Source organism: Salvia hispanica, chromosome 4, assembly GCF_029641045.1.
Source record: "Salvia hispanica isolate PSC_SH4W2 chromosome 4, Shi_PSC_v1, whole genome shotgun sequence".
Lineage (NCBI taxonomy): Eukaryota > Viridiplantae > Streptophyta > Magnoliopsida > Lamiales > Lamiaceae > Salvia > Salvia hispanica.
In genome coordinates, this window is record NC_142695.1 from 43928936 (window position 1) to 43998939 (window position 70004).

General features: G+C 35.2%; 6 protein-coding genes across 20 annotated transcripts; 4 read left to right on the forward strand and 2 right to left on the reverse strand.

Moving 5' to 3' along the window:
- The first annotated feature begins 22611 nt into the window (after positions 1-22611).
- Positions 22612-28268, forward strand: LOC125191667 (uncharacterized). 3 transcript variants are annotated; one of them, XM_089057263.1, is made up of 4 exons: positions 22612-22904; positions 22996-23476; positions 25051-27568; positions 27640-27790. In XM_089057263.1, the coding sequence occupies exons 1-4, from the start codon at positions 22882-22884 to the stop codon at positions 27651-27653; spliced, it is 3036 nt and encodes a 1011-aa protein (XP_088913389.1). In that variant the 5' UTR covers positions 22612-22881; the 3' UTR covers positions 27654-27790. The 3 variants fall into 3 exon arrangements, with proteins under 3 accessions (XP_088913389.1, XP_047945017.1, XP_047945018.1); XM_048089060.2 differs by adding an exon at positions 27948-28268 and having other exon boundaries at positions 22615-22904; positions 25051-27866; XM_048089061.2 differs by adding an exon at positions 27948-28268 and having other exon boundaries at positions 22615-22904; positions 25060-27866.
- Positions 28269-33999: 5731 nt separating this feature from the next.
- Positions 34000-36536, forward strand: LOC125195194 (uncharacterized). Its single transcript, XM_089056766.1, has 3 exons — positions 34000-35639; positions 35723-35903; positions 35988-36536. Exons 1-3 carry the CDS (start codon positions 34000-34002, stop codon positions 36534-36536), a joined length of 2370 nt encoding a protein of 789 aa, XP_088912892.1.
- Positions 36537-39418: 2882 nt separating this feature from the next.
- On the forward strand, positions 39419-43678 carry LOC125195777 (agamous-like MADS-box protein MADS1). 7 transcript variants are annotated; one of them, XM_048094002.2, is made up of 9 exons: positions 39423-39637; positions 39718-39949; positions 41686-41767; positions 42379-42440; positions 42517-42616; positions 42698-42739; positions 42824-42868; positions 42950-43125; positions 43444-43678. In XM_048094002.2, exons 2-9 carry the CDS (start codon positions 39720-39722, stop codon positions 43445-43447), a joined length of 741 nt encoding a protein of 246 aa, XP_047949959.1. In that variant the 5' UTR covers positions 39423-39637; positions 39718-39719; the 3' UTR covers positions 43448-43678. The 7 variants fall into 7 exon arrangements, with proteins under 7 accessions (XP_088925784.1, XP_088925783.1, XP_047949963.1 ...); XM_048094004.2 differs by having other exon boundaries at positions 39424-39637; positions 42953-43125; XM_048094003.2 differs by having other exon boundaries at positions 39426-39637; positions 42827-42868.
- Positions 43679-45274: 1596 nt separating this feature from the next.
- Positions 45275-49576, forward strand: LOC125195776 (citrate synthase, glyoxysomal-like). The gene is made up of 13 exons (XM_048093998.2): positions 45275-45684; positions 45954-46134; positions 46326-46411; positions 46608-46712; positions 47093-47155; positions 47317-47426; positions 47613-47732; positions 47810-47885; positions 48050-48123; positions 48217-48337; positions 48677-48774; positions 48924-49047; positions 49237-49576. Exons 1-13 carry the CDS (start codon positions 45448-45450, stop codon positions 49366-49368), a joined length of 1527 nt encoding a protein of 508 aa, XP_047949955.1. The 5' UTR covers positions 45275-45447; the 3' UTR covers positions 49369-49576.
- Positions 49577-50866: 1290 nt separating this feature from the next.
- Positions 50867-53467, reverse strand: LOC125192773 (transcription elongation factor B polypeptide). 5 transcript variants are annotated; one of them, XM_048090418.2, is made up of 8 exons: positions 53309-53467; positions 52529-52725; positions 52298-52435; positions 52123-52201; positions 51676-51747; positions 51510-51582; positions 51241-51297; positions 50867-51156 (listed from the first exon to the last, which is right to left on the reverse strand). In XM_048090418.2, the coding sequence occupies exons 2-8, from the start codon at positions 52688-52690 to the stop codon at positions 51060-51062; spliced, it is 678 nt and encodes a 225-aa protein (XP_047946375.1). In that variant the 5' UTR covers positions 52691-52725; positions 53309-53467; the 3' UTR covers positions 50867-51059. The 5 variants fall into 5 exon arrangements, with proteins under 5 accessions (XP_047946375.1, XP_047946377.1, XP_047946376.1 ...); XM_048090420.2 differs by having other exon boundaries at positions 52529-52717; positions 53309-53456; XM_048090419.2 differs by having other exon boundaries at positions 52529-52732; positions 53309-53453.
- Positions 53468-56275: 2808 nt separating this feature from the next.
- LOC125196602 (Amidase family protein) lies at positions 56276-60060 on the reverse strand. Of its 3 annotated transcripts, XM_048095187.1 has the most exons (10): positions 59527-60060; positions 58645-58956; positions 58254-58433; positions 58053-58147; positions 57708-57783; positions 57514-57591; positions 57193-57286; positions 57033-57082; positions 56821-56931; positions 56276-56568 (listed from the first exon to the last, which is right to left on the reverse strand). In XM_048095187.1, exons 1-10 carry the CDS (start codon positions 60043-60045, stop codon positions 56485-56487), a joined length of 1599 nt encoding a protein of 532 aa, XP_047951144.1. In that variant the 5' UTR covers positions 60046-60060; the 3' UTR covers positions 56276-56484. The 3 variants fall into 3 exon arrangements, 2 of the variants coding, with proteins under 2 accessions (XP_047951144.1, XP_088925748.1); XR_007171910.2 differs by lacking the exons at positions 56276-56568; positions 56821-56931; positions 57033-57082 and having other exon boundaries at positions 57191-57286; positions 57946-58147; XM_089069622.1 differs by lacking the exons at positions 56276-56568; positions 56821-56931; positions 57033-57082; positions 57193-57286 and having other exon boundaries at positions 57510-57591; positions 57946-58147.
- Positions 60061-70004: the final 9944 nt, after the last annotated feature.

Consider the following 70004-nt stretch of genomic DNA (forward strand, 5'->3'; position numbering starts at 1 on the left):
TGCGGGCTTGTACACCACCCACCTCCGCATGAAGATCAGTGGCCAAACTGAAGACGATGTGAGGAGGATGGCGGAGGCCTCCTTCCCCTTGAAAGGAGTTTATAAGGAGTTCACCTTCTGGAACTGCTATGAGGTGCTAATGGATTCTGAGAATTTTTGGGAGGGTGTCGATGCTGGCTGGCTGAAGAAGCAGCGGTTGAACCTCGCCGGTGATTACAGCAGCAGCGGTGGTTCCCACGAGCTCCCGACGATGCTCAGGAGTTCCCATCCCCTCATTCGTCGTACTCGCCCGGTTAGTCAGAAGAGGGCGCAACAGGGAGCTAGGGGAGTTGCCCAGGGTCCCAGGAGGCCCAATCGGCATCCCCCCTACTGGCAAGTCGTCAGCCGAGCAGGCCCGCCTCGCCCGTCAACAAACACAGGTGAACATGTGAAAAATCATAGCTGAATGGCGGGAGGCAACTGACCCTGTGGAGAAGGGGTTTCTTCACGATCTCCTCCAGAGTATGCAGGCCAATTTGGCTACCGCACGTAGGGAGGCGGGAGACACCGGGGACTCAGATGCGACAGATTTGGAGGTCCCGGGTAGCGGCGACGGTGGCGACGAGGAGTGAGGCGGGGATAGTGTGTGGAAGCAGGATGGTTTTTTTTTTTTTTTTTTACTTTTTTTATATTGCGTAATTTTTTTGTACTTTTTTTTTAATTTAAAAAAATTATCGCATTTTCCCGTATCTGTGTCGTAAATTTAATTCCGTATTTTGCGTGATTGTAATTTATTTATTTTTTATAATTTTGCTGGCCTATGGCTAGGCTATTGCTTGTCCAGTTTCTAGTCCTAGATGATGTGACAGGAAGAGTTTTTTGGCTAGGATATTGCTGACCTATGACTGGCCTATAGCCATTGGAGATGCTCTAAAAAATACTAGTCTTTACAAAACCTACTACTTACTTGGAGTAATATGAGAAATTAGTCATTGTTATCATTTCAAAATTAGATTCTTTAAAATAAAAATACAACATGTAGATTACCAAACTTGATATCGTACGCTGGGATTTTTTAATTTTCTGTTAATATTACTCATTTAATTACTGTAAATGTTGTTTGTCTCGCATCGCACGAGGGCTAATATAATACTAATAGTTTTAGAATTTGATCCTCTATAATTATAAAATGGAAGGAAGCGTAAGAGCATCCACCATAAAGTACTACTACAAACCATTTCTTAATTGGACCTCACACCACTTTGACCTATTTTTCTACGCTTTTCATTGACCTCATTTTTTTATTCATTTTTCCTCTATTTACTATACATTCTAAATAAAAAAAAATTATGTACTATATTCATATAGAATTAATTTAATTTTTTTCAAACAGGTTTTTATTTATTATATATCCTAACCAAATTGAAAAAAATTATTTTAATAAAAATATAATATTCACGTGCAAAATAAATTTAATTAAATTCAAAGATAATAGAAAGTTCTTGAATTCATATTGTAATTATTTTGACAGTGCATGAAGATTAAAAAACAAGAAAATGGCTTCAATTTTGTTTATGTACATTTTTGCCTCCGTAGTATAAAATTCGGGCTCCGTCCCTGCTTGTGCTTTCGTATCATCCCCACTGCTAAATTAAATTTGTAATAAATAACAAATAGACAATAAAATAATCAACGGATTTTTCCCTTAATTTTTCATTCCGTGGAATGATTGAAGTCCAAGCAAGGTGGGAAAGGAGAGCGCGAAAGAATTAGAAAGACAAAAAAGTGATGGAATGTAGGGTTTGTAATCAGTTATCATGTACCTATGTGTCTACCATTTACCGATCAATTAATTATTTCGAGGAGGGAAACAAATAGTGTTGCTACCAATATTTATTTCAAATAAATTACTCATATTTGGGGTGGACAAGGGTCTTGAAATGTGCAACCTTTTTTCCTCTATAAAAAAGGGTGCAAGGATTCTTTAAAGTTTCAACCTATTAATCATCAAATTCATCCTAGGTCCCCATTTTTCTAAGTTCTATTTTCAATTTTAATTTACAATTATTCGAGATTCACCCCATCAATCACTAGTATAGTAGTTGTACTATAATATTTTCTTTGTTCCAAGACTCTTTTACTATCTAACGATTCCTTATAAAGTCGAGATTCCTTATGATAAATAAAAGGTTTACCGTAGTTAAACAAGAAACAATTTAAATCATCATGGTACTCATGTGGCCACATAAAAAATCTATACCATCGTTGCATCAGGTTTTCTTCTCTCATCATTAAATGTGAGGTTTACATCTCCTCTATTTTCTATTTCACACCATAATAAAATAAAACTAAATTAAATTGCATATACTGGGTATCTTTACAATTTTATTGAGTGCTCGATATTAATTGGATTACTGCTCTTATAAACTTCAATCCTAGCTTAAGACATCATGAACCCCCAAACTACAAGGCAAAACCTAATGCAAAGCAACCAAGAAAAAAATATACAATCGAAATAATTATTTGACTAAATATTAGCAACCATATGGGTCATAATAAACCTTCTCATGATTTAGAATATAGAAATATTATAGCTTTAATGTCTACTTTGAAAACAATTATTGATTAAAGTTGAAGCATCTTACGTTGTGGAACAGTGGAAGCTTTAATTAACCTAAAGTTCGAATGACGATAATTTTATGAGAAAACTATAAAAATGATTGCCCCAACTAAATTTGTCTCGTTATAGGTAACACTTCTATAGGAAATCTATTTAACAGCTTAATTATAGAAACACCTTATGTTTTACATAATTGATCACAGCTACGAAGATTAACCTCAATATCATTGCAAAAATCACTTTACAATATGATTACACAGCACACGATTTGTAATTAAAAGAACGTATCTTTTTGTATAAGAGGTAAAGGCTCAAACCATGAAATATGAGCAAAAGTTAATAAAGCAGCAAACCTAATGATAGCATTATTTATTAATACTAAAAATACTCGCAAGTATATAGATAGATCTAGTATAGCTAAGGGATAGTATCGGGATATAAAACACATGGAATAAGATTACAATTAACTATCATATATACTAAGCATCAAATACTATCTAAAAGGACAAGATTTTTGGTTTGGATATATAAACTATACATAAATAATTAAATAAATAACATAAAGCATAAAAACAAATAATAAAAAGTAGGCGAAAAATATAGAGTTTTAGGATCCAACTACTAACGCCTAGGAAGGCTTAATTTCACAAAACTTTTATCTTTATGTATCTCTAGGATTATTAGGAAAATTGCTATAATAGAATAAGCGTTCTCTTTAGTGCACCTACCCAGTTGATTAAATTATAATTATCGAAGTCTCCTCCAAATATTTAGACTCTAAGTCCTAAAAGCTCCTTAGAACCAAGTTCTCACTAAGGTATCACCTCTCTCGAGTACAAATAATGTAACAGCCCGGCATTTTTAGGGTATAATAAATACGGCGACTGTTAACTAGGCGAACTTAAGGCGACAAAAATGTAGACTAGGGTTTCATTTAAAGAGATTTGACCAAGCATTTAATGAAGTACCAAGGCAAAAATTCAACGGCTAACTCACGAGAATCAAGATTTAAAAGATATAATAGACTAAGCTCAAAAGTCAAAGGTTTAACTTAACTCCAACAAAACGCAATATTTCCCAACATTCCAAATCAAAGAAATAGATTCGAAACAACCAAGATAATAAGTTTTTCCAAAAATATTCAGCGGAAGCATTTCAAGAGATAGCGGAGCCATGTATGAAGACACGACTACACTCAAAAACCCAACCATCCATATTATTCGATTCAATCTTCTCAACACCACCGACCGCCCATCGCCGCTCAACCTGCACATAGGGAAAACACATGCAGGGCTGAGTATTTTAAACATACTCAGTGGACTCATGCCAAAACATTTTATAGTTATGCCACCCTTACCATAGTGAGCTCGAGGTTTTGCATTTATATAAAGATAAGCATCGAGTATCACAAAGTATTTCATGGACTGGCCAGTCAAACAATACCTCCCATTTTCTCATCAATTATCCTTTCATATGGTGCGACGAAGTGTGGCCACACTTTCGCCCACGAGATCGGCCGACTAGCAAGGACGGCTCCTGATCCCCAGTGTACACTAGCCTGATAGGGTTTGCGGCCCCACTCAGACCCGAATTCGTTTATATAGCCACTGTAGCCTAATGGAGCGTACTCACAATCTAGGCATCAGGCATACACAATATCCAAAATAATTCATAGGCATGGCATAACAATTTAATCCACCCTTATTTCTCCAACATCATAAATTTGCATATAGAAGAGTTTAAGAATAAAGCCCACCTCGATTTCCTTCGAGTTCAACAAAAACGCACTTCTTCTTGATATCACACCGGGAACGCGAACTATCACCTTTAGTTCATATTTTTCAAATAAGCCTCAAATCATGGATTAAAATTATGCATGATCTCACGTTTCCCTTTTCCCATCGATTATTTTCAATATCACCAATCAAAATCAAAGTACGATTATCATATCGTTTTTATGCACACAACAATTCCAGATTTATCATCAATTCGTGTCACGCATGAGTGCTTCTCTACACACAACACACGCACACACACCACACACATGTGCACGCCTACCGAGGCATGCACATACACACACACACACTCTCGGCCACACACACACACACATGCATCCGAATTCACCAATTAATTTCCCCTTCCCTCGTTCTAAATGCATGTGGACTCAGAAACACCGATTAATCGGTAGAGGAAGAAAGGATTAAAAATAGAAGTACCTTTTCTTGCAAAAACAAAAGGTAGAAACAAGTAAAATCTTGATTCTTCAGTGAATTCTTGAATTGCAGCTTCAATTCTTCTCCAAAAGATGAAGAATTAATGGAGAAAGTAGAAGAAAAATTTGAGAGAGAGTGGGGAGAGAGAGATCGAAATTTTGGGGAGTGGGGGCGTGATTTAGTGATGCTAGGGTTAGGTTTCTCACTCTTATTTATAGAGCAAGATATAATCCAATAATTAAATAAATAAATATTTGAGAGAGATTTGTCGGGGAAGTGGCGTTAATTTGGTTGAGGAAAAGTAGGGAATTCGAAATTTAGGCTATTTAATTAGCCTATGATTTAATTTGAATATTTCACGGAGTAGAATAAAATATCACGGAGCAAGAATAATAATAATACTCCCCAATTTAAAAGGAAAAGTGGCGTCACTTTTTAATTCCTTAGAAGGAATTTAATTTAAATCCTATTTTAATTAGGATATGGCAAGATCTTCTTAGATTTGGCAAGATATGCTAGGATATTTGAATTTATTTATGGAAGAGAATAAACAAGGGATCTAATAATATAATAAAAATAATCCCTTCTCCCATATCACAAGAGATTTTCGAAAATCCCCCTAGAGACAAATATAGGGGCCGAAAATTTCATAAATAAATAGGTATAATCGGACTTTGGATTTAATTTGGATAATTATCCCAAGCAATAATTAAATCCAAGAAAAAATAGGATTTCTTTCCAATAAATAGGAGAGGGTCGAAAATTCCACATACTTAAATAATGCTCCTATTAAATTCCCACTCATCCCTTAGGAAAACGATTCACCAAGAATATTATTTCTTCCCACATCAAAATATTCACATATTCGAATTTCCACCTCCATTCCATATTTTCCAACGACTTTGACCACTCCACGGCCACGTCATATTTTCCATCATGTTGACTATTCAATAGCCACGTCACATATTCAACAAGTTGACCATTCAACTCAATCTCAACTCAAAATCGCAATTAGGTCACATAGAATATTGCAATAAATCATTTATCATTTAATTTCACGTATATCATAGCATTAAAAGCATTTAATGCAAAATTTCCACGTCACAAAAATTAGGGTTCGAAAAAGCGGGGCGTTACAAATAATCTAAGTGTTGATTTTTCCCTTAACCATTAAAAGCTACCTATTTCTCGGTTGATATAGCTAAACGATAATAGTTCTAAAGCTGGCCATACAAAAGAACAATAAAGGTACAAGACCAATCAAAGTAATCACAAGAGCTAGGAAAAGGTTTAATTTAATAAATCAAAACATGTTCATAATAGTCTTCACCAAAAACCCTACAAAAGATGTTTAACTACCCATAGACACGTAGTAAAAACAATAAATTAAAGTACGAGACGTGCAAGAAATTGATAAAACCAAAAGTTGAATATTGAATGTTCAGTCTTCACTTGCCTAGATCTGTAGAGCTCTGCTCCAATGGAAGCACTGGAAGATGGAGAAATTTATGTGTGAAATATTATATGGAAGAATTTTTGTGTAGAGAGGAAAAAAGATTGGAGGCCTGTAATGAATATCATGAATTAAGTTATGAAGTATTTATAGTTCTTGAAAAAGGTTTAATCTTGATTTTTTTTCGTGCCCAACAAGAAACGGGAGAGATTTGGCTTCACAATGTAACAATTTCTTTCCTATATTGAATTTCCGTCTAAATTTTCGTCAGCTTTGACTACAATGCGCAATTTTAGTAGAATGGTCATAACTTTCTCCACATAACTCTGATTGAGACGTTCAAGGTAACCACGCGAAACTCTTTCGAAGATGAAGAGAATGTTATGCATTAATAACTGATTGAGCTTCAACAATACTGGGAAAATCGGCATTAACTGAGGCTGTTGCACCTTGGCCTTGTTGCACCTTTTTTGTCTTTTTCTATCATTTCTCAACAAACACGTCAAACTACCAAAATATATAATATATGCAATTTAAGAACATACTTTGCATGATTGACATGTAAAACAAGTAAAATGTTGCCCATAAAAACATGCAAAATGTGTGTTTGTCACCTAAGTATGGAATAGATTCATTTTGCGGCCTTATCGTGGATTAAGGAAATTTTTGGCAGCCCCAGTTGTAGCATAGGTTGATGGCACATTTTTGCAGCTGATTCGAATTTTTTAAAGTTTATATTTAATTTTAAATACATTATTCTATCTATAAATATTCTATCTATAAATTTTCTCATTCGTCTTCTTCTTTTTTCATCGTCCCTTCTCTTATCACTGTACACCACCCCGTTTCTGAGAACAACTGGGTTGTCAGGCTTCAATGCACGAGGAACGTGTCCACGCTCAACTTCAATAAGATCTGATTGAAAAAATTTAGATGCGAAACAATTGGAGGCTAATATATGATCAAGCAGTGATATTTTCATTAAAGTGTTTTTAAATAGTGTTAAGAGTTTTCATATATGTTATTGATTTTTAAATTCAAAACTAAAAATAAAAAATTAAATTGATTTATAAAGTTGGGCTAAAAATATGACTGGTTTGTTGTAAATGTTTTGATTGGAATACATAATAATGTGTGAATTATATAAATGGTGTCTGAGTTTTTTAGAAATGAACAGTGATAGTTTATGGAGGATTTTTATAGTATTTTTGGTACATGTAAATCACAATTTTGATATCCAAGGCTAATTTTCGGCACGATATGCTCCCCAAAGTATGGAGGGCATTTTGGATTTTCCACCAAGTACTAAATATTCCATCCGTCCTAAAAAGGTAGTCCAATTTTGTCATTTTAAGATATCTAAAAAAAGTAGTCTCATAGTAAAAATGGAAACTTTCTTCAAACTTAATCGATTTTTTCTCCTACTTTTTCTTACTTTTTTTTCCCTTTCTCTCTCCTACTTTATTTACTTTTTCTCTCATCTCTTTTACTTTATCAATTTCTCATCAAAACTTGTGCTGTCCACAAACGAGACTATTTTTTCGTGGACAGAGGTACTACAATTTTTTCCTGGATTTTCCACCCAAGTACTGAATATGATATTTCCTTCATGTTTGGATACTTGAAATAATATTTCGCATTTATGTTGTAAATTTTTCCAAAATAATAAAATACTCCATTTGTTCCGCTTTAGCAGTCACAGTTACTTTTGTGCACTCGTTTTATCAAATCATCTCTCATTCTCTCTCTCTTTCTTAATTAAATAAGTTGTCCTTATTTTTCTTCCTTCTTCTTCCTCTCTTTCTTTCATTTCTTTTTTTCTTCCTTCCAAATTCCTCCTTTCGCTACGGTGTAAAATTAAAATAAGAGAAGCGGATAGTAATGTCTAAGATAATTCACATTACATATTCTACTTTTTATCGAAAATTGACTAAAAAGGAATATTCAATTTTAATCAAATCTATACTTTATGTTTTGTTTATTCATACATAAGGTGTAACATCCCGAATTTCTGAACCCTAATTACAGAGCCCTAGAATTTATTATTGATGACGTGGGAGATGTGAATTATTTGATAAGTGAATTTATTGCATGAGTTTCATTGACCGGGAAGTTTGAAAAGTCAAAATTTGTTGACTATGTGACGTGGCATGTGCTTTATTAAATTATGAGGAGAATTAAGTGTTTAAAGGTGAGTGAGAATATTAGAGAAAAATTTCCATAAATACTAGCCACCTAAATACTAGACCGCACTTCCCTTGATCGAATTCGCTTACAACAACAGCTTCCAAGCCACGATCGGCATGGCACCGTACGAAGCCCTATATGGAAGAAAGTGTAGATCTCCACTCTACTGGGATGAAGTTGGCGAATGAAGGGCACTTGGAATCGACGCAGTCGAAGAAATGGTTGAAATCGTTTGACAGATCCGTGCAAGGATGAAAGAAGCCAAGGACAGACAAAAGTCGTACGCAGACGTTCGACGGACGGACTTACAGTTCCACACCGGCGATAAAGTTTTTCTCAAGGTATCCCCGTCGAAAGGAATAACGCGTTTCGGGGTGAAAAGGAAACTGAAACCACGTTTTATCGGGCCGTACGAAATCCTTGAAGGAGTAGGACCTGTAGCTTATCGTTTAGCGTTGCCGCCCAGCCTTGGGAATGTGCACAACGTCTTCCATGTGTCGCAGTTGCGGAAATACGTGTTCGATCCGAAGCATGTGATTCGCTACGAGGAAGTTGTCGTAAACCCGAACCTGAGCAACGAGGAGCAACCCCAGATGACCTTGGATCGGAAGGTTCAAACCTCGAGAAATAAATCCACTGCCTACGTGAAAATACAATGGATAAACCATGGGCCCGAGGAAGCCACGTGGGAGCTTGAGGATAAGATGATTGAACTATACCCGAAACTCTGCACATAGAGGTACCAAATTTCGGGACGAAATTTCTTTTAAGTGAGGTAGGATGTAACATCCCGAATTTCCGAACCCTAATTACAGAGCCCTAGAATTTATTATTGATGACGTGGGAGATGTGAATTATTTGATAAGTGAATTTATTGCATGAGTTTCATTGACCGGGAAGTTTGAAAAGTCAAAATTTGTTGACTATGTGACGTGGCATGTGATTTATTAAATTATGAGGAGAATTAATTGTTTAAAGGTGAATGAGAATATTAGAGAAAATTTTCATAAATACTAGCCACCTAATTCTCATGATTTTCGAACCCCCTTGATTTTTGAAGGAGGAATTCTATTTTTTTTTCCGGATTTAATTTAATTCTCGGGATATTTATCCAAATTTAATCCAAAATCCAATTATTCCTTATTTTAATGAGAAAATCGACACCCCCCTTATTTAATAGTGATTTTCGAAAATCACTATGTTGGGAAGGAAATAATATTTTGCTTATTTTATTGGTTCCTTATTTGATTTCCTTCCATACCTAGAATTTAAATATTCTACCAAATCTTTTCATACCTTAAGAGATCTTGCCATATCTTATTTTAGTGAATATCAAAAATTCATGCCTTATTTAAAAAGGCATAGAAACGCCTATTTCCCATCCCTAATTGGGGGAATTCTTAATTTTTATTTTGCTCCGTGATATTATATTCTACTCCGTAAAATATACCAAAACAAAGTCTTGGCTATTTTAAAAGCCTAATTTTTGAAAATTAGGGGATTTGCCCTAGAGTCTATTTTTGTTAACTCTTCTTCCCCACTCCACAATATTATTTTATTTAATTGTGGAGAATAAAATCTTACCAAATATTCTATCTTAATTACCTAAAGATCTTGTTGAGTACTATAAATAGGAGAACTCCTAAACCTAACCCTAGAATTTTCGCCCCCTACCCCTACTACACGCCTCCCTCTCCTTCTTCACTCTCTCCAATTTTTCTTCTCCTATTCTCCAATACTTTGTCATCTTTTGAAGAAGAATTGAAGTTCAACCCAAGAATCTTGAAGAACCAAGGCTAATAATTAATTTCTACCGTTCGTTTTTCTCAATAAGGTATTCTTATATTTAATCCCCTTCTTTCCACTCGATTCCTCTTCTTTCTAACCGATTAGGTCTTCTTGAACCCTCATGCATCTTGTTTGAGTGAAAGTGGGATAAAAGGGATATGTGAATAAATATGCATGTGGTGTGTGTGGGCATGCGTGTGTGCGTGCGTGCGTGTAGGCGTGCGTGTGTGTGTGCTGTGTGTTGGCAAATATTCTTGTATGACATATGTTGATGTTAGACCTAGAGTTGAGATGAGAATGGAACTTTTGTGATGAACATGGCTTTGATTAATGGTGTTAAGATAAATCGATGGGAAAAAGGGAAGGTGTTGAGACATGCATGAGTTAGGAGTTTGTGTTGAACCTGATTTGTGATATGTGCCTATGTGATTAAAAGGTGAAACCTCGGTTGCGAAGCCGGATAACGAAAAGCGAAACTACTTGAAATCTAAGCAGTCGAGGTGGGCTTTACTCTTAAAACTCTCTTTTATTTTGTCAAAAAATATTGATTGGTGTTATAAGGGTGGTTTAACTGTTATGCCATGCCTATGTTTGTTTTATTGTGATATTGTGTGCCTGATGCCTAGTTTGTGAGTTCGCTCCATTGGGCTATAGGGCTATGGATATGATTATACGAATTCGGGTCTGAGTATGGGCTGCAAACCCTACCACGCTGTGTACACGATGGGATCGGGAGCCGTCCTTGCTAGTCGGCCAGTCTCGTGGGCGAAAACTGTGGCCACACTTTCGTCGCACCATGGAAATATTGTGATTGTGATTGTGGAAACATATGAGAAAAAGGGGAGTTATTTTGACTGGCCAGTCTATGGAAAATATATTTTTTGATACTCGTGATATTCTCTTATAACTGCTTAAAACTCGAGTTCACTTGGTAAGGGTGGCATAACTTATAAAACGTTTTGGCAACGAGTTCACTGAGTATTTCAAAATACTCAGCCCTGCATGTGTTTTCCTTATGTGCAGGTTGAACGATGACGAGCGGTGGCAGGTGTTGAGCTTGTTAACTAATTAAGATGGATAATTTGAACTTCAAGTGTAGTTGTGTCTTCATACATAGCTGCTCTTTTTCTCTTAGTCGTCTTCCGCTGAGTTTTTGATACACTTTAGTGTTGTTATGGATACTTTGCACTTATCTTATTTGGGTTTTGAGGCCTTAGGATTTTCTTGAGGATTTTATCTTGGAAACCATGTCATACTCTTGAGATTTTGCTCGTTATTTATGATACCTTCCTATTTCTTATTTAAGCTTCTAGGATAAGTTGTTGTTTTATTGCTCTGATGTTTCCTTTAAGTGCTTTGGTCAAAACTCTTTAAATGAAACTCTAGCCTATGTTTACTTCTTTAGAGTCCGTTTGGGTAGCAGTCGCCGCATTTATTGTACCCTAGGAGGGCGGGCTGTTACATAAGGAGTCAAAGAATATTTTTAGTTACTTTCGCTTAAAAAGGAGATGAAAATTATCATATTTATTTATTTTGAATAGATTTATAATATAAATTTGAAATATTATTTAAAGTATCCAAACACGAGGAAAATATTATATTTAATACTTGGGTGGAAATTCCAGAAAAATATCATGTACAAAAAGTCCAAAAATATCCTCCACGATCTTGGGGGTCATTTAGGGTTATTTTTATCCGAAAGTACCAAAAATGCTATAAAAATCCTCTGGAGACTATCATGTCCATTCGAGCATCTCTGAGGAGTGAAGGCATATAGAAAACATATATCATTTATTTACCTTCTCAATAAGGAAAATATACCATTCCAAAAAGTAACAAACTCAAAAAAAAGGTATATAGAAAGGTAAATTATTTTTAAAAATTTAAAAATTCTACCAGATGCATTGCAAAACATAAAGTTATAATACCTTCCCCATTGGAGAATGAGTTTTCATAATATGAAGGTAAATATGATAGTTATAATATTTTACCTCTCCAATCTCCATCAGTGGAAAGGTAAAGATACATCTTTAAAAGGGGAAAAAGGTATAAAACCTTCTCAAATACCTTTCCCCTTGGAAAATGATTTTTCATGAAAAGAAGACAAATATGGTAATTATAATACTTTACCTTTTTATTTACCTCCCCCTTCGAGATGCTTTTAGAGAAAGATCAGAGCATATTCATGTAGTTCACTCATAAATATTACTCCATCTGTCTCATAAAAATATATACATACGAACTGACAAGGGAATTAATACGCAATTGGTAAAGTAAGAGAGCGGAGGAGAAGTAGTTAAAGTAGTGTTAGTGGATAGTGAGACATGTATATGGATAATGAGTTGATGACAAATTTCCATAAATAGATATCCATATTTTTATAGAACGGATACAAAAAACTATACATACTTTTGTGAGACAAATGGAGTGTTAGTACTAATATTGTAGTGAACAAATTATATAACTGCAAATGTTGCTGAATTTAGAGTTTGGATGCCAATGTTCTTACTTATTAGAATTCATGTTGGAATATGTAGTACTCAGTTTGCATTTATTATAGTATGTCCTTTTATTTATTATATATTTTTGTTCATTTTATTTTGGTATGTTTTTTAATATTTATATCATTTTTTATAATTAATTTTTGATAATGAACTTAACATTTTACTAATTTATTTTATATATATTTAATTATAAAATTAATACTAGTATCTAAAGTATGGCACGCGTTATGCTAACCGTTTATTATGCTTTCTTAAAATTCATGCTCTCTCCGTCCCATTAAATATGCAACATTTGTTTTTCGGCATAGGATTTTATGTAGTGTTGTTTTGTGAGTTAATGAAGAGAGAGTAAAGTAAGAGAGAAGAAAAAGTAGAGAGAGTATTATTTCCATTTTTAGAAATGTTTCATTTTTAATAAGACAGACGAAAAAAAAAAACGTTTCATTTCTAATGGGACAGAGGGAGTACTTGATTAAAATAAGACACAACAGAAAATGGAGAGAGTACTATCATGAATGTAACTTCCTCCGTTTGTTATTACTTGTCAATAGTTTCATTTTTAGTCCGTCCTTCAATACTTGTAACACTTACTTTTTATTACTTTTTTAGTACACTCTATATTTTACTAACTCATTATTCTACTCACATTTTATTACTATAATATTAAGAGTGAACTACATAAACGGTACATGATCTTTCACTTTCGCACGTAAATGGTATCTGGTATTTTTTTTTCATGGAGGATATTTTTGGAAATTTCAATTAAATAGTACCAAATATGTGATTATTTTTTCTTCCTTTCTCATTTCTCTTTTTCTTCTTTAATTTCTTCTTCTTTATATTTTCTTCATTTTCTTCTTTCTTTTTAGTATTTATCTTCCTATCTTTTTTCATTTTTCTCCTTAGTTTATGTTTCTTCTTCCTTATTTTTTTCTTCTTTCTTTTTTAGTGTTTTGTACATACATCTAATTGCATTCATAATATAAATAAAAAATACCTAATTAAATTAATTATTTAAAGTAATTAAATAAATTGAATATTTTTTATTAAATTATTTTATACTCATTTTAAGGTTGAAACACCTAACTAAAAATATTCAACTTTTTATATCATTATGAATCTAATTGCATTCATAATATAAATAAAAAATACCTAATTAAATTAATTATTTAAAGTAATTAAATAAATTGAATATTTTTTATTAAATTATCTTATACTCATTTTAAGGTTGAAACACCTAACTAAAAATATTTAACTTTTTATATTATTATGGATAGATACAATTCACAAATGTTAAATTTTTATTAAGGCTATATAGATTGGTTACAAATTTAATGTAAAATAACAATAATAATAATAATAATAATAATAATAATAATAATAATTGTTATTATTACATAATATTATGTGATTCATAATTTACATAATAAATTATTAATTACTATCAGTTTTTAGTATTATAACAATAATAATTAAATATAATTATATTTTAGTATATTTGAATGATTGTATTAAAAATGAATTAATTATTAATTTATAACATCAAAATAATAATATTAATATTGATTAATAATAATAGTATAAAGAATTAAGAGAATGAGAAAAGATATTATAATATCACTTTTGGTACTAATTTTATATATGCCCAAAATATCCTCTATGACATAAATGGAAAAGTATATTTGTTTAAAGGGTATTTTGGGAAGAAAATTGCATCAGATACCAAAAATGTGATTTATAAGTACCAAAAACGATATAAAATAAAAATCAGTTACCATTTACGTGCGAAAGTGAAAGATTAGGTATCATTTATGTAGTTCAATCTAATATTAATGCTCCCTCCGATCTGTCCTATTCAAGATGGGTTTTGGACCCCCTGTTGTGGAGAGAAGCACAACAGGAGATGTTGTTCCTCACAATTAAATTTTATTAAGATTATTAATTTTAATAGTATATTTTATGCATTAAATATTTGATTGTGAGGAACTACACCCCCTGTTGTGCTTCTCTCCACGGCAGGAGATCCAACTCTTTCGAGATGTCCACATTCTTGAATGACACAAAATTTTAGTTGCATTAGTTGAGTATGATTAAGTAGAGTGAAAAAAGTGATTGAATATTTTAATGGGAAAATAAAATAAGATAGAGGAATGTGTTTCCAAATATGAAAAATTGACATCTCAAGTGGGGCAAAATTAAAAATGAAAGGTGGACATTCTTGCAACTATGCCCCTGCGGGCAAAAAAAAAAGGTGGACATCTTAAGTGGGACGGATGAAGTATTATAAAAGTACTAGTACCTAAATTCCACTAATTTTTTAAACCCACTTTCTTAGTAGTATTTCTTTAAATTCGTACTCACTCCATCATTCTAAGTGAACTATTCCCCTTTTTGGGATGTCCCATTCGAAATGATACTCCATCCGTCGACAAATAGGTCCCGATTTTTTCATTTTGGTCCGTCCGCGAATAGGAGTCCGGTTCTTAATTACTATAAATGGTAAAGAGGTCTCTCATTCCACTAACTCATTCCATTCACATACTCCTCCGTCCGTGAATAGGAGTCTCATTTCCTTCTGGCACGAGTTTTAATAAATGTTAAAAAAAGTGAGTGGAAAAAAGTTAGTGAAATATGTGTCACTTATATATATTAGTTTTAAATGATATGCATGTGGAATGAGTTAGTGGAATGTGATGACTCTTTATCATTATAGTAATTATGATCTGAGACTCTCATTTGTGTATGGACCAAAATGAAAAAATGTGACTTCTATTCATAGACAGGGGAAGTATCATTTAAAACTACTCCCTCCGTCCCCATTAGGAGTCACACTTTGACCGAGCACGGATTTTAAGAATGTAAAGAAAAGTTGGTTGAAAAAGTTAGTGGAATGTGGGACCCATTTTTTTTATATTGGTTTCATAATGAAATATGAGTGAATTGAGTTAGTGGAATATAAGACCTACTTACTATATATGGTAAAAATGAAGTTAGACTCTTAATTGGGGAGGGACCGAAATGGAAAAGTGTGACCGTTAATCGGGGACGGAGGGAGTAATATACAAGTGAGACCCTTAGAGCATCCCCATCTGTGCTCTTAGCTAAGAGCACGAAAGTGGGCTCAGACCCACTTTTACTCCTTGTCCTTAGCTAAGAGCACAACACCCACATCCGTGCCCTTAGCTAAGGACAAGCTCAAGGGTCCCACCATTCTATTATTCAATTTAAATACTCCAATTATTAAAAACATTTATACATTATAAAAATACATTAAAAAATAAAAATTACATAATTAAAATCCTAAAAAATAAAAATACATAATTAAAATCCTAGTAAATAAAAAAATACATAATTAAAATCCTAGAAAATAAAAAAAAATACATAATTAAAATCCTACAAATTAAAAGTTACACACGTGGAAGACTAGTTCTCTAACCCCAATTGCCTCTTAAGACCCCGGATCATTTGCTCATGTGTTGCAAGTTGCTCCGGAGTTATCTTAGATGTATCGTTCATATAGAGTTGACCCAAGAGGGTCAACAACGTGTTGTTCGGGGGTGGAGGAGGCACAAAGGGAGCGGGAGCGGGAGCGGGGGCGGGGGCGGATGGAGTCGGGGCACGACGGCGGGTGGCCGTCGCCTTCTTCCTTCCTTGCGGGCGGCGGGAACTGCTCGGGCCAGTATCGGAGTTACCCAAGTTAGTTCCGGCAAGCTGGGTAGCCACATCATCGGAGGCGCCGTCGGATAGGGCTACCGACCTCGACCGTTTGCTGAAGGAGCTGGAGGAGGATGCTACTACGCCGACCTTATACTTCGGATGTAGGCGCCCCTCCTGCCAACAATTGAGGTACTTGAACGCCTTGAACTCCATGCGTTGGTAGGTCGCCAAGGCGGCAGTGATGATGTCGAGCTCGCTCGTGCCACTCTCCGCCGATCGCTCTTCCCGGAGGTAATACCCCTGGAACTTCCCGATTGCTCCGTTGCATCTGAAGAGGCAATTGCGCACCATACTATCATTGCGATAGATGTTTCCCCCCGACCGGGTTTCATTGTTAAGACGAGTGATGCGCCACCAATACGTTTCCCCGGTTTGGTTCGTGCCAGTCTCCGGATCTTCGGAGACTGCCAAGTAGGCTTTGAACATCGCCATCATCTCACCCGGAGTGTACGGGGTGCGAGTGCCACGAATAGGAAGAGTAGGAGTAGGAACAGAAGTAGGAGTAGGAGTATAGCTGTTGCTCCCTCGCGATCCGAGTTCGGGTGCCTACCCGAACTCGGCGGCATGTTGGTCGTCCGCCGGGTAAGGACGGTAGCCACCCGGAGCTTGCGAACCTTGGGTTTGAGGAGGGGCCGTAAATTGCGTTTCCGGACTAGGGAATTCGTCGGAGTCGAACCAATCGTGGTTCCAACCGCGATTGCTGGAGGGGTGATCGCCGAAGCCGGACACTGTGTAGTGTGGTGGGAATTTAGATGATAGAATATGAGAAAAAAGATGAGAGAATGTAGATGATAGAATATATGAGAATGTGATATTTTTTTGTGTTGAAGTGGGGGTATTTATAGATGAAAATGTGAATTTTGGGGAAAAATAAATTCAAAAATAAATTAAAAGTGGGTAGAAAACGTATATAATTTTTTGGGAAGTGGGAAAATATTTATTTTTATTTAAAAAATTTTTTAAATAAATTTCAAATTTTTAAAAAAAAATAAAAAAATCGAATTTGCCAACGGCTATGCTGCTGGCCAATCAGAAGCTGCCACGTAATGGTGCTCAGCGGCACGGACGGATGGACGGAAAAAAAGCACCATTGCGGATGCTCTTATTCCACTAACTTTTCATCACCCACTTTTCTTAACATGCCTTAAAACCTGTACTGAGAAGTAATGGGACTCTTATTCACGAACGAAGAGAATATTATATTTCTAACATTAAAAATATTACTCTCTTTATTTTTTTTCTCACTTATTTTATTCTTTCAACATAATTTATAGAATAACAATATATAAAATCCAGTGTCAATGTCAGGATAGAAGATGTTCCATTTAGAATTGGATGGAGATATTAAACCGTATTTAAAAAGTACTAGCAGTAAAATCTTTTTTTTAGTTGAAAAAGATGCCCTTCTATTTTATAGAGCAAGTTGTCCTATCATGTCAGTAGTTTATAGCTAAGTGGTTGAAAAATATGAGGTCATGGCTACATAGAGAATTAGAAAAAGCAGAAGTGATAAAAATAAAGGTTTAGGTAATATAATAATACACTGTAGTATAGAATGTGGATAAACACAGAAGTACAGCGTCATAGTCAATACTTATACTATATGCTTGCAGTCCCACACCCCTAATCTGAAAAGCAAAAGCAAGTCCACCATCGGTGTGCTCTCCACTTAAATTCACTCGCATCTAAAATTTAGGGTTTGGTCTTCTCATAGACATAGATAGTTATATTCTCAAATGTAGGAATTAGAAACTACTCTTGGATTTTAGATTCTTGTAGAATAATTTGCGATTGCCATACTCATACATAGCATATATATATATATATATATATATATTATATATATATATATATGGGTTTGTGTTAAAATGACAACCACCCTTAAAATGACAACGTGACAACGCTTATACAGCAATATTATAAAAGCTACACAGCAATATCCAACACGTTAGACAGCAATCTATAGATTGCTGTCTAACGTGTTGGATATTGCTGTTCAAGAAAAATTGCTGTTTAAAGACCACAAAATTGCTGCCCGTCTTTTTTGGTTTTTTTTTTTTTTTTTTGTCACGTGGCAGCTTATTATTCGTCCATGTGTACAAATGATTGGCTAGAAATGGTGGTATGGTGTTATTTTAAGGGGTGGTGGCACCCTAACATGCCCATATATATATATATATATATAGGGGTGTGTTAGGGTCCTTACAGCATCTTAGTGTAAAACACAACACTAATCACAGCCCTTGGATCATTAGATTGGATGGTTGTGATTAGTTACATTATCATACTAAAAATCTACATTATTAGCCGAGGTACATTATTAGACTAGAAATGTACATTGTAAGACTAAAACTGTACATTATTAAACTAAAATGCTACATTATTATCCGAGCTACATTATTAGTGTAAAATTCTACATCATTAGATGACACGTAACATTAATCTAACCGTTAGATCATAAGATCCAATGGACTGCAAGTGTTTTGAGTTTTACTTATACTTAGCGTTCTGACCTGAATACATCCCTATATATATATATATATATATATATATATATAGGGGTGTACTAGTATAACAACTAATTTTAAAGTTACAACGTACATCCAACCACGTGCTGCCACATGGCACGAAAAATGCAATATTGTATACAGAAAAATGCAATACGCATTTGTAGAAGCTATAAATGAATTTCGGCAGATTGCATTTTTGTTATATTCAGATTGCATTTTTTATTGTTAAGTTTTGCATTTTATATATAGACGGATTGCATTTTTATATGTGAAAATGCAAAACTTAACAATAAAAAATGCAATTTATGTGAAAATGCAAAACTCAACATTATAAAATGCAATTTACATACAACAAAAATGTAATCTGCGAAAATGCATGTACAACTAGATTGCATTTTTGTGTTTAAAATATTGCATGTTTTGTGCCACATGGCAGCACCAGATTGGATGTACGTTGTGACTCTAAATAAGGGGGCACCCTAGTGCTCCCCTATATATATATATATATATAGGGGTGTACTAGTATAACAACTAATTTTAAAGTTACAACGTACATCCAACCACGTGCTGCCATGTGGCACGAAAAATGCAATATTGTATACAGAAAAATGCAATACGCATTTGTAGAAGTTATAAATGAATTTTGGCGGATTGCATTTTTGTTATATGCAGATTGCATTTTTTATTATTAAGTTTTGCATTTTAGATATTGACTGTTTAAATTGCATTTTATATATAGACGGATTGCATTTTTATATGTGAAAATGCAAAACTTAACAATAAAAAATGCAATTTATGTGAAAATGCAAAACTCAACACTATAAAATGCAATTTACATACAACAAAAATGCAATCTGCGAAAATGCATATACAACTAGATTGCATTTTTGTATATAAAATATTGCATGTTTTGTGCCACATGGCAGCACCAGATTGGATGTACGTTGTGACTCTAAATAAGGGGGCACCCTAGTGCTCCCCTATATATATATATATATATATATATATATATATATATATATATATATATATATATATATATATCCTTGTAATATAAAAATTTATTTTAGTACTCCTTAAAGTATTATTGTATAGTATTAGTACGTATTGCATAAATTAGAAAATTATTAATTTCAACGGAAGGATAGCATTTAAACATGTTTTCATGAATCATATGAAAACACAATAAGATTATAGAGTTTCACAAGTTATTAGTACTAGGCAATGTATAATTACATTTCAAGCATTTTCAAAGCTCTCCACCTTAATTAGTTTACTAAAATAAAGTTGCAAATTTTAGAGAGTTGTAACTTTTAAGTAAAACAATTATAAAGTCTTGCAAGTTAGCTTAGATCTATCGGAAACCTGGAATTAGGTTTATGATTAAACAAACATTTTCTAGATTGTTTTTATGAAGTTACTTTGGAGAAATACTTCCGAATTTCTTCTATGGAACCTTACAGATATAATGCACCGAATTTTGCACAAGAGAGTTTATAAAGTTACGATTGATGTAATTTCATGTTTATTAACTGTATGGAAAATAATTACAATAATTAATGTTAGGCATCGATCTTATACTACATACTAGTATATAAGTAGGACATAAGATTAAACTAGGGTACCTATTCTAAATTGATTACTCCCCTCGTCCCACATTTGGAGTCACTTATTGTTATGGCTCAGGTTTTAAGAAAAAAGATGTAGTGTGTAATAAATAAAGTGAGATGGTGGAGTGTGTAATAAATGAAGTGAGATGGTGGAGTTGGTTGAAGGTAAGTCCCTTTTGACTTTTGATTTTTGTTTTGGTTTATTTTAATGTAGATAATGACATTTGGATGTAATTTTGATGAAGAATGAAGTAAAATTGTATGACCAAATATGGAAAATTCTAAAAGTGACTTTTAAACTGGAACAGACTTTTATGGCAAAAAAATGACTCTTAATATGGGAAAGAGGGGTACTACTCTATTAAATTTTAATTTTATTGTGTCATTTGAAATGGTAATTATTGTGAAATCTAATCTAATATAGAGATTTTGAGGCATGAAGGGACAACCGTGCCCGTGAGCAGCGATTTGATCATATGACAGAATCTGTGATGTCTTGTTCTGTGCTGTGTAATAAGTGCTCTTGTCCTATAACTAATAACCAAACAATTAACACACTCATTTATTATTAATTTAAAGTGCATAACGAAAGAGACAACACAAATTTGATCATAACTATTCTTGTAGCTTAACTTTCATTTGAATATCTATTCTCATTATAACTACTTTGAAGTTATTAATTAGAGTTTGATTTGATTTACTATTAAGATACGGAGGGCTTCGAATACAAGAAGATTGAGGTTACTTCCCTATATGATGCAATGGTCTCATATTATTAGCTAAATATTTACTCCATATTTTATCCATTTCGACTATACAGTACTCCCTCCGTCCCAAGGAAGATGACCCATTTCTTGGGCGGCACGGGATTTTATGCAACTTTATTTTGTGTGTTAAATGGAGAGAGTAAAGTAAGAGAGAGGGGATAAAGTAGAGATAAATGGGTTTCCATTTTAAGTAATGAGTCATCTTGGTTGGGACAAACCAAAAAGGAAAGTGAGTCATCTTTAATGGGACGGAGGGAGTACACGTTGACTGTTTTTCAATGTGAATTACGAGTTGAACTGAAAATAAATCTATGCCAAATCATCTTTCTGCGTTGGATTGGCCCCCTTATTTAATGGTTGAGAGCATACATTCCATACATAGTATAATTGAATAAGTTTGGAACAACACACACCACCATAAATAATTTATTATGGAGTGTTAAATATAGGAAATTCGTCGATTCGACAATCTTACAGGCAACATATATATTTTCAAGTTGATGGACTCGTATAGCATATTTCCAAACTACATTTCATCTCTTGTCTACGATGCGTTGTTCTCGTACATCCTACTACTAATTATTGGACATTTAGCAGGCAATTACTAAATATTGTTGTTTGGTTGCAAATTTCGAGTCAAATCTTTCTCCAATATGAAGAGCAAGTCATTATCTTGATAGGGAAATGGTGATTAAAGTGCTTAAACTAATTAGACCAAAGCTTGTTGTGTTTCTATTTTCATGTTCAACCCTAATTACAACTGGTAAATTTTTAATAGTAGTAGTACTTTTCTTTATAGTCCTTACTCCCTATAAAAAAATTATTGTTGTGCATTTGAATGTGTTGCTGCTATACATGTCTCACCACATACTCGTGACTAAATAATGGTGTTTATAAAAGATGTGACGAAGATAGATATTTCACACCTATTAATAATTAGATAGTGCAATGGTGGAAAATTGAAAATTTATTGCAATGTCTTGCACTCGTAGCTTGCATTAGTTAATAGGTGTAGAAATAAATTGTAGTAGTAGTACATATTATTACTATAGAGGTAGAGAGGGTTGGCTGGAGTGTATATACAAAGTGAGCTAATTGTAGTAAATGGGATGGAACACTTTTATACTGTTGGAGGTGAAGGGGGTGGGGTGGGTCCGATAGGTCACTTTCAGTCGTAAATAGGGAAGCTGAAAATGGGGATTGACACCACATCACGCCCTCTCCCTTCGAGCGGGAAACCCATTTCTCTATTCTCTATTCTCTCTCTCTCTCTCTCTCTCTCTCTCTCTCTCTCTCTCTCTCTCTCTCTCTCTCTACTCATCTCCATCTCCATAATATGCGTCTAGTTTGTAGTTGTTTCTCTCTCCGATTTTCTCTCTCTACCTAGCTAGGTTGCTGCGGTTTTCCCTCAATTGTGAATCTGTTGCTTTTACAACGCACTATCTCACAGATTTCACTGCCTTGGTTTCTCGTTTGACCACTCTTGCCTTTCACCTTTTTCTTTCTCTCTCCCCCAAAGCGCTGCCTGTGGAGATGGAAGGGGGGTTTTCCATACGGTGAGTCGTTAATTATAGCCCCCTTTTCCCCCCATTTCTGGGGTTTCTTTACACGCGTTTATGTAGTAATGCTTCCTAATTTTCTTGCTAGGGAATATGCTTCGAGGATGAGGAGCATAAACGTGGTGAACTGCTGGCCCTTCGATGGGGATTTCAGCGACCAAACTGTGAAATCGCTGCTGCCTCCAATCGTCGTCAAACGATTCACCTGGTGGCTTGATGAACTCACCTCCGAAACAGCCCACAAACTCACAATTCATTCTCAGAAACAGACCTACCAAAGGGGCGAAACGTCTTCTAGAAATTCAGCCGAGGAGGGCGTGAAAGCGGGGAAACTCAAGTCACTCAAAGGGAAAATGAGAGCCACCAAAAAGAGGTCAATTTTGGAGATATTTGCGGTGGCGCCGCCGGCTATAAACCCGGAGAAGGATGGAGATGATGATGATAATAATCGAGCGTCGAGGAAGATGAAGAATACAGATGCTATCTTGAGGAAGGCGTTGAGAGCCGTGAAGAAAATCAAGCGGAAGAAGGTGGAGAAACGGGGCGATAAGATCGGTGTTTCGGACAAGGTATGCATTCATTTAACTGCATTTTGTTGTGGATTTGGGAATTTGGAGGGTCGCATTTAGCATAAAATATCAAGGGTCTCAAACAGTTCATTGAATTATTTGATCTTGACTACATCAATTCAATCAGACCACACTGCAAATTTGGGTCACTTTTATACCGTAGTGCATAGAATCAATCGCTGAAAAAGCTGGTGAGAGACTGTGCATCTTTGAGTGTAGCAATGAGATTTTTAGTAAAGAATAAAATAAAATAAACAAGAGAATGTGGTTAAGAAGATTAGAGAAGCTTATTAGGGAAGAGGTTATGGTAGTCCAGCTGTGCTGTGTACGAATTGGACAGAAGTATTTTATGAGATTGAAAGCGGTGTACATTAATTATGCTGTTTTTTCTACTGTTTGCATATGTTTCTCCTGAGCAATCATTGTCATGGCATCTAAGGCCAGTTTTGGCGTGGGTCGAATGCCCAATTTTTTTCTTTTTGAGGGGTTAGAATTCAAGGAATACTGTTTATTTGTGGAGCTAATTTTACTCAAAGCTCGATTAGGCTGCTTTCTTTGTTTTGCATAGGTTTTACTAAGAGGATGTGTGCTTTGGGTGGGTGCAATGATATTGTTTGTGATCTGAAGTTGTATGAAATCAATCAGAAGCTCGGAAGTTAATTATCTGATTTTGGGGTGTTGTGGTTTAAGGATGACCATATACTTGGTATGACTTAAGAGTGAACGTGTAATGCTAGTTGAAAATGGATGAACTAATATGAATGAGATCATATGGTCAAGTTATTGTTTTTGGGTATTTGCAACATACTATAAGCCTATAACACTTGTTGTTGTATCTCAGACTACTGTGATTTTATGTACTAGTAAGATAGAGTAATATACAATCTTGAAGCAATATGCTGGTGGAGGGGGTGGTTGATAAGTTATTTTTAACTGTATTTGAGAAGCCTCAACTAAAAATAATGTTGGTTCTCCTTAGGAGAGGAGCATTATGCCGCGTTGAAACTTTTGCAATCAAGAAAATTGGCACTGTGGAAATTGTACACCAAAAGTTGGAGTGGGGATTAGTGAACTACAATGCAATTTCTCCAATATGAGATGCTATAACACGAGTATTTTATGTTGTGCTAATCATCAAGAATGGAATCATGGGGGAGATAGTGGTAGAAGTATGCCTAGTATGTTAGCTCACCTTTTTTGTGGGCCTTGTCTGATAAGGTCTTCACAATAGAGAGGTTAAAGTTAGATCCTTTGTGATCAAGTTGACACATAAAATAATAGACATGAATAGAAAAAATGTCTACAAGCTTACTGTATAGGAGCCCATAATAATCTAATGTTTAGTTATACAGATTGAATATGACATTTTGTGGTTGCACATAAACTAAGTATGTTTTCTGGTACACGGTCACAATCTAATATAGATAATAATTTCATCTAATGTATGTTATGTCCAGTGTGAATTTGTAAGTTTCTTACTTCATTTTGGTGCTCTCTAGTAGTATCTTTTATTTTCGAAACTTTTGATTTATATTATCCGTAAACTGCATTCCTTTCTTTCACGCTTGTAATAGTTGTTTCAGGAAAATCGTTTTAAACTTAAACTGCGGACTCAGAAATCGACAGGAAACTCTAGTGTATCATACAGCAAGGAAGTAGACACTGACATTCATGATTTCTCATCCATCCCCAAGATGAAACCAAGACTACAGCATTTGGGTCTGTATAAGAAACTCGTGCCTTGTAATTCGTCTAAGTTTATTGAACAAAACCGACACCTGGAGCTTCCTGTGCGTAGTATTTTAAAGAATCCTGACAGAGAATTTTCCCTAAAGCAGTCAAAGAACTGTATCTTGCAGTTGAATCCCCAGAAGGCAAACAAACAGGTCACTTTCTCAGAGAATGGTGAAGTTCTTAGACTAAATCAAAAACCAACTAAATCTGTGGAATGTTTTGTGAAGCAAAAGGATTGTGGCTCCGATGTAGGCAATGCTGACTATGCTGTAGAGTTGGAAAAAGATTCAACTGTTTTGGAAACCAGTGGTAGTGAGGATGCTTCTACTAGAACAGGAAAGGAATCAGGTGCTGGACTTGAAACTAACGAGGTGTTCGCTAGCTTTGATGTTGATTCAACTACATTTGGAAAACAGAAATATGAAGGGGAATATTCTACCAGATCTGGATGGTCAGATAGACGTGCAATGTGCAGCTTTAATCCACAGTGGTCTGGCCATGGCCTAGCAGATGCTCCAGATAATACAATGGATGTCTTTTCTCCTAGGTTCTTTCACATGCCTCATGACGGGTACTACAAAAATGGAAATATGAAGCTGATGACAACCTCATCAAAAACTACCTGCAGGAGACTGAACAAAGATATGGGGACTCCTCGTCCCATATTTCCTCCATTGTGTTTCAAAGACTATCTGAGAACACATCCTGACGCTTCAGTATCTCACCCGTCAAATATGAGAGGGGCATACAAACTAACTCAAGCTTCTCCTGAAAACACAGTTGTAAATTGTGCTCATTCTATCCATTTTCAAACATTTCCACGTCTTTCTCCCAATGAAATGTTTCAGACTTTCTCATCACTACCAGTTGGGAGCCAGACTGTAGATGTTCGTGGAAGAAGGATCAATAGCATTGACGAGGAGTTTGTTGGATTACCTCTTAACTCACAAGGAGAGTTGATCGCGTTGAACTCGAGTGCCACGAGGGAGGCTGACCACATGATGAACTCAAATGTTAGCGGTGCTCAGTGTATTGGTTTATCTCTGCCAAGCAACGCCGTCTCAAAGTTCTCAGGCCATGATTCAGAGTACAGAGACTTGGATAGTCAAACGTCCTCAATGGGCCAGTTGAATCTTTTCCCTGTCGAGAGCTACGTGAAAGAGAATGCTGTTTCTGTTCTTCCATCAAGATTGGGCATCATTGAGTCTCAAAGAGAAAATCACCACTTGGATTTTCTTCAAACAAACTATCATCCCTTTCACAGTCGGGCAAAAACCATATGCAGAGGTGAAAATCAGGTTCGGAGGTGTCCTGAAAATGAGAAGTTTCAGTCAACAATGCGTTTGATGGGTAAGGAATTTGAAGTTGGGGGAAGAAGCATTCAAGGATTTGAGGATGGACGCATGTGGAAGGATAAGCAGATCATAGACGAGCTTCATTATCAAAATGATCCGAATGAACCATCTTTTAGGCAGTTGAGAGAAACTGTTTTCTATCCGTCAGAGATAACAGTCAATCACAGATCAGAAAGCACGTATCCTCTCCCTCACTTTGATAGTCAAACTAGCTCAACGTGCACGAGCTTGTTTCTTACAAGAACAGACGACCATGCTCAGAAATTATATACTGGTGGCCTTTCTTCAGGTACATTTTCTGAAGTTTATAACAACAAGTGTCTGTTCTCTGAGCCCTATGCCAACGGATACGACTCTCAGTTGTTTACCCTTGAGCTCCCTACAGCAACGGCTCCATATCAGGAACTACATTCTGATATGAATCCCAGTGCCACTCATCTGAAAAACAAGCAGAATCTGAATTACTCCCCAAAATCGTCCATCAAATTTCCTTTCATGCATCCAGATCTTGATGGGAATGCCAATTCTTCCTGGCCTCCAAGATCTTCTTTGGGCCTGCACCCTTCGTGCTTTGATGTCTCAGAAAGGGCAGCACAGTTAGGTAACAGCCAATCTTATGCACTGGGACGCGATCATCCATATCTGAACCCTGGAACTAGTTGCGCAATTAATGATTCAGTGTCCTTTCAACCCGATGATTTTTTCACGTTCAGTCCTTTGTCGTCCGGCTCTGCCTTGCAGTCTGTAGCTCCGTCTCCATTGGGTCCTGTGCCTTACTATTCCGGGGTTCTTCCTGTTTCTAATATGCAAAGAAAACTTGGAAATCCAAACATGATCAAAGAACGGTTCAAATCAAGGATTGGAATTAGAAGCCTTGACATTGGGAAGAAATTGAATGCTCCCTTTAAGCCCTTGAAGAGGCCTATCTTAGGATTCCATGAAGGTCATCAACGTGCTGTTAGAAAACCAGACTCCTGCGTTGGCTTTGAGGATACTGTTAAAGGTATGGAAGGTGCAGAATTTGAACCATGTTCAGTTACACAGAGTCCAGGATTCATGATGTCCGATGAACAGGTTCCGACTATTGAGGATGGACAAACTATTCCACCATCGTCGGGTTCCTACGTAGAGAATGCAAGAACCAGTCCCATCAAGATTACTGCTGGAGTGAAGCATGTAATAAATCCTCTTCGGCAAAAGGATCACGATAGCACCAGCTCTACAGATCACGACATCTCTCTGCCTACTACTAACATAGGTTTCAGATTCTCAGATTCTGAAAATGCAGCAGAGATGTTCAGGTGCTAAGGATATGTTTCGACCTTAACGGTGAATCTTGTAATGTAAATACTTGGTTCCACTTATGCATCTTCTACTTACAGCAGGAAAGCACCCGTGTTTAAGCAGTGATTTCGTGCAAGTAGCTTGTTGAGCTGCGCTTGGAATGCTCAACCATGAATAATAGTCCGAGGAAGTGATTTGAAACATTGCGATCATGTGAGCGTTGAGTAAGCATAGCATCACGAAACTTCAAGGTGAAGACCATGGAGCAATCGTGTGCAAGCAACTATTTGATTTATTTTCGAAGGTGGAATATGTTTTTGAAATTAACCAAGTAGTGAACTATCTTTGATAACGCGTGGTTATGTAACAGACTTATTGCTGTGTTGAATGAAATGATAGTGTTAATTTGGGAAAAGAAATTCAATTGTACAAAATCTGATAACTGCCATCAAGGATTCAAAACTGGAAAATGGTATAGTTTAGTGTGTGTAGCATATTTTTCAGCGAATTTAATTTTATATTTTTGGCAGGTTAAAAAATAATATGGGTCATAAATATTGGGAGTTGAGGCAATTCAAAATTGGTCCACAATTTTTGAACCCTACACCACCGGTTTTGTCCTGTAGACCAGTCGTTTTCTCGTGTCTTGTTCAAAATTTAAAGATTCCTATCCAAATAAATAAGAAAATAAATTCTGTTGTTTAATGTACTTTCATGTGCATGTATATGAGATAATTAAGCAATAAGAGCATCCGCAATGGTCGGCTAGCGACCGGCTAGCCGATTCGTCGCGCTAGCCGATCGGCTAGCCGAACCATTGCAATCGGCCAGCGCGAAATCGGCCAGCGCATCGGCGTGGGCTGGTCGATCGCTCGTCGCTAGCCGATCCGCTGGCCGATCGGCTAGCCGCCATTGCAGAGGCCCGATCGGCTAGCGATCGGCCAGCGGTGTTTTCCGATTTTATTTTTTTTTTTTTTAAAAATCATATATAAACGCGATTTTCGTTTCATTTTCATTTGCACCACTTGTTTTAACGAGTTTTCTCTCTCTCTAACTTTCTGTTCAAGAGCATCATCGAGCGATGGATCACGCGGGTGGTAGCGGTAGCGGTAGTGGTGGGGATCCTGAGGAGTACGAACGGAGGATGAACGAGGCTATGGAGGCCTACATGAACCGCGGGATGGAGCGGTACATGCGTATGGTGGAACAGCAGGCGATACCTCGCCCTCCTCCACCAGTTGTCCACCACCGAGCAGTGATTGATCGGGATCACGTAGCTGCACATCAGCGGCTGTACGAGGACTACTTTGCAGAGTACCCGCGGTTTCCCGCCAACATGTTCCGGCGGCGTTTCAGAATGCGCAGGGAGTTGTTTATGCGCATCGTTAGGGCATTGGAGCGTCAATATATGTGTTTCCGCTTCAGGCACGATGCGGCTGGCAGACCCGGCCACACCCCTATCCAAAAGTGCACGACGGCAATCAGGCAGTTGGCCTACGGAGGCGCGGCAGACATGTGGGATGAGTACCTCCACATCGGTGAGTCGTCAGCCCTGAAATGTCTGAAGGAGTTCTGTGGGGGCGTGATCAGCATTTTCGGTGAGCAGTACCTTCGAAGCCCTACTCCCGAAGATTGTCAGAATTTGATGCAGATGCACGGGGAGAAGCATGGGTTCCCCGGGATGTTAGGCAGCATAGACTGTATGCATTGGGAGTGGAAGAACTGTCCGACTGCCTGGAAGGGGGCCTACACGACCGACTACAAGTCAAAGAACCCCACGATAATCCTCGAGGCCGTAGCTGATTACCGGCTGTGGATCTGGCATGCGTATTTTGGGGTAGCCGGGTCGAACAACGACCTCAACGTCCTGAACTCGTCTCCCCTCTTCAACGAGAAGTACCAGGGCGTCGGTCCAGCCGTCTCATTCGTGGCCAACGGCAACCGGCATGATATGGGCTACTACTTGGCGGATGGGATATACCCTCGGTGGCCGGTCTTTGTGAAGACGATCCGACAAACAAGTGATGAAAAGAAGGCCTACTTTGCGCAACGACAGGAGTCGGCGCGCAAGGACGTGGAGCGCGCATTTGGTGTGCTCCAGTCTCGATGGGCGGCAATCAAGGGCCCAACGCGTTTGTGGGATGTCGGATGCGTTTCCGAGATAATGTACGCCTGCATTATCCTGCACAACATGATCGTCGAAGACGAAGGCGTACAACTGACTAGTTGGGTCAGTGACGATGAAGCCGGTCCAAGCCACGGAACGGCCACCCCTAGTGTACGACAGGGAGTACCCCTCGATGAAGCCGGCCGACTCAAGGAATTTGCCAGCATGCGCCAAGTGGATGCTCATATTCAACTCCAAAAGGATATAATTGAAGAGTTGTGGGCACGGAGGACTGCACGACGATAGTTTTTTTTCTTTATTATGCATGTACTTTTTTTTTATCTATGTAACTTTTTAAAATGCAATTAATGAATTTTCCCGTACACGTGTCTAAATTTAATTCCGTATTTTAATCGTAATTTTAATTCCGTAAATGTAGTATATTTTGAATTGTTTTTATTGCGGCTGGCCTATGGCTGGCCTAAATCTGACGTGGCAGGTGGTTTTTTTAGTGTTGCTGACGTGGCAGAGGAGAGAATGACTGGCCTATGGCTGGCCTATTAACCATTGCGGATGCTCTAAGATGCTTGACCTATTTACAAATATTTTTAAATCAGAAATTATCGATAAGCATCCGTCTCCATGCATGTATTGGCTGAGAACTTAAATTTGAATGCACTTATGCACCTCTCAATGAATAAGATGCAAAATGTGAATTTGCATTGATGTGATTGTATTCGTTAAGCAAAACAAATGATTGAAAATAGATCTTAGTTCTTATAATTGAATTTCCTTTTGTTTTTTTTTCTTTAAAGCTCTCCTAGGTTTTGTTGGTTGGTTTGCCGTAAAATTTCTATTATGGCATGATAGATAGAGATGAATGGATATCAATAAACTCAGTTTTGGGTCAGTTCCTTTCTATTAGAGTGATGTTCGGTTTCTTAAATAAAATAATATCGATACATAATCTAGGATTAAAATGTGAGATTATTTTAGTTGGAGAAGGTTGATCATAACTAATTGACACATGATTATCCATCTTAGATTGAGTTGTGAGATTTAATCTCATGAACCAAACCCACTACATATTTAATCTCAAGATACAATCTTGCAAACCGCACATGCACCGGCTGTTGCCGTAGTATTAGTCTTTGGACCAATTTTTTTCGAGTGAGGCTTACAAATTAATCCTCTAATTTACAAACACGTCCAAAATTATAGTCTCCTATAGATTCTCACAAAGATTAAGGAAGTGTATTTATTCTACTTAATTTGGGATAGTAAGTTAATCGGAGTATAATTAATTTGCTCAATCAAATTAATAAATAATGTAATAATATATCTCATAAATTATGAAAAGAGCCCACAAAATTTTCAAATACATATACAAATCAAAAGTCGAATTTAGCAGTTTTATTCCTTTTTTCGAAGTTAAGGGAGATGGATTTCTAGGATTTGGTTTTTTCATGGTAGTGGTTTGTTGTGTAAGTAATTGTTGAAATATAAGAAAGTTAATAAATTAAAAATATTAACGTTGATTATATACTACTAATAAGGACATGTACAAAAGTTGGACGCAAACTAAGTAGGATGACATTGGTACATGTCATCTATCATACAATAATGCACACCACATTTCGGTCACAAAACTTTTTCATCGTGCCTATAATTACGGCTTTTCCTATTTTGCCCCTTCTGAAAATACTTTATTTTTATTCCATCTGATATCACTAGTCATATTTGACGAAGACGAAGTTCGTTATTAGTTACTACCACTTTTGTTAAATTATAAGTAAGCATTATGTGTAATGTTTTTCTTATTTTATATATTACTAAATTATTTTTAAAACATTAAAATGTAGCATTTCTCATAGCTCAGCCTGAATGGACTGAACACCCCATCCGAGTTGAATTTTGTCGGGCCTACGTATATATTGTGATTTGTGAGTTTAGAAATAGGGTTTGGATAATATGCTATCTAGTAGTTGTTTTCTTTCGTAGTTTGTATTCGAGAATTTTATAAAAATATTTAATAATGGCCCAGATAGTAACGAATCGGCTAAACGATACTCTCGTGCTATTTATTTATAGTATTATATACTCCTATTTATTGTGTGTATTGTTTTCTAATTGTAAGAGATTATTATGTAGAAATTTATGTTTTGAAATTATAAATTATAGCATGACAAATACTTTACTATTAAAGATTCTAATATATATCATACGAATGTTTATTTAATGTTTCAATTATATTTTTTTCATGAAAACTACAGATCACACAATAATCCAGTGTAAAACTTTGTGGTTCACACATGAAATTGAAATAAATTTTTTTGACACCCTGTCATTTTCATATATTTAATTGAAACTTTATTTATTGTTTTCATTTTTTAATGTAAACATTAAATTATTAGTACAACAAAAATATTGTAGAAAGACATACGTCAATAAAATGAATTTGGCATGATCAGTTGTTAATCAGTTGTACACGTCGGAGAAGATGACAGTTACTTTCTCCATCCCTAAAAAATAATTTCATTTGTGAACGACACAAGTTTTAATGAGAAATTGATATTGTTAAAGAGATAGGCAGAAAAAGTGGGTAAAGTATGAGAGTGACGAGAAAAGGTGGATAAAGTATGAGGGTGAAACTTTCCAATTTTAAAATTGAGACTATTTTTTGTGGACATCCCAAAATGGCAAAATGAGATTATTTTTCGTGGACAGAGAGAGTAGTTTTTAACTAGTTGCATGTGTATTCTACTAAATTTTGATCTATTTTCCCCTAATTTTGCCAAAAACTTTTAAAATTCGGGATTTTGTGGTGACAGGTATACACGCTCACAACTAAAATACTTATTTTCATACGAAAAAAAAAAGTATTTCTTATAATATTATTCATCAAATTTGGGTTGATAAGGCTAAAAAGTTGAAAGAGTCGAAGTCCTAGCATGCTAAAATTTCTCATAGTCATCGGAAAGCACCAAATTTCTCAAATTTCCACAAAATAAGGGCAAACGGATTAAACTCACTTTATTAAAAAGATTTAATCACAAATATTTTACTACTACTAAATTAGGGGACATAAAAGTAATTAACCAATTGCTACTTGGAAGATATACTCCACCAAATGTTAAAAGAGTAGAAATTGATCTAGCCAACAAAAACTAGATTTAGAAGCTAAAGAGATGGAAGGATGGAAATTGAATGGTAGAAGGTGTATTAGAAGGCGTAGTTTCTATAGTTGGTTAGTAGAGTCCACTCAGGGACGGAGATACCGGCGGCCAAGCCACCGCTCCAGCGGGGGCTTGGCCGGAACCGGACCCCTACCCCCCCCCTATGCAGCCGCGCCCCGCCGGATTTCCGCCCCGGCTTCGGATAGCCTGAATTTTTATGTATACTGCGTCTGTGAGTTTCTGGAAGAGGCGAAGAGGTTGAGAGACCCCCAATTTGAAGAAGACGACACATGGTGAAATTGGGCTTCTAAATTGGGTCATTAATTATATTGGATTGGAGTATTAGACTTGGGCCTTTAATATATAATGATAATAATAATAATAATAGATAAACTAAAATAGCCTTTATTGAATATAGAAGCCCAAATTTATACTACAAGTAACGTTTCTTCTTCTCCAATTAAAATCATATCGGAGGCGCACGCAAATTACAGCAGCCGCAAAATCATATCAGAAATCAGAGGTCAAGGGTCTCCTATACTTGTAGAAAAATTAAAAGGTTTGATTCTAATTGTGATTTTAACTTTTTACTTTGATTTAAGGCATGAAATCTAAAATTATTTATTATGATTTTAATTCTGTTGCTTGAATAGGAAAAACATAATTAACCTTTGAGAATTGTGATAACACAAGTTTTTGAATCATTACAATTTGATATATAAAAATATGCAGTTGTGGCATGAATTTAACATAAATGTTTTTCTAATGCAGTATCTTACTTTCTTATTAGTAGATTACACGTTGCAATAATTTAAAATGTACGAATGCAAATTATCTAATTAATCTTGTTTATTCTTGGCTACAGTTATGCATCGATATTTTAAAAAATCAAGGAATGATTCAACTTCTAGTTCGAGTATTGCAACCCCGAATTCGACTGTGAACCAGGATGGAATCAATGTTGCAAGTTTTGAAGCTAATTCTGAAAACATAGTTAGTGACCCGAATGCGATTTTGAATCAAGAAAGAATAAATATTGAAGTTAATCCGGAAAACATAGTTAGTGACCCGGGGCTACGGAGTCCTATTGCTAGTTATGATGTTCAAATAAGGGATCGCATTCGAAGAGAATATGTCTCTAAGGGGCCTTGTCAACCGAAAGGTCATGTCTTTAGGAAAACTTCGTATGGTAAAGAGAAAAGGAGCTTCCAAGCTAAATGGTTTGAAAAACATATATGGTTGGAATATAGTGTTGAAAAAGAAGCGGCATTTTGTTTTTGGTGTTATCTTTTCAAGCCTATTAATGCCAATCGTTTTGGAGATGATGTATTCGTGAGTACGGGCTTTAAAAATTGGAAAAAGGCGCTTGCTATTTTTAGAGAACATGAAGGTTCAGCAAATAGCACACATGATCAGGCCAGAATACTTTTTGAAGGGTTTAAAAATCAAAGACAAAGTGTTGATTACAATTTGAGGAAATATGATAAGGAAGACGAAGTCAACTACCGCATTCGCTTGACTGCTTCTTTAGATGTGATTCGATTATTGTTAAGACAGGGATTGCCATTTCGTGGGAATGATGAATCATTTGCGTCTACAAACAAGGGAAACTTTCTAGAGATACTTAAATGGTATTGTGAGCATAAAGAAGAGGTAGCTGCAGTTACATTGGAGAACGCTCCACGTAATAATCAGATGACTAGTCCTTTGATTCAAAAGGAATTATCAAATTGTTGTGCTGTTGAGACTACGAAAGTTATTTTGGAAGATATTGAAAATCGCAAATTCTCTCTATTGGTTGATGAAGCGCGAGATTCATCGATAAAAGAGCAAATGGCTTTGGTTATTAGATACGTGAACAATAATGGAGAGATTATAGAAAGATTCTTAGCCTTGGTACATGTCACTGATACTACAGCAAAGTCATTGAAGGAAGGGATTGACTCAGTGTTTGCTAAGCATGCTTTATCTTTATCACGGTTAAGAGGTCAAGGCTATGATGGTGCATCAAATATGCGGGGTGAGTACAATGGTCTGAAAACCCTTATACTGAATGAAAATAGATCTGCGAAGTACATCCATTGTTTTGCTCATCAGCTCCAACTAGTCGTGGTAAATGTTACAAAACAACATGGTGCTATAAGTGATTTTTTCACCATTGTCACTATGATTGTAAATACATGTGGAACATCTTGTAAAAGGAGAGACAAACTACGACAAGCTGAGCATGAGAAAATTGTCAAATCTCTAGAAAGGGAAGAGATTAAAAGTGGAAGAGGTTTAAATCAAGAGATGAGTTTAAGGCGGCCGGGTGACACTGGATGGGGATCACACTTCACTACTTTGCTTCGTCTAAAAGGTATGTGGTCATCGGTAATTGAAGTACTTGAAAATGTGTATGAAGATGGTACTAATCCAGATAATAAAGGTATATCAAAAACATTGAGTATGAGGCTTGGAAGCTATGACTTTGTTTTTATTTTACACTTGATGATTGAGTTGCTTGGGTCAACAAATGATTTGTCAAAAGTTTTGCAACTTCGGGATCAAAATATAGTTCAAGCTATATCTTTGATGATACAACTAAAAGGACTTTGCAAGACTTTCGGGAGAATGGATGGAACCAATTCGTGAGACAGGTTGAAGAGTTTTGTGTGACTAATTCCATTGATGTCATCAATATGGATGATGCCGTCAAGTTTGGTGTGCGAATGAAACGAGGGGAACGCGTTACAAATTATCATCATTACAAGGTGGAGGTTTACTGTCAGGTACGATTTCTATTTTATTTCTTAGTTATGATTATTATTAAATATTTCTTTGTATTCTAATTTCATACTACTTATAATTATTAGGTTCTTGATTTAGTTATTCAAGAGATGGAAAATCGTTTCCCAGAAACAAATACAGAATTGCTTATTTGCATGAATTGCCTTAGTCCAAGAAACTCCTTTGCTAGCTTCAATATCGACAAGTTGGTCCGTCTCGCAGAACTTTATCCGGATGACTTCTCGTGCACTGAATGTATGGCTCTCCAATATCAACTTAAAACTTATATCAGTGATATAGTTGATAAAGTCGAGTTCTCCAATATTGAAGATTTGGGAAATCTTGCAAAGATTTTGGTCGCTACCACAAGAGATAAGGCTTTTCCCTTGGTATACCGTTTGATTGAATTGACTCTGATCCTTCCTGTTGCGACCGCCTCTGTTGAGAGAGTATTTTCTTCGATGAAATTTATCAAGACTGATTTGCGAAACAGAATGGGAGACGGTTGGATGAATGATATCTTAGTTGTATACATTGAGAAGGATATTTTTAACAAAATTGAAAATGAGGCCATTCTTCGACGATTTCAAGAAATGGCGACACGTCGGAAACAATTATCATCTAGAGCCTCGTAAAAATTGTAAAGACGTTATATTTGAATTGAAATTTTTGGTATTATTGTTATTATTATTATATTATTATTGTTATTATTATTTTTAAGGATTTCAGCACCGGCTTATTTGAAAGTCTAGTTCCGTCCCTGAGTCCACTTGCATGAAATCAGTTAAGGTAGAGAGCAAGGTCTCATTTACAAGTCACTTTCCAAAACAACCTTTTATCATTTCGCATACTTGAACAAATCGATCCCTCTTAACTTTTATCAACTTATATGGACAAAACCACCGTCTTTTCTCCTTCCTTATTCAAACTTTGCCATAACCATCATACTTAAATTATTCACATAACATGCACATATGACATATATAAAGGGTAATGATAATATACAAACTTCAAACTATGATATGGACTGTTAAATTTCAAGATTTGATGTCAAAAGATGACAAATAAACAGAAAATGCCAACCGGAAAGCAAGCAAATTAATTGTGAATTAGTGATAAATGCAATTACATATAACTACCCGAAAACTAATAAAACTTTTGCATATACGTAACAATTAACATTAATTATATTTTTTCAAATGATAATGATACATCTTTTCGTCTGTTGATTCTTTTCTCACAAATCTAAAATAACTCAAAATATTAAATTTGTCATAATTTTTCAATCTAAATTATTTTGTAACATATCAGTATATATCAAATAAAAGGTAATTTTATAAGGATTTTAACAAAGTTCTAATCGTAAACTTTTAACCAATTCATACCGGATCAATATTGTGGATCATTATACAATTCAATATGGATTAGTGTATTGATTCTCAATAAAATCCAAAAGGTCAATCTCATTCATCCACACCCTAAATCTGGCTCCCAGATTTAGTCGTTGTCGTCAGCATATTAGCAGTATATTATATATAAACCTTTATTATTCTGGTAACTAGAAATCAATTTGCGATATTAATTTTTTGCCTATCATGTTTGTTACATCTTCTCGTCAATATCTCACACCAAATCGATTTCTACTACTAGAACCAGGATAATTTATAATTTACACTTGAACTCATGTGTGTATGAAAAGTGTAACTACAAACGGTGTAAATAATGGAGTAATATTTTCTCTCAAATGCTACTCAAATTAATGTTTAAATTGGACAAATTTTTCATCACGCAATCGGTAATTTTGGCTAATGTACTTTATTAAATGCACGTGTTTTCAAGCACCGCAAATGTACATTAATTAAGCCGCATAGATAGCAAGTTCTTCACCAATCCGGATCAGCTAATGCATTCCTTAATTCATTTCATACTCCACCTCTCACATACATGAAAATGGACCCCACTATAATATAATATGTTTGTGAGGGGTGGAATAGGAAATGGATTAGAGAATGCATTAGGTGATCCGGACCGGTTCTTCACTAAGTTCGTTTTTATATTGACTGTTTATAAGATCTTAATTTAACGGCTTCTAAACTAAGTTAGGGTACACCTTACAAGTTAAGTATTAGTACAACATAAGTCATGCTCATTTTGGTTTATAATTTAGTCATCTTCATTTCGATCTAATTCAAAATATATGTGGAATGAAATCTAATTAAAAAAATTCTTATTTTTATTTATTTATTATGAAATCTAATTAAAAATTTTCATTATAATTGAAATAGGCTATTCATTAATGAATATTCATAATTTAAACAAAATAAAAAATTTATTGAAACTTCAATTTACCAAAACAAAAAACAATGAATATTTTTTAATAAGTAGCATAAAATAAAAAATAAATTAAAAGAGAGAAAATCCATTTTTTTTTTCAAAATGATGTCGAAAAATAAAAATAAAGCAAAAATAAAATTAAAATAAAAATAAAGCAAAACTAAATCCAAATGAAAACAAAAAAACAGAATTATAAATTAAATAAAAAAGAAATAATAATATTGTCCATGTCCCTGAAAAGTATGAACTATTTCCTTCTTAGTCCGTCCCTGAAAAGTATGAACTTTCTAATTTTGGAAACTTTTTTCTCTCTAATGAGGTGAGACCCATTCTTCATACTTTCTAAACTTTTTCTTTCTATGTCTTTTTTACTTTCTCAATTATGCATTAAAACTCATGTCGAACCAAATGTTCATACTCTTTGGGGACGGAGGGAGTAATAAAAAAATCTAAGGGACGTCCCTAGGACGAGTGTCCAATAGGAATCGGAACACCTGCAACGCGTCCCTATAGTACCGCGTCCCCTGGAACGCGTCGAAACCTCCACGTTGTTGATAACCTAATTAGTGCCAAAGTAGTTGCACTTCTTAACAAGCCAAATTTACTTATTTAGCCCCATACACATAAGTTACTTAAGTGATAGTTGTAGTCCCAACTTCAATAAATAGTACATTATTCAAGTTTGTGATAATCTTAAACCATAATGAATTTGGTCAATTTGCAACCAGATTTTGTTGTCCCAAATCGAAATGACGCAGAAAATTGTGATTATATTTCATGTGGTCAAGACAACGTCATTTTGCTTCTTTTTTTCCAGTATATCATTTTGAAAAGGGGGCCACATAAAACAATGTCAGCTGCACAACGTGAAATATCTCAAATTTTCATATATTTAAATTTATACAGGTTAAAAAGTCATGCCTAAAACTTATGGACTTCACCACGTCAAAAATACTGCCCATCACCTCTTAACCAAATTGTGAAACTTGAATAAATGTAAGAATAGCATCACAAAATCAATTTATAAACAAATTTTAAAGAAGTCTAACCTAAATATCTCATTTCACCATTTATATATGTCCTTGATTTAAAATCAATACTACTACAACAAAATAAGATCCAAATTTCACAAAATTCTTCCATACACTTACCTTCAAAAAGTTAAAGCAATTTCTTAAAATTTAAGTAGAGTTGAAATTGTGAAGGGGGGAATACGTAGTACATTATTTAGCATAAAAATGATCCCGTAGTATTGACGTGCACAACTGGAAAAAAAAGTAAGCAATTGAAATGTAGGACAGAAATGACCAAATTTCAGCTATAAATACAAAGCTACTGAAACTGGTCGTTTCCAATTGTTGAAGTTTGAAGAAAAGCACATCTCTACAGTTGGTGTTGCGAGGTTAGAGAGAGACTTAGAAATTCATCATCTAAAATATAGTAGTAGTTGCTAATTAAACAAATTGTTGGTTGTGTATTTAGTGATGGAGTTTCCGAGTCAAGAGTCAGAGTCATCGAATTCGCTGAGGAAGAACGGGAGAGGGAAGATCCAGATCAAGAGGATCGAGAACACCACCAATCGGCAGGTCACTTTCTGCAAGCGCAGGAATGGGCTGCTCAAGAAGGCCTATGAGCTGTCGGTGCTCTGCGACGCTGAAGTCGCCCTTGTTGTCTTCTCCACCCGCGGCAGGCTCTATGAATATGCTAATAACAGGTTTGTGTTGTTGTTCATGTTGTTTCATCTTGCACTTCCAAATCTATCATCAACCTTTGTGGCCTAAGATCACAGGATTTATCTGTTTATGTTTTTTTTCCACTTGTATGTGTTCTTGTCTTGATTTTTTTACCTTTCTTTTCTGCTGATTTACTCATATAACTCTCAGATCTGACTTGAGATAGTACAATTTTTTCTTCTGAAATCATCTCTCTCTCTCTCTCTCCCTTTTTTGAACATGAACTCTACTCACAACTCAAATGAAAAGAAGAAGAAAACCTAACCTAAAATAAAATAAAGATGTAGTAATTTTTTTGTATTATGTTGGATTTAAGATTGTTGCACCAAATTTAGGGATTAGATTTAGGGCATGGTAGATGCAGAGTACTGTAGTGATTAGGGTTTGAAAGGCTAAAAAATGAGGCAGAAATCTTAGGTCATGTCAGACATTATTTAGCATCACCAATTGAAACATTAATGTGGGGAGTGTCATAATTATCTTTTCTCTTCCATGCCCACTTTTTATCTCAATATGTGAAAATCTTGCCGTTTCTATATTTTGCGCAGATTTTCTCCACTAAGATTTCTTTCCTCCCACTAAAAAAACTGACTTTTTGAAACTAGAAAAAAGAGTTTTTGTTGGCAATTACATATGGGGGAGGAATGACAGCTAACTGGCAAAGCATCTCCCCCTACTCCCTCACCTCAATTCTAGAGAGAGAATTTATATATAAATAGAGTGAGAGAGAATACTATATAGTAGTATAAAATATAAATCTGCTGTTTTCCAAGAAATGATAATAAGGAACACAAATATGCTGCAAAAAACATGCTGCTACAATCAATAAGGGTGCAAAACGGTTGCTCTACAACTTCTCTGATACACTTTTTTTTACACACAGAAATCATGTCACCTTCATGTTCATATTTGTGTGTCCATGTTTGAACATGTGCGGTTGTTTGTATTTATGGTATGTATTTTTCTTTCTATAATAACCATTTTTTTATACTACCTTATCTCTCTTATTTTATCAAATCTGCTTTAAAATCACTAACAAGATTATAAAAATTTCTTAATTATTAGAATATGGAATAAACTGGAATGGTGAGAAAAATAAGAATGAAGTTTGTAATCCCAACGCTCTCTTTTCTTTAGTATTTATTTAGACAGAGGTTATACATAGAAATGCTCAAACATATGTGAAAAGATGAATTTCTTGGAATAGAAATGAAACGTAGGAATAGAGCGAGGTGATGGAGACCGGTTGGGTAAAAGTCGATGGGTAAAAAGCTTTATGGGTATTAACCGTCGGGTAAAAAGTGGTGGGGGTGACACGTGGCGAGATCTGAAGACATAGATTCCGTAGCCAATCATATTTGTGGGATCTCGTACCGACGTGGCAGAGAGCAGCCAATCGTGTGTCGAGGAAATTAAGGTTTGCCGACTTGAAGTGTATGTGTGTTTTCACCATCACTCATGTTTCTGTCTACTTTTTATGCAATTAAATAAAATTAAATATATATACTCCATATCACCATATGTGTTAATCATCAAATTGGGTGACATATTTATAATTTGTTGGTGATGTGATGTTATAGAGGAATTGAGCGATGTATCAATCTTCTAGTAAGCAGGAGGGATGCCATGCCATGAGCATATTATGTTATGTTTTAGTAGTAATATCTATAAATTGGTTTTGTTATTTTAATGAAATGATAAACTTTTATATTTTCAGTGTTAGGGCAACGATTGATAGGTACAAGAAAGCAACTGTTGATTCCTCCAACACCATGTCCACCTCTGAAGCTAACACACAGGCAAGTTAAATTAATATTCTTTATTAGTTTGCACATAATTAATAAGTTAATATGGTTTTATTTACCAAAAATAAGTATCTATGCTTCACAGAATTACATGAAATAGGAAAATTGAGATTTTAGGGTGTTAAACTTACATAGGCTAGTTGAACTTGTAATTTTGTTTTACAAGTTATAGGAGATTTTGCAAATACATTTATACTTATTTCCATATTTGTAATAAAACAAAGTTGGGGAAATGGGTTTACATACGTTCATATTTTTATTTCCATATATATTCCGTCAGCTAAAATACACACTTTTCCATGCATGCAATTAATGATGTAAATACACAATTGTAGTACTCTATATTGAATCTTAAATGATACTGTATTTCCAAATTTCCATCACTTTTATGGTAAATAAAATTTATTCCATCACTTTGTAACCTGGATCAAAATATAACTAGATTCTTGAGAATTTAATAACTTTGCTCGTCAGGTTTTTTTGTATAGTTAGTCATCTCAGTGCCATAAAAAGGGAGTACATTTCACAGCTACAAAAATATCTCCGAGGAAATTTATTCAAGTGTAATTTTAAATGCTAAGATTTGTTGTTGATGTTCTCATCAGTTCTACCAGCAAGAAGCCACCAAGCTCCGCAGACAAATAAGAGAAATTCAGAATTCAAACAGGTAGCTAATCACATCTGCATTATATGCTTTGCAAGTTTCGATAATTTACACACAAATTATCTCTTGTTATCTGCAGGCAACTGCTTGGAGAAGGTGTTAGCAATATGCCACTGAAGGAACTGAGGAATATGGAGGGCAAAGTGGAGAAAGCAATCAGCCGCATCCGCACCAAGAAGGTTATATCAATTAAAATCATAAAAGTTAGTAACACCTACGTTAAATTTGAGACTCACAATATTCTTGAAAATTTGATATAGAATGAGATGCTCTTTGCTGAAATTGAGCTCATGCAGAAGCGGGTCAGTACTCTCTCATATATTATTCTCCTACTTCATAAATTAAGTGTTTTCATCAAAACAAGAATCTTAATGACTAATGTGTAGCAGGAGCTAGAGCTTCACAATGCAAACATGTATCTGAGAGCTAAGGTAGTTTTCCCTTGTTGAACTAATTTATATAGTCCTACCAATTAAGTGAGAATTGATGATGAGATTGATTTATATATGAAGCAGATAGGCGAGAGCGAGAGGGCGCAGCAGCAGATGAGCATGATGAATCAAGAGTACGAGCAGCCTAGCATGAGTTCACACAACTATGATGTAAGAAACTTCCTCCCTGTCAACCTCCTCCAACCCGAACATGACCGCCACTACTCTTGCCAGGATCAAACTCCTCTCCAGCTAGTGTAAGACTTTCAAAAATTGCACTTTTTCATCTTAAATTATCACTTTATTTAAGGTTCTTGAACTTTTTTGTTTGGTTTAGTTGTGTATATATAATTGCTCAAATAGAAGTTTAGCGTAGTGCAAAATTAAGAACTTGATTAAAGTTGAAATGAACAAATTTAAGGATACAGTCATCATACACATGAGTAATTTAAGTTAACACGGACAAGGCTAAAAAGGGGCTACCTTGATTTGAAATCTTCTAAATTTATTTTCATGAGTAGTATCAGTATTTATGAATTTCTAACACATTAATGATTTCTTGTTTCTGATTGCAGTTAACAGTTACAAGTACTGGGTTTGGGATCAAGAATTTCTCATGTCATGGCATTAGGAAAAACAAAAATGCATGAACAATCACAAATATTATGATTTGAATATTGTATAATATAATACTCCTAGCTAGCTAGTAGTTGATTTTTCAGCAAGAATAATTCTTGCTTTATCAGTACCCATGAAGAACACTTTGTTTAATCATCTCTAATTCTACAGCACATTATTATCTTGCTTAAATTCTCTTATGATGGTTTTATGCTGACCATGTGTGATTATTAATTGTAGATTAGTCCTACATTTCTTTTTTATAGTTTTCAGATTTATTTTATCTACTTGGTCCGTTGAATAATAATGCTACATTGCTTTTTTGAATTGGTAGTGGATTTGGGGCATTGGTAAGTAACGTACGGAATATTGTTGGGTCTACGTTAGTTTGTTTAAATTTAGTTTATCTTCTAGTTTATCCCACAAATTTTAAAATTGAAATGTTAAATCATGAAATTTCATTTTTCTTAATTATTTTATCCATGCACAAATTAACATATTTTTGTGATGTTAAAAACAATAATATTTCAATAAAATAAGAATGAAAAATCTAAAAATCAAGGAATATGAAAGCAAAAATACTTATTCTAATGAAACATGTTTTAAATATCGTTAAAAGACGATATTTTGTGTATGGCTGGAAAAAAATATTCCAACTCCAAAGTTCACGAGGATATACCAGAATTTGACCAAACTACATGATTTAAATTGTTATTAATCATAAAAAAGGTTGAACTGTAAATTTAATTCCTAAAAATAGGTTTGCATTTTTTAGATCTTTAAATATGAAAATATATTATCACATTTCTGTGAAAATGAAAAATATCGCTATAGGTCTTTTTTTTTCTATTTTATCCATGAACACATAAAGAATATATGTATATCTATCTTTTTTCATGAATTATTTTTTATGAAAGATTGTACTAATAGATTTAGTTTCCGATTATAAAGAAAGAAATTTAATTTATTCTATCATTAATTATTTATAATTATGGAAATTCTTTAATTATTACGATCGCTTACAAATTTGAATCATACTGTACTATTTTTTCCAAATAATTATGATTTTGATTTTATTTTGGAACTATTTTTAAAAAACAAATGTAGATTCAGAAATGTGTTTTTCAACCATATATTAAATTTTTTTTGTTAATAACACTGTAGTAAAACTCAGTGTACTAGACTTCAAAATGCGATTCACAAATTAGGAAGTCTTAGTAAAGGATAAAATAGGAAAAAAAAATAGTCACAGAGATGAAAAGTACTCCTTCCGTCCGAAAAAAATAAACTGAATTTCAATTTCCATACGTCTCATATGCATAATTCATATTCATTTATGAAAACGTTTTCTCATTTCTCTTTTACTTTATTATTTATGAATTCCACCATCCATTACGTTATTTCAACTACTTTTTTTTTCATCTTACTTCACCAATTATGTATTAAAACTAGCATCGCCCCAATAGCCTATTTTAATAGTAGAACGGCTGGAATAGTTCAAATGAATTAAAATTTAATCCAAAAGCTTTTGATGCAATTAATGTTCATAAATGTGCTAGACTAATATGTGTACATTAGTTGGAAAGCGAGAAATGAGATGATGGAGATATGCAATCCTATCCTTCTCCACTCTGACTTATTATTATTTGGTTTTCCAAGATTTATTATTATATGCGTTACAAACTCCATACTTTACAGTCGGTTCGGCGGCGTGCACGCGACGTTTATATAATTATATATTCACATTTACATTTAAATATGGATTTAAAATACTAGTCCAGTATTAATTTTAATTCGCTTATAATTATAGAACGGATTTGTTAATAGTATTTAAATTAATCAATTTTTAAACTTATTATTGGGAGGATTCAATTGAATTGAGAAGTTTGATTTCTTTCGTTTATTATCCTCAATTAATTCCATCAAATTCATCAGAAGACACACTGCAAAATCTAATATCAATGGAGAATTGTGATCTTACAGCTACGGCTCGAGGCCGCTTGGCGGTGCTCTCAGCTCACCTCTCCGCTTCGCCTAATCGATCCGGCTCCTTCCTTGACTTCTCCGGCTGCTCTGCCGACGTGGCGCCGCCCACGAATCTCAAAGGTACGTTGACCTTGATTGATGAGCGTACCGGGATAAAGTATCAGGTTCAGGTATCCCAAGACGGCACTATCAAAGCCACCGACCTTAAAAAGGTAACTTTCACGCTTCAACCTATCCAATTTTCTTTCAATTCTACTATGGATTTTACTGTCAATTGTGAATCAACTATAAATGTGAAATCTTTGAGGCGTTTTGTTGCAAATTGATTTGGCATCCTTTGTTTGTGGCCAATTTTGAAAGCAATACAAAAGCTTGTAGTAAAGGCAATCGGTATCTCTGTTTGGTTGAAGTTGTTGCTTGATTAGATACAGTCCTTTTGATGCAATCGCCAGAAAGTAATTAATTTTTGGTCTCTTCACAGATATCCATAGGAAAGAATGACAAGGGGCTGAAGCTTTATGACCCGGGGTACCTCAACACAGCTCCTGTTCGATCTTCGATTTGCTACATTGATGGTGATGAAGGGATTCTTAGATACAGGGGGTATCCCATTGAGGAGCTGGCAGAGAAGAGTTCCTTTCTAGAAGTTGCTTATCTTTTGTGTAAGTTGCTTAGAATCCTTTTCAAGTTTCTTTGATCAACGTGTGTATATATGAGTGGATCACTAATCACCTTGTATTAGTTCAAGGTACAATGACAAAATATAGTTTTGATTGTTTGAGACGTTGCTGAGATGTTCATTTCAGTTTTTCTCAAGCTCAACTCTGATTTGCATTTTTTATTCTCATGTTAGTGTATGGAAACCTACCAACTGAAGGTCAGTTGGGAGAGTGGGAGTTTGCTGTTGCACAACATTCAGCTGTTCCACAAGGACTGTTGGTACGATTGTATATTTTTCTATAAATGTTTTAACAGAGAGTATTAATGCCAGTTTTTCTCCGTTCTTGTAATGACTACTATGAATTGATAGTGACATGCAAAGGTGCTATCTTGGTTTAGCAATCCATATTCAAGGATTCATTCAGCTCCTTAGAGAAATTAGAAACTCAGGATGCCTTTTGATCATGTTTTGCAGGATATCATACAGGCAATGCCACATGATGCTCACCCAATGGGGGTTCTTGTTAGCGCGATGAGTGCTCTTTCTGTCTTTCATCCAGATGCTAATCCAGCTTTAAGAGTAAGTCTTTCATCGTAGTTCTAGCAAGTCATTTGCTCCGTTAAGTCTCATTGGCATCCCTGCTCCTGCTTGTGGGTCGATCATAAAGTGGTAATCAGACTTCCAGTTTATGGATTTTTTTTACTTGAATACTATCAAGATGCAACCTTTGGTTACATATGGCTCTTAGAAATAAAATACCCGTTTTGTATCTATTAGTGCCTAGTGTAAGCATATTTTGAACTTGTGTCAAAAGTTTTTATGGCTTATTTCATGTTACTTGTGGTGTAACCTCAGAAGAACCGATATCTCTGGCCCCCTTGCTGCAATATCTTATTTCTTGTTGTTATAGTTGTTGAACATGGCACATTGTAATTCTGATCTTGTTCACTTCTATATAGGGGCAAGATCTGTACAAGTCTAAACAAGTGAGAGACAAACAAATTGTTCGCATACTTGGAAAGGTGATATAATCACTCTGCTGATGTGTCCCTTGCCTTATTTGATTTTAAAGTATCCCCATTCTTTCCATATGTTATTGCAAATTTTACTGTTGGACTAATGTTCATGTTATCATGAGTTCTTATCATAATAACAATAAGAGGTCTATTACTTTTCACTGCAGGCTCCAACAATTGCTGCAGCTGCTTATTTAAGGATGGCAGGGAGGCCACCTGTCCTTCCATCCAACAATCTCTCATACTCTGAGAACTTCTTATATATGCTTGACTCAATGTAAGTCATCCTTTTGTTTGTTACTGCTCGGTGTAGAAAATATCAGTCATATTATATCTCTTTTCTCCTAAAGGTGATTGGAAATTTTTGTTTGTTTCACTGCTGCACTAAGATATAGTTACCAGTCCTCTGACACTAAAGATTTCAGCTACTATATTAACTATGGGTTTTGCATGGAACAAACAGGGGTGACAGATCTTATAAACCAAATCCTAGACTTGCACGGGTTCTCGATATTCTATTCATACTGCATGCGGAACATGAGATGAATTGCTCTACTGCAGCTGCAAGACACCTTGCTTCGAGGTTGGATATAATTGTCTTGTTGAAGATGGAAACATTCATACGTTCTACTTGTAAGTAACATATATATGCATTTGCAGTGGTGTTGACGTGTACACAGCCCTTGCTGGAGCTGTTGGAGCTCTGTATGGCCCCCTTCATGGTGGAGCAAATGAGGTAACTTTCGCTGAGTTCCTTTGTAGCTACTATTTGGAAATCTTGTGGAGATCCAATGCATGTTAAGATGTTACCTGTACATAAATACTCACACATTATCCTTGAAATAAGCTTTGTGTCATTATGAATCACATTGAGTTTATCTTTCAATGGGCGCCATGTAGGCTGTGCTCAAGATGTTGAGTGAGATTGGAAGTGTTGACAACATACCTGAATTCATTGAAGGTGTAAAAAACAGGTTTGGTTCCTCCAGTGACTTTCTTTTAGTAGCTGCTTCTTACGGTGCAAAATGTCAACAACTCACCAGCCTATATAATGCCATGATCTATAGGAAAAGAAAGATGTCTGGTTTTGGACACCGCGTTTACAAAAACTATGACCCACGTGCCAAAGTTATCAAGAAACTTGCAGAGGAAGTATTTTCAATTGTTGGCAGGGATCCTCTCATTGAGGTGTGTTTCGTATATTCTTACAGTTAGCTTAAAGGTGCATTTTTTTTAACCTCGAATAGTAACTAAGAAGTCATAATCAAGCCCTGATGGAATTTAAATGGATGAATGCTTGGACCACCTGACAGCTTGCCCTTTGTCCTTCAATGTTTATATAAACCTGTTCTTCTGGTCTACAATTTCATATAATGGACTTCATATGTCATAATTAAGACACTCCTGACCAAAATCTTAATCTAGAGGCTATGCCACTATAGGTTGTAAGTTGGCTTTTATCGGCTTCAATGGCACATGTTTCTATTATGCTATGAAGTCTCATGCATGGATATGATGTAATTTCAGGTGGCAATAGCTTTGGAGAAGGCTGCACTCTCAGATGAGTATTTTGTTAAGAGAAAGTTGTATCCGAATGTTGACTTCTATTCTGGGTTGATTTATAGGTAAGTATGCTGAGACTTAACTGCATTAGCGTTTTTTATCGTCCTTTTGCTTCATTATCTTTGGAGGGGGGGGAAAGAAGGGAATAGCTCAAATTTTCATCTCTGTTTCTTACTTGTATAGCACGTAATTTCTCCATTATTGTCATCAGGGCTATGGGTTTCCCTCCGGAGTTCTTTACCATTTTGTTTGCGATCCCCCGAATGGCTGGCTATTTATCTCACTGGCGAGAGTCTCTGGATGACCCTGATACTAAGATAATGAGACCAGCGCAGGTTATCTTTTACTTGCTTAAATTCTATGGACTATAATTCAACACACTATATTTCTCCTTTGCTAACTTGCGATATTTATCCTGTTGATGACACTTCCTGCACATGTTCTACTCGAATGCCATGTTAATCTTGATTCTAGCTAGAATTCGTCACCGGTCTATGCCATGTTAATCTTGGTTTTACGTCCAGGTATACACCGGCGTATGGCTAAGGAATTACACGCCACTGAAAGAGCGAACGCTATCGAAAGAAGTGGATAAACTTGGTCAGGTGGCGGTGTCCAATGCAACAAGGAGGCGTTTGGCTGGATTCGGGGCCTAGGATTTTTCCAGATGGAACGAGGATTATAGTACTGGGAACTTATTCCAGGTGTCCTTGAATCATGGGTGTCATGCTTTTAAGAGGCATCTCAGTTTGATTTTATTATGTGATGCAGATGGCCATACAGCATAAGTTGTATTAATAAACTTCACAGGATGACAATTGAGTTATTGAACTGTACTAAAAAGGGTATTACTTAATTTCCTAACATCACAAAATATCCAAATCAGCAGCATGTTGTAAAATCCAAATATTATTATTATTATTATTATTATTATTATTATTATTATTTTTTATTATTATTATTATTATTATTATTACTCTACTATTATTATTATTATTTGTAGGGATAATGGTCTCTAAAATTTTGAACTTTGGTCTAATTGTAGTATTTTTCACAAATTTTAAAATTGGTCTAGAATATCAAATTTCACATTTTGTTTGTTAGTATTTTTTACAATGGATCAATCATCATATTCGACTAATGTGTGAGACGTTTTTACCTTACATGGCACAACTAAATTAATTTAACTTTCTACGTGACTTTTTAACCTATTTTCTGTTATTTAAAGAGTGGTCTAATATGTCATAAATATTTTTATGGTTGCCTACGTTGAATAAGTATTTGCCGAAAATATCTTATTTAGGTCGAATTGGAAAATAGTAGTGCACGGAATAGAAAGTTTTTTGATATTTTAGATGAATTTTAAAGTTCATAAGAAAATACCAAAATTAGAGCAAGCAGGAATAGTTTTTTAGGGACTAATATCCCTTTAATTTTAATTCCAATAAAGTATCTTATTTGCACTTAGTTATCGATATCCATATTTTTGTTAGTTTTTTAAAGTTGAATTTGTACGAAATTTATACCACTACTAGAATTTAGTTTCAATTTTTAGACACCACCAATTCAATTATTTGGTTGTACATTTCATTCCAATCATTAAAATAGCCTTATTAAGATAATTTTACAATTAAGAATAAATAAAATCATAAAACTATCCCAAATAAAAGTATGTTAAATATAATATTCTATGTTGTGCTGTAGTTTGACTTTAAAACTATCTAAATGAATAAACAATTTCAATATTTTGAATAAGTACATGAAGTTACTAAAAGGTGATAGTAGTACTGCATTCATTAATAATAATAATAATAATAATAATAATAATAATAATAATAATAATAATAATAATAATAATAATAATTAATTAATTAATTAATAACAATTCTTTTTATGTTTTAATAAGGTGCTAAGCCATGATTATTTGCATCTTTTAATTGAAAAAAGTAACTCCACCTATATTTTGGACATTGAAACAGTCTAATTTTAGCAAAGTTTGAAATTATATAAGCAAATTCCAGTTATATTTATGAACTGCGACTTCTGCCTAAGGTTCAATTTACAAACTGAGACCTGTGGTACTGCTAAATAGATGGAACTTATCAATGTTGGTCAATAATAAATCATATAGATCGAACGGCCAAATCGAAAAGATTGGGTGCTAAGCTATCATATATATAGCCTTCAGCCTTCATGTCATGAGTTATAAACAGCTAACATCCGCATCAGGAGAAAATTTAGGAGTAGCAAACATCATCCGATTTTACGGCTTGCAATAACATAGTAGTATGATACAACAACATCAACAATAGTTGTAATATGCAAGAAAGAGAGACTCCACTATGTTTCAGAATCTTCTCCGAAATGGCTTGATCATTTTGTTCGACGATGATGGTGACGAAGCAGATCTAGAAGTAACAACTGGCTTTGGCTTGGACATAACACTAATAATCATGCAAAATATGGTCAGGAACAGTAGATACAGAGGTTAATAACAGATTAAAGCATAGTACTGAATGTGTTATTACCTATGATTCTTGTGCACCACCTTATTTTTCATGGCAGCTAAATTCTTGACCTCTCGGCTGCACAACGAAATAAGTATCACAAGGATGAGAACTCTAAGATTTCTTGATAAATTACTAGAAATAAACGCTTTTTTATATAAATGTTCTACTAATTCTATCCAATCCAGACAGCAAATGTGTGGTGGAAAAAATGAAGAAACAAGTTATATGGAAACGACATCAGTTAATAAGTAGTAGTAGAAAACTACGTCGCCAATAACACAAGTCACCTGTTAATGAACTCGAGCTTTGACTTCTTCATAATGCTGCTTTTGGTGTTGTAGATATTGCTTGCAGTCTCACCTAAGGATGTTAAACAAAATACTTACTTTACTTAATGGTCCAAAAATCTAAAAACATCTTATTAGTCAAGCCAAGGGGAAAGAGTGCGGGTACCTCCCCAAAAGCTTCGTTTCTTGCTAGAAGGTGGAACTTTTGAGCACAGCTGCACTTGTCTGGTTCTTTTTTCTGCAAGGTAATCAGTAAAATGTTGGTACTGCTGAGAAATTCTTGAGAAGCAATGAGCACCACTATCTCACATCTATAGATAAGATTCCCCAACAAAAATGATTACAAACAACAAGGAATAACTGGGATTCTGGCAAGAGAGTTTTATGATTAAATTGCAATTGTGAAAGACAAAACAAAGGAGCTAATATCCTATGAGAGTTATAGAACTATGCCTTTTGAAGTAACCTATTTACAGAAGTAACCTTATATAAAACCCATATTAATTACTAGCACATTCTTTTTCTGGACAACAATGGAGGTAACTGAAGCAGTGGGATGTCATAAATATCTCATCTCAGTATTTAAGAACGGAGATAGAAAAAAGGTACTGACTTGCATCTTCTTCATGATATCGCTGCTTTATGCGATCAAGAGATTTTTGTGTAGCCTCTTCCCTCTCTTTTAGTTTAGCCTATTTTATGGGATCGCAGATGTAAACATAACACAACCAAAGGCAAAGGTTGCAATGTTGCATTAGTTATTTTTTTAAATGGAGTAAATTGAGTACCTCATACAATTGTTTCCATCTGAAGGTTACTTTTCTCTGCTTCATCTTCTCAACGACAGTATCGAAGCTATCCTCACCAAAACTGTCCTTGAAAAATCTTTTCCACAACTTATCGGTGACTGGGCTAAGATCTCTATCCTTTAAGACCAAGAATCAGTAGATCACAAGTTAAATTTAGAGGATCAGAAGAAATATGCATCAAATAGGAAATTGATGAACAAAATATCTTACTGATGTGCTATTCTCAATGTGCATCAGCTGATCAAGTGTACAGTGGCATAAAATGCGCTCTAAGAGATGGTGGTCGGTTTCTCCAACATCTCCTAGATACCTAACATTGTCTATGGCCAAATGAACACACAAGTCGACCAACGACGGGGCTTTTCGCATCATTATGAAAGCTTCTTTCACGTTGCAACTCTGCAAAACTACATTCTCAAGATATACAAATGGAAAAAAAATGAGATTGTTATAAAAAAACTCTACCGATAGCTTATCTACTACTAGTATTTCTCTCATCAGTTCGGAATAAAACAATACAGTGCAAATAGAGTTGAAAAGTCACAAAGTCTAGAACTAAAAGCATTTCAAATTGTGAATTAGCTAAATTTCGTATTCACCAGAAGCCAAGAGCAGCTAGATCGCATCAATTTCCCAATAAACACCCAATATATCAACTTCAGAAATTTGTATTGCAACGGATCGCATCAAATCATCAATTACCCAATATTGCCAGTCAAAAAAATTGCAAAAAAAGAAGCTGCACAAATCAATTTTCAACAAAAAACGTGCGTAATTATCAAATTCTTATCACCTACAAAAACAAAACTAAAATTAAATTCAAATAAAAGCAAAGAATAAACAGACCAGAGATCAAATTCGTCGAATTATCACCACTCATATACCAATATATCGCACCAATAAGTCAAACGGCTAATAAAATTGAATCAAGAATCGGCTGCATAACCAAAATGAGAAAGAAAAGAGAAGGGTGTGGGTTGAGGAGCATACCTAGATGAGATCGGAGCAGGAGAGGGAGGAAATTAAGACGTCAGCACCAACGGATTATGACGATAGCAATAGCAATGCGTGTTCCTCTTGGTATTTTTTATTTTTTCATTTCATTTAGGTCATGGTTAAGGCCCAACTATATTCGGATTCTCATATTTTACTACTCCAGTACACTATTTATGTTGCCAAACACTATTATTGTTATGATACAGAAGTTTTATTGGATTAGAGTTTTTGTTGTTTTAATTACATAATTTAAAATATTACTCTCTCCGTCTGCAAATAGAAGTCTCATTCCTATCCGGCACGAGTTTTAAGAAATGTTAAGAAAAGTTGCTGGAAAAGAGTTAGTGGAACAGGGGTCTCAATTGTATATATTAGTTTTAAATGAATTAATAAAATGAGAGTGAAATGAGTTAGTGGAAGGTGAGATCTTATTACAATTTATTGTAAAAGTGAATCGGAACTCTTATTCGCAGACGGACTCAAATAGAAAAAACGGAACTCTTATTCGCAGACTGAGAGAGTAGTATAATGTTGTTTTCATATAGCTTCTAGTTGCTTGAATTTTTTGCTAAAGCATCAACAAGATTCTAAACACGAATTTAAAGTACAATACCAACCTATTTATTAAATCCATTATAATATTAGTACATAGATTAAAATATTTTTCGCTCTATTAATTTTTTTTTTACTGTATGAAAGAGTAGTCTATAGTTGATACATAGATGGTCAACTGCCTTTTGACCAGATTGGTGAGTTAAGTATATCATTCTAATGAATCATGTTAACATAAATAATTTAACAATTAAAATTTATAAAGAAAATTTAAATAAAGAAAGAGAAAATGAATCGAAACCAATTCTCCATGTATTCTTTATTTCCGTATAGGGATTACGAATTGGTCGATGTTAGTGAAAATTTTGGGGAAATTGCACCATACATACAAAATGTTTCATTAGTGTTTCAAATTGATACAAAAAGTTTCAAGTTAACATATTACACAAATTGTTTTGTTTGTGTTTTAAACTAATACATCTTCCTTAATTGATTAACACCGTTAGTTTTGTTTGGAGAAATTGCACCATACATAATAAACTCTTCTCAAATACCTCTCTCTTGGAGAATGATTTTTCATTAAAAAAAAGGTAAATATGGTAATTATATGTCTCTAGCTCCATTTACTTTTCCCCTTGGAGATGCTCTAAAAAAAATTCTAGAACTTCTCTCGTCCACTGCAGGTAAACTTCTTACTTTAAAGCATTGAAAATTTTCACTTTTGCTCTATTGAAACATAGGAATTTAGTTCTACATGTCGAGAACCTCTATTGAAACATAGGAATGAAACATAGGAAAGGGATACTAGAAATTTTTCACTCTGAGTTTTGATTGCTATTGACCGTGATTTAGTTTAGAAACATGTCTTGGCTGTTTTAATTGCTTATGCATCTGAAAACATGGAGGTGGAAGAGCTGCAGGGGAGCTTCATTGAGAACACAAATTGTCTGTTTTGTGAGGGACTCTTGGATGGTCAGTTTAGTCAGCTTCAAATGCTTCTGATGAAACCAGTTATGATTTTGTGTTTGAATTTGTTTCCTTTTAATCTATTATTTGATGCCCATGTTCATGAGTTTAAATGCAGCAGCTCTAGAAATAATGAACAAATTAGTGTTTGGGATGCTTGTAGCAAGCGAAGCAATAATACTTGTTGTCAAAACTAAGCTTAAGGAGCTGTGGTTATTGGAGCAATAAATTGTAGCAGCATTCTATTTTGTCACAAATTTAAGGTTGTGAGAATATTTTCAAGATCACGAGTGATGTTTCAATGTGGGAATTTATATTTGGTTGAGAAAGATTGTAGCTGTGTTTGAATTTGATTTTTATGTTTGTAAGTGATTCAAAGTATTTCTCATGAATAAAGAATTTAAAGTAAAGATGAAACAGAAAACCTAACGGTGTTAATCACTTAAGGAAGATGTATCAGTTTAAAACACACACAAAACATTTTGTATGTAATATGTTAACCTGAAACTTTTTGTATCAATTTGAAACACTAATGAAACATTTTGTATGTATGATGCAATTTCTCAAAAAAATTTATATAAAGTGGTGTAAAACTTGAGACATCATTTTCTATTTTATTTTGTATAAATAGGAGAATTGAATTACTACTACTTAATTCTTTAAGAAATAAAATACTACCTATTGTTTTTCTCATCAAATTTCCCTCACTTCCTCTCTCACAAAACTAAGATTTTCGACTGAAACCCTAGAAACTGATCTTCTTCCCTCAACGGTATTCGTCAACAAGTTCGTACGATAGAGCTGAATCCTATCAGTATGTCAACAAGCCCAATTAATTCCTCGATCAATTTATTGTTGGAGAGTGAATTCGATATTTTATAAAATCATATTGTTGAGCATGCTGAGAGGAGAAGAAACGAGAGAAAAGTGGACCGTTGATGCTAATATTTTGAAGCACCACAAATATGCAAGTGACCAAATTCAAGTCCTCCCCTCGAAGAAAGACAGGGTTGTGGGGGATATGAATCCTTCAAAAAACTAAAAATTGGAGGAACAAATATTTATATATTTTCATACAATTTTTAACTCTAGTAATAGCCTTTAGATAAGCAATGTGTTATTAAAAACATCCACAAAATACCAGAATTTCGTGTAAATTAATTTGAAACTGAGCTTGGTAACTTCATAGTTTTTTTTTTTTTTATCACAATGTGATTTGTGCAAATGTGATATTTTAATTTCCCTCCCATAATACAAGCTTCTAAAATTTCAAGAATAAATAAATGGATTTCATTAATTTTTTTGAAGTCAAAAGATCCATCTAAGCCTTTGCATGAAGAAGAATGAAACCAAATAAGAGTTCGACCCAATGTGTTAGTTGTCTCTTAGTTGGTCCCGATTTGACAATAGCAGTAACTTATTTTTCCCAACAACCAAATAAAATTTATAAACAGAACCAATTATTTTAAAACTTTATTCAGAAAAATCGATATTCGTCAGCTGAAGATATACCAGGAGTTTTAAATAGCGAAGAAAACCAACAAAAGAATTTAACTACTGCCTAAACACAATCAATCTTACCAAACCCTTTGACCATGGGCATGGAGAACGAACATCCCTCGAGAGGTTATGCTGCTCACTCACTAACAAGTTTATTCATCAGCTACGAGTGGGGGAATGAACGAATATCCCTCGAGAGTCTGCTCAAAGATGTGCCCTATTTTTAACAACTTCTCCTGCAAAGGTTAACAATACAACTTTTGATATAGTGTTGAACAACCATAGTTTCAAGGGTGTGACTTCTAGACCTACTTATAAATCATCATGTTACATGAAGGATGTGATTATCAACAAATCCTTTGTGAATTCCGGCAAAGAAGTTTGTTACCTATACCCCAACCCAATTCCTGTTGGTGTCCTTAACTTTTGAATAGCAGTATACAGTTTGAATTCAAAATTCTTGGTAGAAAGCAAAAATTTGGCTGTACCTCATCAAATGCCGCTCCAATCATTTGAATACCGACAGGCATTCCAGCTGACCCTCCATCAAATCCACATGGTAAAACCAACGCAGGCAGACCAGCCAAGTTCACATTAACCTGCATTCACATTAAATCATGAAACGACAAACGAATACAAAGGATTTTTTAATTCTTTGACCAATATGTTACAAAATAAATGACGTGGTGTAGAAACTCACAGTCATTATGTCTCCTGCATACATGGCTAATGGGTCATTTTTCTTCTCACCTAGAAAAAACACCAAGTATATTAGTATATTTTATAAGTTCACCAAATGAAAAGCCATAACAATGGAGTATTAAGAAAAAACACACATTATGATATCATTACTACCGTACCAATCTTATAAGCAACAGAGGGAGCAGCAGGAGATATCAGTATATCATTTTTGTCCAAAGCATCCTTGAAGCTATTTCGTATTATTGTCCTAACCTGAAAATACCAGCATATTTATCAATTTTCTTCATATGAAAAAAAATTTAGTCCAGGAAATAAGGCCAGCTTACAGTGTAAGATTAAATTTCAGTAACAACTGCACCAAATTGCATTTTAGAGCGATAGCTAACCATCTTATTACTAAAAAGTAAAAACAGAATTCAGCTTCCAAATAATTCATCATTGAAGCAAATAATATAAATTGACAGTGACAGTGGTCAAACCTGCTGAGCACGCTTGTAATATGCATCATAGTAACCAGCAGAAAGAGCATATGTACCCATCAAGATTCTCATTTTAACCTGTAACAATGAAGTATTTGTTGTCAAGTTAAATATAGGACGGCTTCTCTATTGGCCACAAATTAGGAAGGAGAATGCCTAAAAAGAATTTATACACAAACATTTCAAAGTCACACCTCAGAACCAAGACCTTCAGCACGGGAGTCCCCATAGAGAGATTTGAGCTCTTCACCAAAAACTTGGTTTCCATATCTGCAAACAGAATATATATGGAGTTGATGGGAACTAAAATTACTATCAAGTTCAGTGACAGATGATTATCTACTGCAGTCTGAAGTTATTCAAAACCTCCCCTTCCCCCCCTCCCCACTATACAGCCACGATAAGAAGAAACATTGCCACAAAATCACATACCAGTTTTCTCCCTTCCTCCATGTGTGTGAGGTTGTATATTTCTATACATGACCATTTGTAAAACATATGTAATATTTGTAGAAACAGACCAAAGGTTGCAGTATAACCTGACACCATCATAGCGAGACAAATTTGAAGATGATTCAGATGAAGCAAGAATGTAGTATGCTGGCAATCCAAGCGAAAATGATGGCAATGATACCTATATATGCAAAAATGAAATAAAAATATATGAAGTCAGGTGGCACTTTACTAGTGATACAGATAGATACTATATTGAGAGAAAAATCAAACAAAAAAAACCATACCTCTGATACTGTGCATCCAAGTTCTTCCAGATGTGAAACAGCACTGCGGACTGAAGAGACTACTTCTGAATCAACTCCATTACCAAGTGTTTCATGAATAACACCAACTCGCAGTCCTTTCAAGGGTTTAGATTCCAAGTAATCAAGAGGAACAAACTGAGATGCATAGTCTGGGACTTCCTAAAACACAGACAAGGTGAAAGTAAGTGCCTAAGTGGGCTTTTGGTACAAAAACACTCCAATTAGGAGAAGTAGCTTGACCAAGGTTACACTAAATTGGATTAGAAGATTCTGGAGTGGATGGTATTCTGCACCTCTTTCACTTTAGAGTTTAGACACTGAAATATAATGGTCAAAATGCATATGAAGCATCAAAGATATAGGAACATACTTGTTTGCTACTTGTAGCATCGAAGTTATCAAAACCCGAAATGGCATTTAGGAGAATTCCTGCATCAGCAACAGAAGAACCAAAGCATCCAATAACATCCAAGGAGGATGCATAAGCGACAAGACCATATCTCGAGACACGACCATATGTTGGCTTCAGCCCAACAACACCACAGAAAGATGCTGGTTGCCTAACACTGCCACCAGTATCACTTCCCAGCGCCACCATGCACTGTCTAGCAGAAACAGCTGCAGCTGAGCCCCCTGATGAACCTCCTGGTACTCGTGACAAATCCCAGGGATTAGCCGTCACCTAACGAATATGAAGATGCATCACCTGAGTAAACCATATATGGTTACATAATGTGAATTGGATTTATTATCACTTTTAGTTTACCATCTCCACGAACCAAAGTAATAAGCTCATGTTATCAAGATACCATCAGCACAGTGCCACCTCCTTTAATAAACCTACAACTGCAATTACCTATGGTGATTGTTCTTATAGTTCCCCTTTAATTCAATAAGCATAATGAACAATCCATCAATAATATTCCATTTGGCTTCGCTCAAAGTACCTTCGAATAATCACAAGATCTTTGCTTGTAACTCTTTACATGCTAATTTAGAGGCACATTCAAGCTTCAACACTAATACATCAGCATATGGCATGTAAATTAATTGCTGATCACAGCTAACATTTCTTGACACCGTGATCGATCATCTTGATAATCAAAATACATGCAATGCAGTAGACGATTATGCAAATCCAATAGTAACACAATACACAAAATTAGCGAAAATTGGAAGAGGAATGCAATGAATTAGTAACTATTTTCCACCAACAAATATCTATCATACTTAGGAGCTGAAATAAACTAACCTGATATGCAGAGCCTTCTGTCGTACTCCCCATCCCAAACTCATCCAAATTAGTCTTCCCAACAACAATAGCTCCCATTTCCCTCAGCTTCCTCACCGCCGTGGCGTCGAACGGCGGGCGGTAATTCTCCAGAATACGAGACCCCGCCGTCGACGGCATATCTCGCGTACAAATATTATCCTTAACTCCGACCAAAACCCCAGCCAGGGGGCCGACCTCCTCATTGTGCTTAATTCTGTTATCCAGCTCCTCGGCCTGCTTCAAGACGATGTCGTCAGGGGATACGTAGAGGAAGGTGCTGAGCTGGGGCTCGTGGCGGCGGAGGCGATGCAGAAACGACTTGGCGAGGTCGACGGCGGAGGTCTGGCGGGAGAGTAGGGCTTTGCGGCTGGTGAGGATTTGGGAGGGCGAAGGCGAAGCGGAGGCGGGGGTGAGGATGGGGGAGGTGTGGAGGCATTTGAAGGTGAGGGGGGCGGCGGGGGAGCGGAGGAGGCGAGGGGTTTGGGCTGAGGATAGCATTTTTTGGCGGAGGATCGAGTGAGGCTTAGCAGTGCTTCATTAGATCACTCACTCATTTCGTTTTGGTCCTTCATGTTTCACATCATAATGAAATCACCCCAGTAGATCTTTTGTTTGTCAATTGTGTCATCTTATCATCATCCTATCAGACCAACATTATTTTAATTCTAAACATATAAGTATTTTGTTGATACATTTAGCTAAGTAAATGATTTTGAGCCGGTTAGAAAGGTAAACATTACTAATTACTAGTACTTAAACATCAGACCTACAGTATTTTAATTCTAAACATATAAGTATTTTGTTGATACATGGAATCAATTCTATGTGCTGCTCTTCTTACTTATTCAATTCTAATTTTACATTTGACTAAGTTCAAAATTAATATCTATATTTGTTTGAAAATACTTTTTGATCGTGCACATTAATTTTGATTGTTATTGGTCATAAACAGTAGTATGTTTTTGTCCAAATTTAATGTTCCTGTCAAAAAATTAACGATGAACAACATTTTTACCGGACCGTAACTTAATTTAACAATGTGCAATATCAATGTTCTCTTTCATTTCTCGTTTACTTTTTGCGTTTTAATTCATTTTTCCAACACAAATAGGTTGTAAACGATGGACACAAAGGGATGAGAACCTTTAAATAATTTTACATACTTGTATTATTTTTTTTCATTTAAGCAATGAATGATTTTAATGTGCAGAGCATTCCTGCTATGGCATTTTGCACAGCAGTGAATTCCAACCCGATGATTTTGATGTGCAAAGCATTCCAACTGTGGCATTTTGTTGTCTTAAATTCAATACATTTTCATTTATATTTATTTTGTGGGCTTCTCGTTTAGCCAGTTAGCCTAGACCACAAATATTAAGAATATCCTTGTTCATTTTAGTACTCCCTATTCAAGTATGGATTATATATATGTCAGGTCACAATTATTGGAGACAATAATTGATAGTACCTACTTTCCACTATTCTTAGGTCAATTTTAATGATAACGCGTTCGATTATTCGATTTTTTTTTATTGAAATGGGAAAATAAAGAATTGAAGTTTGATCTTGAAAACCTCTTTAATAATAGAGAATGTCTCCGGCATAAGCCAAAATGTCAAATGATTACTCGAACAAATTAAAGCAATACAAACATTTCGTTTGAATAAGTAATTTATTTTATTAAATTACCACCCTCGAGATCAAATGCCCTAGTTTAGGGTCCTTGTATATTCTACTTTCAAACTTTTTAAATATTTCTAATTAACATCCTCAACTTCATTTTGTTGTGTTTTAGTGTAATTTTATACATATGGAGAATATTAGTACTAACTATTATTTTTTGCATTCGATCGTAAGTATTCATAACTCCTAGTCTCCCTATTAATGTTCGTCGATGTAATCGAAGTTAGATGACCACTTACAAAAATATATATTAGTACTAATTTTTATGAACAAAGAACATGTGATTACTACTAATTCGAACCAAACAATGTGAATATTTTACTGGTAAATAAAAATATAAAGTAAATTTATTATATTGAAACTAGCCTTTACTTTTCCTAAAGGCTAAAGTCATATTATCACATTAATGAAAATTAATATTATTTGGTATATAGAGTCGAAGTAACAATTTATTGAAAGGCAAAAATACGGTCACAAATTACTATTTTGATTTTTTGAAATGCGTAAAAATAATAGTGCTTTGACTTTCAATACGTTGTCTCGTTTCAAAGAGTTCATATCTGTCTGCATCCAGTCAAAGACGATTTAAAGCTTTATTTATTAATGGATACAATATTCATTACAATAAGTAATAATCAATATAATTCTGGCTGACATATTAATAAATACTACTATGAGAAATACATGGAGTATAAAATATCAGTTGCCAGTAGGTGTGGTCCATTATATTCGATTTTTAATGAAAAATTCATTAAAAATTAAAGATAATGTGTGAAGCTAACAAATCTTTTATATCTATTTAAAATAAAAATAATTATTATTTAAATCTCAAATTTAGACTATTGTTAGGGCATCCACGATGGGACGCCTTAAGCGACGTCCTGTGCACCGCCATGTCACCATTTTATCCTCTTCTTATTCCACCTGCAGTGAGGCGGACTATAGCCCGCCCTAAGCGACGCCCTAAGCATTTTACTTCTATTTTGTATTTATATTTTTATGTTTGCAAATGTAAATAAAAATAAACAAATAAAAACAACACAATTAAAGGGAAATTCTAAATTTACTTAATTAAAAAAAAAGTTACAAAATAAGAAATAAAAAAAGCACTAAATACAAAAAAAGGAGGCTAGTCTAGAGAAGTCCCAACTTGCGGCTGAGGCCATCGATCATCTGCTGAATGCCCTCGATTTGAGCCGGGTTGGTCGCCTGCATGAGGGCAGTGTGCGCGTCCAATAACGTCATGTAGTCGGAGGAGGCCGCCAAATCCGCGTACGCATGGGCCGCAGTCGAAGTCGCGGACGGCGTCGAACTCGGGGTCGGCGACGGGGCCTGGTCAGGCGGCGCGGCGGAGGAGGATGTGGCCTTGCCCTTGCCCTTGCCCTTGGCAGCCTTGACACTAGGGGGACGCCAGGAGGACATCGGTGTGCCGGAACTCTCATCCTCGAACACCGGACTGTTGAGGTCCATCAGAGACGCGCCGCTATCGCTACTTGTATAATCAGTGAAGTTGCGCTTCGACGCCCTCCTCCTCGCCGACGTCGATTGGGGAATCACACCACCAACGAACTTCTGCTTGTCCCTCAAGAGCGCCCGGGACTGGTAGTGCTTGAAATCGCCGTCGTACAATGAAATGTACGACTGCATCGCTTTGTGCCGCACATCCGCGAGACTCTTGCCATTGGCCTGCTCCCTCTCGCACTTCTCGTACTCCCCCGCGAATAAATTTACCTGCTTCTTTATTCGATCCCAGTGCTTGCGGAGCTGCTCTCTGTGGCGCTTGTACGCGTACGCCGGCTTGGCCGCATTGTATTTCTCGGCGATGCGCTCCCAATACGCAGTCACCCTCTGGTTGTTGGCGTACACCGGATCCTCCGAAACATCAATCCAACATCTTGTCAAGACGATGGATTCGGGGTCGGGGTAGTTAGTCCTTCCCGGGGCGAACTCTTCGCACACCTCCGTTGTAGGCAACTTCTGGGCTCGTGCCTTGGTCCGCTTCTTCTTGGTGGCGGACCCAGAAGCGGCGGCGGCGGCGGCAGAAGGGCGGTGGGGAGAAGGTTCCATGTCGGACAACCCGTATGAGTCGGTGGAAAAGTCGGGATCGTACTCGGTGTTGGTGTCGAATGGCCGGTATTCGTCGGGTTCTGTACCCGGCCATCGTGCACCATCGAACATCGGACTATTCGGATAATCTCCGGAATCCATTTTGCTTGAAAATGTAGTGAATTTGAGAGTGAAGTGAAAAATAAAGTGAAAATGAGAGGAATATATAGGTTTTGAAAATTTAATAAAATTAAAAAAAAAGGAACCACGTCGCATAGTCCGTGACCCATCGTCCGCGTCGTCCACAGTGGCAGACGATGCGACGGACGATGGGTATTGATAGGGCCCTCGATCTAGCAAATCTCGCTAAAGATCTTTAGCCTAAAACCCTAAATTGATAGGGTTTAAGTTCCCTATCGAGCGATTTGTAGAGCACGCGAAGATTGAACCGAAAGAAATCGATAATTCCCTAGTTGAAGTTCTAGGGTTTTGGAACAAGAATGAGAAAAGAAGTATTTTATTTCTTAATTCTCAATGGAACAAAATACTATAGAATTCTATTATTTATAGAATTCTAAATCCTAAACCTATCTTGCTAATCAAGCAAGATAATTAAAATAAAAGATTACAGAAGATATGCAAAATAACTAAAGATAAATAACTAAAATAAAAGATATGCTAAAATAAAGAAAGGAATATTGAGGAAGATCTTTAGCGAGATTTGCTAGATCGAGGGCCCTATCAACTCTCCCACCGTTGAAAACCACCTTGCCCTCAAGGTGGAAGGCAAAATAAGAACAACCAAACTCGTATCCTGCCTTCGTAGATTCAATGTAGCAGGAGAAGATCTTTCTTTCCTTCAAAATTTGCAGTACCCGGTCCACATTAGTGTCTTCAAGACAGCCAATAACAGACACACTTTCCAAAGCATTTCTCCCAATTAGACACGTAGGATGTAGATTAAATGAGTTCCAATGGTTGTTCTCAAAGGATTCTCTCGCCATTCGAACTCTTGACGGATCAGTTGCCGGACCTTGCATTACTCTGCAATTTCTACCCAAGAACTCTTCTCTACTATCTTCTGTCAACTCCAGGAAACTAGTAGAATAAAAAACAATATGATTACCAAGAAGGCTTAGAGAAGTGATAACCTTTTTGTTCTCTACACGTACAAGAGTGGTGGCCAAATCAACAGCCATTCTCATCTCCGTTCCTACTTTATCATCCGTGGTCTCCGGTGAGTAATCATCTTCATTGCCTACGTTGCCGGGTTCGAGATCTTGAGTGATGGAGAACTGCTTCTTCTCTGTATGCCCCTTAAAAGAGGGGCGAGACCATCTCTTCTGAGGCCTAACCGGCAGCTTGCTGATCTGCTGTGCGGGGATTCGCATTCCTGCATGGAAATGGTTCCGAACAGCTGGTAGGTTGTCATAGAATCTACGACGGGCTGGGGCGCTGCCGAAATGGTGGTCAGCAGAGTTGTGGTTGAAAGGCCGGTTGGCGTACTCACTGAAAATCCTTGCTCGAGGTAATATTGAAACATCGACCACCTCCTCCAGAGTTAATTCCTGTGTCAAGCTATGACAAATTATCACTAAGAAATTGAATGACGCCGGATTACGACTATCATTAGGCACAAAAGCTCCCGGATCAAATATAAGAACGCCGTTGTTTGCACCAAACTGAAGGGATGCTCGGCTCCATTTGGCATCTCCACAAAAGGACGCCTTCATATCATCACTATAAGATAGTGTGGGAGTTGCTCCATCTATGTAAGTTCTGGCATCACTTCCATGGGAGACAACGTTTACAAGTTTCGATGCAACAGAAAGAACAACTACATCATCGGGAATCTTGCTCGGTGGTATAGTGCGAGCATCACCATATCGATCAAGAAGTCCTGTTGCATCTCCGAAATCACCTTGTATATCTCCTGACAAAACACGCAATTTACCATTAATCACATTGCAAATTTGGTGTTGCAACTCAGTATTGATGCCCAAAAATTCCAATACAGAGTATGACTTTGATCTATCTGTTCATATGACTTTGATCTATCTGTTCAAAGGAATGAATTGAGCTCATTTAACTCCTTAATTTCGAAAGATCCGGTTGGTTGCTCAGATTCAAATGGAACAAGGGCAGCCACATCCTCTTTTAACATAGCTGCAGATTCCTCAAAAATCATAGAAGCAGCTAGTCCATTAGACACAGCCACCTCCATAAAATTCTCACGGCCCTCCGAGTTCTCAACAGGAGTGGCGCCATGAAGATGCTTGTTGCACATCGGAAGCACGCGTGCATCCTCTAATTTTCCATCCAAAGTATTGCAATCATCGGATACCCCGTCTCCAGTCTCTGTGGGCTTAACGACGCCCATCACCTCATTGGGAATGCCAGCACACAATGAACTGCCACCTAATCGCTCTTCGTCGTCTACTTCCGGAGCAAAATGGTAACGAACTGCCACCAAGAAATCCTCCCACGAACCCTTCATGTCAGACTTTTGATAATTATGAAACCAATCCAACGCCGGTTGTTCAATAATTTTTTCAACCACGGCCAAGCGAACCGATTCATCAGTGACAAAATAATTGAAATAGTCTTGAATACCAAAAATCCAACCTAACGGGTCATCCCCGTTGAAGAGAGGTGCTTCAATTCGAACACGGGTGGGGACAAATTCTCCAATGGTGCGTGACGGCGGAAGTCTCCAAGTCCGAGTTGATGAAGCGACCTTTGGCTGCGGCGATTGGACTGATGAGTTGTTGCTGCCAGAGGGAAGTGCGCGAAGTTGACGGTTCACATCGGGTGGCCGAGTATGCCACGTCGAAAGTTGAGGCGAGCACGCGTCGAGGCTGATCGGCGCTTCCTCGGTCAGCGAGTGCTGCCCAAACTTTGCTAAAAATTTGCCGTGGGCATTGAGTTGCTGCTGTAATTCCACGAGCAAATCCTTGACATCCTGGAGTGCATGCTGTTGTGATTCCTCGAGAAGAGGCATGGTATGTAGAGAAAATCCTAGGTGCATTGAGTTTTTGACAAATTGGAGAAAGATTTTTGTGAACTGGCGTGAGTCGAGGTATTTTGAGAGATCAATTTTGATGGAGGAAGAGTAATCAATGGAAAGCACCAATTGATAGGGTTTAAGTTCCCTATCGAGCGATTTGTAGAGCACGCGAAGATTGAACCGAAAGAAATCGATAATTCCCTAGTTGAAGTTCTAGGGTTTTGGAACAAGAATGAGAAAAGAAGTATTTTATTTCTTAATTCTCAATGGAACAAAATACTATAGAATTCTATTATTTATAGAATTCTAAATCCTAAACCTATCTTGCTAATCAAGCAAGATAATTAAAATAAAAGATTACAGAAGATATGCAAAATAACTAAAGATAAATAACTAAAATAAAAGATATGCTAAAAGAGTTGATAGGGCCCTCGATCTAGCAAATCTCGCCTAAAGATCTTCCTCAATATTCCTTTCTTTATTTTTTTTAAATTTTTTTTATTTTTTTATTTTTTTATTTTTTTATTTTTTTATTTTGAGAAAAGAAGTATTTTATTTCTTAATTCTCAATGGAACAAAATACTATAGAATTCTATTATTTATAGAATTCTAAATCCTAAACCTATCTTGCTAATCAAGCAAGATAATTAAAATAAAAGATTACAGAAGATATGCAAAATAACTAAAGATAAATAACTAAAATAAAAGATATGCTAAAATAAAGAAAGGAATATTGAGGAAGATCTTTAGCGAGATTTGCTAGATCGAAGGCCCTATCAGGTATCCTCCGTGGACGATAGGTTATCCATCGTCCGCGATGCTACAGTGGCGGACGATGCATCGTCCGCCCCATTGCGGATGACCTTAGGCTCCATTTTAACATGCTAATGCCTTTACATGTCAATAGCAAATTTGTGTATTCTTTTTATTTGCATGAGAGCGGTTAAATTTGACTGGGATTTTTGGAGCTCATTCCGGATTGTTTTCATCCCTTTTAATCAATTTCATTGCAAAGCGTCTGATATCTTAGTAATTGACTTAAAGTTTCGAATGATAAATTTGTCGGCTAACTTTATGGTAGTTTGAATTGTATTTCGAACGTCAGACAACAATTATCAAAGGCTGACAATATACACAACGAGTCGGCATCAAATTTGAGCTCAATAAATAAATAAAAAATGTGAATTTACAACACTTAACATAATCTTCTAATTTCTAACATAATCCAAAATCTTGAGATGGAAATAGCAATGGCCAATGAGCACTTTTAATATTGTTTACAATAAGAGGTCATAAATATTGGCAAACCAGATCATTTGGTACAATCTAAATTCGGCGGTTTTTTTTTTCACGCTGCCACACACAAATTCGTTGCCCAAAATGGATCCCAATGTGAGTATGTATCTGTATTGATTGATGAAATAAAGTGTATGTAACTAAATTTCAGCCAACAAGGCAAAGAAATAGTAATTCCTCAGCTCAATTGAGATATTTTTATTTGAGAAAATTGTTGTAGAAATCATGAATTATTGGAAAATTATGAAAGTTTGGTTGATAAATCCGATAAAAATTTCAATATATTGAATTTTTTTTAAAAGAACTCAAGAGAGATAAAAATTACTATAATATTTACTATTTTCCAGTCATGATATCACTAATTTCTGAAGATGTATCTTTTCGTCGACCAATAATTAGGCCTTTATATTAGTAAATAAAATCTTAAATATAAGGATGTACTAATAAATTAACTTAAAGGAAATATTAATTGGTAGAGCGAAAGATAATTAAAACTAAGTATTGATCAACAACTTACGATCTACTTATTTTAACAATAATGTTTCGGAGACATAATGTCTAAGACATAATGAGGTTAAAGTAGTTATTTTAGATTGTTTTATATTTTTATTTAAATAAATGTTTTGTACATATACCATACTATCCTTGTGCATATAAAAACATTTATTTATATTTAAGAATTACTTGCTTAGGAAAGTTGTGTGCATTTATATGGATGACATGATTTAAGCAAATATTCTCTCTAATCATCCCACAATAATCTCCAATCTCTCTCACCATAATCTCGAATCTCTCTAACTAATATCGGCTGCATCATATATTGGATTTAATGTTATACTCCACTATTTTGTTTAGGAAGAAGTCCACAATCTCACCATTTTTTTCTAGTTCCAATATTCCACTTGATTTAATTCTACTAACATGAGTCACGAAGACTTGGACAATACATGCCATAAATTTTTTGAATTATTCATTCTAACTTTCATCACGAATTTTTTTTAAAATTTTAATCTAATATAATGAATTTAAACTTTATTTTAAATAATACATTATACAATTAAATTTTTTAAATTATAAACTTATAGGTACTTAATAGATTTGATACTCAATCTTAATTATATTATTACAAAACATTATTGAATCTAGAATTTATAATTACAAAATTAATTAATCAATTTAATTGCTTGAGTTCTTACAACGTCAAATAAAGATTCGAAATTTATACATGCTTTATTTTATTAATGGACAAAATGTTAGGGAACAACAATTTAAATTTGTATACTAGAATTAAATTGTTACATGATGTCAAAATAATGTGTTTTAGAATTTTAGAATTTAGAATTTAGAATTTTAAACATTATTATAGAAAAAAAAAGTTGATGTGGGTGACTATTACTATTTCGTTGAACAATGACACTAAGAAATTAAGTATGTATATGCATGCAATCATTTGTATGATTCAGAATTTTAGTAATTATTTAATACTAATAAAATAATTTGATGCAAATGACTATTATCCTTTCATTAGATGACATAGGTAGAAATTAAATATATAACATATGTATACTACTGGAGTACTATTTTAGAATTTAGAATTTTAAACATTATTATAGAAAAAAAAAGTTGATGTGGGTGACTATACTATTTCGTTGAACAATGACACTAAGAAATTAAGTATGTATATGCATGCAATCATTTGTATGATTCAGAATTTTAGTAATTATTTAATACTAATAAAATAATTTGACGCAAATGACTATTATCCTTTCATTAGATGACATGGGTAGAAATTAAATATATAACATATGTATACTACTGGACTACTATTTTAGAATTTAGAATTTTAAACATTATTATAGAAAAAAAAAGTTGATGTGGGTGACTATTACTATTTCGTTGAACAATGACACTAAGAAATTAAGTATGTATATGCATGCAATCATTTTATGATTCAGAATTTTAGTAATTATCTAATACTAATAAAATAATTTGACGCAAATGACTATTATCCTTTCATTAGATGATACAAGTAGAAATTAACTATATAACATATGTATATTAACTATTACTATTTCGTTGGATGAAAACAATTAAAAATTAAACATATTTACGTACGTATATACTTTTTACAATCTAGAACTTTAATTATTATTTAATAATAAAATAATTGGATGCGAATAAATATTTTTGTTTCGTTGGAGGATAATATTAAGAAATTAAGTATTCCTATATGACTATTAGATAATTGAATTCAAATGTTTTTATATAATGCAAATTTTGTAGAAACTCAAATTATGATATGGAGTATCTTACTAAATTATTGGCTAGCGCTTAGAATCAGAAAATAATGAGAATTGCAAAATTAGTGCATTGATTTGAAATGTTCAAATCTTTACTATACTAGTGAATTAATTTGATAAGTGCA

Bases quoted from the DNA above. Each gene is read 5' to 3' on its own strand.
- LOC125191667 (XM_048089060.2), top strand. From the start codon at position 22,882: ATGGAAGGGGGGTTTTCCATACG. The intron at 23,477-25,050 runs GTATGCATTCAT...CGCTTGTAATAG, and splicing joins AGATCGGTGTTTCGGACAAG to TTGTTTCAGGAAAATCGTTT. The intron at 27,867-27,947 runs GTGCTAAGGATA...TTCTACTTACAG, and splicing joins AATGCAGCAGAGATGTTCAG to CAGGAAAGCACCCGTGTTTA.
- LOC125195194 (XM_089056766.1), top strand. From the start codon at position 34,000: ATGCATCGATATTTTAAAAAATCAAGGAATGATTCAACTTCTAGTTCG. The intron at 35,640-35,722 runs GTCAACAAATGA...TACAACTAAAAG, and splicing joins TTGATGATTGAGTTGCTTGG to GACTTTGCAAGACTTTCGGG. The intron at 35,904-35,987 runs GTACGATTTCTA...TATAATTATTAG, and splicing joins AGGTGGAGGTTTACTGTCAG to GTTCTTGATTTAGTTATTCA.
- LOC125195777 (XM_048094002.2), top strand. From the start codon at position 39,720: ATGGAGTTTCCGAGTCAAGAGTCAGAGTCATCGAATTCGCTGAGGAAG. The intron at 41,768-42,378 runs GCAAGTTAAATT...TGTTCTCATCAG, and splicing joins CCTCTGAAGCTAACACACAG to TTCTACCAGCAAGAAGCCAC. The intron at 42,869-42,949 runs GTAGTTTTCCCT...TTATATATGAAG, and splicing joins ACATGTATCTGAGAGCTAAG to CAGATAGGCGAGAGCGAGAG.
- LOC125195776 (XM_048093998.2), top strand. From the start codon at position 45,448: ATGGAGAATTGTGATCTTACAGCTACGGCTCGAGGCCGCTTGGCGGTG. The intron at 45,685-45,953 runs GTAACTTTCACG...GTCTCTTCACAG, and splicing joins AAGCCACCGACCTTAAAAAG to ATATCCATAGGAAAGAATGA. The intron at 48,338-48,676 runs GTGTGTTTCGTA...ATGTAATTTCAG, and splicing joins GCAGGGATCCTCTCATTGAG to GTGGCAATAGCTTTGGAGAA.
- LOC125192773 (XM_048090417.2), bottom strand. From the start codon at position 53,198: ATGAGTGGTGATAATTCGACGAATTTGATCTCTG. The intron at 52,726-53,164 runs GTCTGTTTATTC...TTGAGAATGTAG, and splicing joins TTCGACGAATTTGATCTCTG to TTTTGCAGAGTTGCAACGTG. The intron at 51,748-52,122 runs GTCAGTACCTTT...ATTACCTTGCAG, and splicing joins ATATCATGAAGAAGATGCAA to AAAAAAGAACCAGACAAGTG.
- LOC125196602 (XM_048095187.1), bottom strand. From the start codon at position 60,045: ATGCTATCCTCAGCCCAAACCCCTCGCCTCCTCCGCTCCCCCGCCGCC. The intron at 58,148-58,253 runs GTATGGTTTTTT...TTGCATATATAG, and splicing joins TTGGATGCACAGTATCAGAG to GTATCATTGCCATCATTTTC. The intron at 57,287-57,513 runs GTTTGACCACTG...TGGTATTTTCAG, and splicing joins ATTACAAGCGTGCTCAGCAG to GTTAGGACAATAATACGAAA.